Source organism: Citrus clementina, unplaced genomic scaffold, assembly GCF_000493195.1.
Source record: "Citrus clementina cultivar Clemenules unplaced genomic scaffold, Citrus_clementina_v1.0 scaffold_5, whole genome shotgun sequence".
NCBI classification, from domain to species: domain Eukaryota; kingdom Viridiplantae; phylum Streptophyta; class Magnoliopsida; order Sapindales; family Rutaceae; genus Citrus; species Citrus x clementina.
In genome coordinates this window covers 13,011,467-13,083,555 of record NW_006262201.1, presented here as the reverse complement: position 1 = coordinate 13,083,555, position 72,089 = coordinate 13,011,467, and the positions used below count along the sequence as shown (strand labels likewise).

The 72,089-nt window shown below is 32.5% G+C and overlaps 3 protein-coding genes and 1 non-coding gene across 10 annotated transcripts; 2 read left to right on the top strand and 2 right to left on the bottom strand.

Annotated features, from left to right (window-relative positions):
- The first annotated feature begins 13,130 nt into the window (after positions 1 to 13,130).
- LOC18041144 (uncharacterized CRM domain-containing protein At3g25440, chloroplastic) lies at positions 13,131 to 29,098 on the top strand. Of its 7 annotated transcripts, XM_024182953.1 has the most exons (7): positions 13,131 to 13,354; positions 17,490 to 17,546; positions 17,717 to 17,943; positions 18,175 to 18,553; positions 18,918 to 19,319; positions 26,048 to 26,188; positions 27,685 to 29,098. In XM_024182953.1, exons 3-7 carry the CDS (start codon positions 17,885 to 17,887, stop codon positions 27,712 to 27,714), a joined length of 1,011 nt encoding a protein of 336 aa, XP_024038721.1. In that variant the 5' UTR covers positions 13,131 to 13,354; positions 17,490 to 17,546; positions 17,717 to 17,884; the 3' UTR covers positions 27,715 to 29,098. The 7 variants fall into 7 exon arrangements, with proteins under 7 accessions (XP_024038721.1, XP_024038722.1, XP_024038720.1 ...); XM_024182954.1 differs by lacking the exon at positions 17,490 to 17,546 and having other exon boundaries at positions 17,843 to 17,943; XM_024182952.1 differs by lacking the exon at positions 17,490 to 17,546.
- Positions 29,099 to 43,504: 14,406 nt separating this feature from the next.
- Positions 43,505 to 44,808, bottom strand: LOC18041041. Its single transcript, XM_024182951.1, has one exon. It carries the CDS (start codon positions 44,716 to 44,718, stop codon positions 43,522 to 43,524), a length of 1,197 nt encoding a protein of 398 aa, XP_024038719.1. The 5' UTR covers positions 44,719 to 44,808; the 3' UTR covers positions 43,505 to 43,521.
- Positions 44,809 to 49,015: 4,207 nt separating this feature from the next.
- Positions 49,016 to 49,119, bottom strand: LOC112098679. Its single transcript, XR_002905789.1, has one exon. It is a non-coding gene; the product is annotated as a small nucleolar RNA R71 (small nucleolar RNA).
- Positions 49,120 to 51,274: 2,155 nt separating this feature from the next.
- On the top strand, positions 51,275 to 53,311 carry LOC112097764 (the record flags this gene model as incomplete). The annotated part of the gene is made up of 4 exons (XM_024183275.1): positions 51,275 to 51,358; positions 52,085 to 52,280; positions 52,482 to 52,838; positions 53,085 to 53,311. Coding segments are annotated over 4 exons (864 nt in total), but the record flags the coding sequence as incomplete, so codon positions are not given.
- Between the last annotated feature and the right edge of the window lie 18,778 nt (positions 53,312 to 72,089).

Sequence of the window (72,089 nt, the reverse complement as noted above, 5' to 3'; positions counted from 1 at the left end):
AGTTAGTGATGGTGACAAATGTGTATGATGGAAACTTGTTTGGTCTACTAATTAAATGGTGACAAAGGCGATGCCGACATATCGAGGCTCGTGGAAAGGGCCAGGGTGATGAAGCAAGAGAAGAAGATGAGGATACTATTCGACGCTCTCAAGAAAGCGGAAAGCTCAGTTGGGCACCTCTTTTCTTGAGGATGATCATCATTCATAAAAAACATAATCATAATGTTGATGAAAAGGAGAGTATTGATTATTCTCATGATAATATGAAAGCAATTGAAGCAAGATAGATTGTGAAACAGAGGCTAATAAAGCTAATAAGGCTAAGGCTAAGAAGAGAACTAGAGAGAAACACCATGAAACTAAACGATGATGAAAAGAAAGCTCAAATGGCGACTATTGACAATAAGTATCGGAAGCCAAGTGGTTGAAGATCGAAAGGAGAAGTTGATTATACAAGCCCAATGTTGGGAAAAATATACTCGTTAAAAGCATATGTGTTTATTTAATTATAATAAATAATTTTTTTGATTAATAAAATAAATAAGATATTTTATTCAAGTATTTTAATTGCATTAATATTTTGAGTAAAATTCATTTGATCATATTATATGTACTTATGTAATCACCATGTGGATTCACAAAAAACATAAATACAAGTTATCTTATGATTAAATAAATTATGTTCGCAGTTGATAAATAAAGTTGGACACTTTATTTAAGTATAGACTGTAATAAATTCATTGAATGATTTGTCTTAATCATGTATGAATTTATTAATGTAGTACGATTACATTGAACATGATCACATATGAGATTTAATTAATTTTGTAATAACTGTCAGATTTATTAAATCTCATAGGCATTGATTTTACTGTAATCTTAATCTTAAATTAGTTATGATTTCATGATTGTAATTATTATTCCGTTTGAGTTACCAATGGGCATGGCGCACACTTGTAGTCAAAATTACTCAGTATCTTAGTGGGAGCAATTATGAGTAATGGAGTTATAGATTAACAATATAAAATTTGTACAACACATTTCTTGATGGGTTTTCGGTACTTGATCATAGAATTCTCTTGCTAGAGTGTGTCAACATATTTAGTATGTTGAAAATGATCATTAGAGAAAACCAGTAAGTATCAAAAAACAAGATGTAATTAAATTAATTGGACATTGAGATATCAATTTAATTAACGATGTGGTACCAAAGATTGTGCAGTAAAGAAATCAATGTGGCATGGGTCGAATTATTATTTGAGAATACTATCCTGGATAGTATACAATTATGGAGGTCAGTTCTAATCTTTTAGTGGAGTAGATTTGGAATTAAATAATTGGGCTAGTTTAATTATATGCCTAATTATTGTACCCATTATTATATGTATCCAAATGATCCCTGGGTTAGCTCATTTAATTGATTGCGCCGCTACTGGATTAATAAGTAAGATAATTAGTTATTTTGGTTAAAAGCCTAAATATATTATTTAGTGAGAAGCTCCATATAATATGCTTATATGTAATAGTCTTGTGTTTTTTTTACAAGGTGGGCCTCTATAACACAAGAACAAGTAACGTTACTTGTGGTTTATTATTTTTTAATTTAAATCAAATTTGATTTAATAGAATTAAAATATATAAAAATATGGAGCCTAGGGTTTCCACTAGATAGAGATATAAAATGGGTTATTTTCTTCCAAAAGAAAAGAAGAGCTGCAATACACAGATCAGAGAAAAATAAATTTCTCTCTAAAATTGAGAGGAAAATTTTCTCTTACTAATTGCTTTTAGTAGTGATAAGGGCACCCACACGTCAAGTGCAGATCATACCTAAGTCATAACCTGGAAGATCATTGGTGACGGATTGTGATCTAGCAAGCGTAGTGGTGATGGATCGTGATCTAACAGGCATTGTGGTGACAGATCGTGATCTGGGAGCCTAGTTTAACTCAGCGAAAAAGGCAAATCAGATTTTCAAAGTACGATTTCTAGATTACGAATTCTTATATATTGTATGAGATCGATCCTAAAAGTTTTTATAAAAATTTAAATAACTGATTTTTCTCCATCACCCAAGACTTAGAAGAAAATCAGGAAGTATGTGTTTGCTCACAATAATTGTAGCTATTCTCATGTTGTCTTGCCTGATAAGAAAGAGAATCCACAAATTATTTTATATTTTAATTAATCAATTTATTTTTTGAGCTTTCACTTCAGCTATTAGTTAATTTGTTTTTTTAATCAGTTAGGATTTTTTACAAACTATGAAATTCTTTATATTTTATGGTAACTATGTTAACATAGATGTTTCCATAATGTTGATTTTGATGATAACAAATAAGATTAAGAATGATTAATCTTTTAAGCTCAAATTATTTTTTTATACATTTTAAATAAATCATTATTTTTACATTATAAAGGTTTTATATTTAATGGAAAAATGATTTTATGAAATTGGTTGTTTTTCAAGTTTATGATTTAATTGAAAGAGTTTTGAAATCAACAAGTATTGCTTGAAATTTTGGAGAAGGACTTATTTGAAAAGTATCATAGCATTTTGGGCTATACCATAATTTCAGAAAGTTTTGGGATTAACAAAGCATTACTTAGAAATTCTAAAGTTAGATCTATTTGTAAAATTTCATAACGTTTTGGGCCATAATACAGTTATGAAAAGTTTTGGGGCCAAACTATAATTTTAGAAAATAGTTCATTGTAGCAAGCGGCTGACCGGATGTGAAAAACCGGCAAGCCAGATTTTGAACAGAATCTATCCGAATTGAAAGTGGCTAACTGGATCCTGACAAACAGTAATCCGGTTGTTGGGCAGTAAGCTTCTGGGGCATAAACGACTATCTGGATTTCACAAAGCGGCATACCGGATGTTCAGAAATTCAAAATTGTGGTTGTAACGGTAACATTAAGCGGCTAACCGGATGTCCATAAACGGTAAGCCGGTTATGATCAAAATGTGCATAACGACTAGTTTTTTAGCTCAAACTATATAAACTCAAAACCAATTCATTTTTGGTAATCTTAGCAAGCAAAAACAAGTGCACACATCATATATTGAGCTTCATTTTCATAAATCATCATTTATTAAATCATCTTTGTTCTTTAATTTGTATATCCACTCTTAAAGAGAGTTTCATTGTTGTAATTTTCATTTCTCATCAAATTGTGAGTGTACAAGTGTGAGAAACACTTGGGGTGAAGAGATTGGAGAGATAATCTCTTGTTGTAAAGGTTCATTGACACCTTGAAGTCAATTGTAAACGTTTGAAGCCTTAAAAAGGCTCGGATAGTGAAATCCTCAAGTCCGGTGTGCTTGGAGGCGTGGACGTAGGCGGGGATTGCCGAACCACGTAAAAATCCTTGAGTTTGCTTTCTCTTCCCTTGCTCATTTATTATTGCGCTTTCATTGAATTTATTGTTTTCGAATTTATTAAGGCATTAGATTGGATTGTTCTGTGGTTTGCTTAGCTTAATTTTTAAAATCTCAATTCACCCCCCTCTTGGGTTGCCTAGTTAGTATTTTATTTGGTATCAGAGCGAGGTACTCTTGTGTAGACTTAACCATCTAGAGTTAAAGATTAATAGGAACCCAAATTGGTTCAACTTTCATAGAAGGCCAATCCACCACTAGACCTCCATTCTTTGATGGTAATGACTATCTTTATTGGAAAATTAGGATGAGAGTGTTTTTACAAGCCTTAGATTATGAACTATGGGAAATAGTTTGTGATGGTTCATTCATTCCTAGGAAGAATGTTTTAAGTGAATTGGATAAGAAAAATATATCTTTAAATTCCAAGGCTATGAATGCTTTATTTTGTGCCTTAGATAAAAAGGAATTTCATAGAGTTTCAAATTGTTCTAATGCTTATGAAATTTGGAGGAAACTTGAAATTGTGTATGAGGAGACTACAAACGAGGAGGGATTTCATGAAGTGTCGAATTTGGCACTTATGGCAATTGGAGATGAATCGGATGATGAACTTGATGAGGTAAATGATCTTCCTACTTATGATGAATTACATGATGCTTTTAAAAAATTGCATGATGAGTGGATGAAAATTAATAAAAAGAATTCATGTTTTAAAAAGAAAATGGTAGAGCTCAAAAATGAAAATGAATCTCTATGTGCAAAGATTACATGCCTAGAATTAGAGAATAAAATGTTGCATGATAGAATTGCATCATTTAAATGCAAACAAAGTACTTCATATGAGCATAAAAAATCACATGTTGATGAATTAATGAAAGAAAATGAAGTGCTTAAGAAGAAGAGCAATGAATTAAATGAGATTGTCTTAAAATTTACAAATGGGCAAAAGATGTTGAATAATTTGCTTAATTCACAAAAATGTGTATTTGACAAAGGAGGTATTGGCTATAAGCCAAATTTGAAACAAAAGTATTATAAGAATTACTTTGTGAAGAGTACCTCCATTAACAATCAAGTTGTATGCCACTATTGCAATCCAGATGGTCACATGAAGAATAAATGTCCAATTAAAAGAAACACGTATTATGGAGCAAAATGTATTTGGGTTCCAAAATGAATCATTGCTAACACTCAAGGACCCAAGAGTATTTGGGTACCAAAGGGCACAACGTGAATATTTTCTTTGTAAGTACCATAATCAAGGAATGGTGGAGAAGTTCCTTGATGAAAGCTTGTGAGGATAATCATTTGATCATGATCTAAGAGAAAATTCTGAGTAAGATGATTTAATTGCTTTGGTTACAATTCTTGCCATATTGATTTTGTTGAATAGATCATGATGGATGGATAATAGCTTGAATTTGCGAAAGTATGCTTGCATGTTTACATGATGGAATTATCATTGTGTATAACATTGAGTGATTTATCATGATGCTTTGTTTGATTTTGATAATTGTATGAACTTTTGATTTCATCTTTTTAATTGTTTATCATCATGTTTCATGTCATTTATTCATCTTCCTTATTTGTTCATCACTTAAGTATGTGTGAATTTATGTCATTAATTGTGTTATATCATCATTCATTTATAAAATTGACATCATTGTTTGATACGATTTCATATGTTTGGTCTTGTATGCATATATGTTTCATGCACTAATTGGCTTATTGAAAAGTTAAAAGATTTTTTAAAATCAATCAATTTCTAAGCCAAAAATAAATTGATGTGTATAATACAAGTCTAAGAGCTTACAAAATTTCAAAAATATTTTCCAAAGCTTAACCGGTATACCACTTCTAATCAACCAGAAAGCTGTTTTTTTCATTTTGGAGCTCTCTAGACCAAATTTGGATAACCGGACATTTAAAACCGGTAAGCCGAATTCATTTTGGTGCTCACTGGAGCACAACCGGTCAGCCAGATATTAGCAACTGGTAAACCGAATTGGCTTTGGTTGCTCTCGGGTTGAATTTCGGATAACCGGATTGGCAAAACCGGTAAGCCATTTGAGAGAGTTTCATTTCTGGACAACAACCGGTCAGCCGGTTATGACATCCGGAAAGCCGGATCTGCACAACTCCTTTTCTGCCTCAAAACTGGACAGCCGGTTCCTTTATCCGAAAATCCAGATTCGTGTTGCTGCCTTACTGCTTGGTCACGGGTTTTAAGCTTTTTCTTCTTCATTTTTTCATTTCTCTCTCTCTTTAAAATCCACCATTTGTTTTTAATCAACACCATACATCGCCTTGAATCATCTATAAAATCATTTTAATTGATTCAAACTTACCCATTTTACTCAATATCTTGAAAATCCGAATTTGTGCATTTTGAGTATTTCAAATTACCACTTCCATAGTGTGCTCTCCTTATGGATTTTACCATAGTTTTTCTATTATATTATGCACTTACATTTTCATATGCATTGTTGCTTTCATTGTGGATTGATGATGATTATTGTTTGATATTTGGATGTTTTATATTTGGATAATGTGGAACTAATGTGCTTATCTTGACTTTTCGATGATCAAGAGGGAGGTATGAGATGTAAGGGAGAAATACATCTACTTTGAGATTCTTAAGCATATGAGATTTTTTAAGTTTTTATTAAAATGTCACTTTAGATTTTTGATAAGTTTAGTTGTCTTGATTTCTAAAATGTGATTAATAATTATGGAGCTTGAATAGTTGATAATATGTTCTTATAACTTTTGCATGCCAATTTGGTAAACAAATCAAAACCTCTTTGCGAAGAATAATTTTCAAAAAATTAGGTATGAACTTAGAATGATGAAATTTATTAATATCTCTAATCATGTTATTAATACTATTAAAATTGATTTCTTGATGATTTTGATGATTGATGATTATATGTGTGTTGCTTGATGAATTGGTAAAGTTGTTAGTTTGTTATAATTGTTGAAGCTTATATCTTTTTAACCATGTTGTGTATTTGAGAATTTGTTCATTTTTAAAGGGAGACTTTGCCAAAATTTTTGCTCGCACAAAATGGGTAATATTTTCATCGAATTATTTTTAATGATATTGTTTCAATTGCATCTATCTTTCCTTTTTACGATGAAGGGGGAGATAAATATGATATGTTTTTGGATAAAATTATTTTGGTTAAAATTTTAAATTAACCATATATTTAGGGGGAGCATATAGCATGATTTTGGATAATATGCATTTTGAACCTTTTTGTTGTCCAAAGGGGGAGACAAACTAATATATCATTTCGATGTTGTTAAAAAGAGGAGAATAATATACACTTTGAGTATTCTTTTGATGATTGATATTTGATTATGGTGATGATTTTGATGATTTTAGAATATAATAATGATTTGATTACATAGTTGTTTTATATGATAAGTTTGTGTTATGAGTTGTTGATTTGGTAATCGATGGAATAATGGTTCATGATATTTTGGTGTGATGATTTGTGTATGGAGTTGGCTTTTATCATGATCTATAATAATTTGGATGTGATATTACTAAACTTGTATTTGAGGTGATGCTTGTTGTTAAGGGGAGATTTTGTCGAAATTTCTATTCGGACAACATGGGTAACAAATTTGCTACTTTTATTCTTTTCTTTTACGTTTTTTTTTTATGATGAAGGGGGACAAGAATATATGTTTTTAAATTTATAAAAATTTGCTATTCTTTTTGTTTTGCCAATTAAGTTTTCTTTTTTATGATGAAGGGGGAGAAAAATCCATGTATTTAAATATGTTAATTTAGCTAATTGGCAAATTGTAAGAGAAGATTATATTTAGGGGGAGCAATTTGTGGAATCATTCTTTAAATGCATGAAATGTTTGTCATCATAAAAAATGGAGAGATTGTTAACATATATGTTTCCATAATGTTGATTTTGATGATAACAAACAAGATTAAAAATGATTAATCTTTTAAGCTCAAATTATTTTTTTATACATTTTAAATAAATCATTATTTTTACATTATAAAGGTTTTATATTTAATGGAAAAATGATTTTATGAAATTGGTTGTTTTTTAAGTTTATAATTTAATTGAAAGAGTTTTGAAATCAACAAGTATTGCTTGAAATTTTGGAGAATGACTTATTTGAAAAGTGTCATAGCATTTTGGGCTATACCATAATTTCAAAAAGTTTTGGGATTAACAAAGCATTACTTAGAAATTCTGAAATTGGATCTATTTGTAAAATTTCATAACATTTTGGGCTATAATACAGTTATGGAAAGTTTTGGGGCCAAACTATAATTTTAGAAAATAGTTCACTGTAGCAAGCGGCTAACTGGATGTGAAAAACCGGTAAGCCAGATTTTGGGTAGAATTTATCCGAATTGAAAGCGGCTAACCGGATCCTGACAAACGGTAATCCGGTTGTTGGGCAGTAAGCTTTTAAAGCATAAACGGCTATCCGGATTTCACAAAGCGGCATACCGGATGTTCAGAAATTCAAAATTGTGGCTGTGACAGTAACATTAAGCGGCTAACCAGATGTCCATAAACGGTAAGCCGATTATGACCAAAATGTGCATAACGGCTAGTTTTTTAGCTCAAACTATATAAACTCAAAACCAATTCATTTTTGGTAATCCTGGCAAGCAAAAACAAGTGCACACATCATATATTGAGCTTCATTTTCGTAAATCATCATTTATTAAATCATTTTTGTTCTTCAATTTGTATATCCACTCTTAAAGAGAGTTTCATTGTTGTAATTTTTATTTCTCATCAAATTGTGAGTGTACAAGTGTGAGAAACACTTGGGGTGAAGAAATTACAGAGATAATCTCTTGTTGTAAAGGTTCATTGACACCTTGAAATCAATTGTAAACGTTTGAAGCCTTGGAAATGCTCGGATAGTGAAATCCTCAAGCCCGGTGTGCTTGGAGGCGTGGATGTAGGCGGGAATTGCCGAACCACGTAAAAATCTTTAAGTTTGTTTTCTCTTCCCGTGCTCATTTATTATTGCACTTTCATTGAATTTATTATTTTCGAATTTATTAAGGCATTAGATTGAATTGTTGTGTGGTTTGCTTAGCTTAATTTTTAAAATCTCAATTCACCCCCCCTCTTGGGTTGCCTAGTTAGTATTTCAAACTATTGATCAGTTTTATTTGTTTCTAGATACATATTATAACATGAATACTAGATGAGTAATGATAGGCATTCTAAATTTTTTTTGTTCTGAATTTCATCCTAAAGTACGTGTCATTTATTAAATGGTTGATAATTCTTTAAAATATCTGAGTGAATTAATTGTATTATCTCATGAACCAATAAATAAATACTCATCATTTAAGATAATTTAAAATATATTGTATTATTCTATTGGAGTTCCATTGGGTAGCCCCTAAAAACCCAGTACAATTGAGTTTTTTGGGTATCTCTCAGAAACCCGATAAAATGAACAGTAGAGTTGGATTGATAGTTTTAATTAAAGCTATCTGGAAATTATTGTGATTGTAAGTTGATTGTATTTTTTTATGATTGGAGTATATTCATCTCCATGTGATATGACGATGCTTAAGAATTCCTAATTTGATTTAGTTTAACCTTGGTTTCTAAACTTAATTGTTTAATTAGGAAATCCTTTCTATTTGGTTTAAGAAAAATTATTTGTACAAGAAGCTCAAAATTATAATAAAAAAATGTATATATATTGATGGAAATAAAATAATTAATCAAATGATTGATTGTCTTAACTTTAATTATTGATATGAAATATTGATTGACTGAATCTTTACTAATAATAATTATTCTTAAATTATATTAATTATGTCATTTCTTTTTTCATATTTCAATTTTAAAATATTCGTACAAATTGAACCTTTTTGTTCATGAATTAATAAGAGTTAAATTTATTTTCTTTATATTGTTTCTGAAAGATTTTCATCAGTCATGCCCCATATGATTCATCATAATCATATTTGATTTATAATTCAAAGTAAATTACACAGAAATTAATTAGTATGAAAAGAAGGAAATCGACGAAATTAGTACCACCTCGCATAATCATTAAAGAAAAGCCAGAGCCTCCTGATCACAGTCATCATCACACACCTGACATTTCTCCTGGCCAGATGAGACTACGAGAACTGACAACTTTTGTTTTCTTACAAGATTTATTCTACCCGCTTGCAGAAACTAAAACGAGAAGAGCGGTAGAGCAGCGGCTAATATTAAGAAGAAGATCAAAGTTGATACAAGATTTATTCCACCACATTCACACCCGATGATGACAGTTTTCAGATATTCACCTGCACAAGCATCATCAAGACCAAGAGCAAAATAAGGTTTAACAAAGTCTTCGCCATGGCCATGATGAATCATGTGCTAGCTGTGGACTATACCGGTGTCTTATCTTTCTAGGACGATCACGATGACTCTGTTCTCTCTCCTCAGAACCGGAACCCGAATAATGGCCATTCGACTTCTTCAGACAAATACTCGCAGAAAGGAAATGGCAGTTCATATTTCTCTCTCAACGTACACCAAAAGGGACTAGTGCGATATGACATAATATGCACTTTAATCAGTTACTGTTCCTACATATATTCTATATTCTTTCTTTTAAAGAAAAATAACACTTACACGTACTTCTAAATTTTCGAGAAATAATTTCAAAAACCCTTAAATTTTTAATAAGAAACACTAATACTCTTTTTTATTATAATATCTTTTAACTCTATAAACTTAAAAGAATTATTCTCAAAATTTTATAATGAATAGAAATATAGCATTAAAATAAATATTAATAATATATACATTTTAAAATAATTTTAAAATTTTAAAAATATTTTTTTATATTTTACAATCGACTTATTTATTATGTTAAAGTAAGTTTTAATAATAAATAGAAACATAATATTAAAATAAATTAATTAAAATTAAAATTATTTTGAATATTATGTAAAAGATAATTTTAACATTATTAATAAGGAGATATTTTGTTAATTGTAAAATTTATTTAAGCCAAAGATTTATTTAAAATATTTATAATAAATACAAATATATTATTAAAATAAATAAATAATTTAAAAATTTAATAGTATTTTAAATATCTCTTTTTGAAAATTTGGGGCTTTTATGATGATTTTCCTAAATTTTAGGAGTGTATGCATCCCTTTCTCTTCTTTTAATTAATTGTTAGTATAGCATAAGTTAGGAAAAAGATATCTACACCCTTAAGGTTTGGAAAAATAATTATGTACAGTTTAAAGTTTTTAATAAGTGACATCAAAACCTCCTTTTGATTATCATACCCTCTATAGATAATATCTAAAAAATTGACTTTAAATTTTTTTTTATAAATATACATATAATTCAAATACTTTAATTTGTCTAGCAGACTAATAATATTAGAATTTTTTAATATATAAAATAATTTTAAAAATATGATTTATTATATTTATTTTAATAATATATTTATATTGATTATAAAATTTTAAATAAATATTTGGGTTAAATATATTTTAAAATTAATAAAATATATCTCATGTATTAATATATTAAAATTATTTTATATAATATTGAAAATAATTCAAAATTTTATATATTTATTTTAATATTATGTTCTATTTATTATAAAATTCAGTTTAATATAATAGAAGATTGTAAAGTATCAAAATATTTTTTTAAATATTGAATTATTTTAAAATGTATATATTATTATATTTATTTTAATATTTTTATTTATTATAAAATATTTTGATCAATTTTTTTAATTAATAGAGCCAAAAAATATTATAGTAAAAAATAAGTCTTGATATCCTTTATTGAAAACTTAAGAGTGTACGTTTGCATACCATATTAAACTCCCTGAAATGACAAAAAGCAAAAGCAGCCCAAATGGCAACAATTTTTCATTATTTAACCACAAAAGTATGCCAAATTTTGTTGACAGTGTCGAATCTCCAAGAAATAAGCATAAACACCTTGGTTTGAAGTCTATGGAGTTGTTGCAGGAAGAAAAAGCCAGTATCAGTGACATGTGCAATCGAGATGCAATCAGTCATATACGAGATACTTACTTAGTAATTAAGCTTTTGGAGTCGGCTGACATCAATTCTAAAAGCCTGCATAGAGAAATAATCAAAGTGAATAAATTTAAATCTATAATACGCTGATTGTAAAAAAAAAAAAAACATGCTTACATCTACTGAAGCTTCTTCCTCATAAGCCAAGCAAATATCCCTTATTGTGTGTATCGGATTGTATAATTTCAGAGCCCCAATATACCCACTATAAATTTACACAAAATAATTATTGACATGCACACTAGATAACACCCCAATTCTTATGAAAAACCTAGCTCAATCTACACTTAAGTGTTCAATCAGCAGCATTTCAATCCTCGCCGACCATTGATCTTCACAAATGCCCCATCAATACAGCCTGTGAATGAGTTTTCTTTCTCAGTTCCACCAATAGACTAATTCTCAAATGTTTGCCTTGATTCATAGATTGCTCATCTTAGTTGGATAAAGCTTAATCGCACGCCCTGATGACTTTTCGAACCTGAGTTTTTCTTTGAAAACCCTGGTCATGCCGGTAACCAGTTAACAACTTAATTCGCATACGTCAGTTCAAAGCCGTTGGATTTTTTTCTTTGTAAGCTAACGACCAGTTAAGTAAAAGACAAAAATACGTAACTCCAAATCACGTGTGCACAATAGCTGGACCCTTCAAGTAAAAAGTGAATTACTAAAAGAAGCAAATTACATAAATATACAAATTAAACACTTATTTTCTATAATATTTACCTAACTGCCTACTATTTAGAGTATGTTTGGGATTGATTTATATCGTCAAATAATCACTTATTTGACAATCTAATACCCCAAGCATGTTTGGTAAACTCGTGTTAAAAGAGATTATTAAAAATCTTATTATGAAATAATCTATTTTTGAAATGATCCTAAAAAATGCTAGAATCAATATTCTAAAATATGATTTTTTTTAAAATTTGATTATTTAAGATAAAATATCTAAAATATCCTTTAAACTATTTAATTTCAAAATTACCCCTCTCATTTCAAACGAATACTCTTCGCATCTCTCTTGATCAAATTCATCTATTTCCGAATCTTTGTCCCTCATAACACAATCCTTATCTCTCTCTTCTCTTATTTATGCTCTCGTAAGGCTTCTTTGATTCACAATCTCACCCTTAAGGTGACAACCGATCTTCATCTCATTTTTTTAATTATTTATCAATTAATCTTTCATGATTTTTTAAACTTTACTGTATACGTAAACGAACATAAATTTGAATTTTATTTGGTTGTTTTGATTTTTTTTTTAGCAAAATTTTTATTTTCTTTGATTGGATTATTGATTGTGCCGAATCTTGGTAGTTGCTTTAACCTAGGGTTTTGGGATTGTGTTTAGGATCAATTTTGAGAGATCATGTTCTATTGTGTTTGGGATTTATTTTCTTTTAATCATGTATGATAGGTCGGCCATTTTTATTGTCTGATTTTTCATGGAGTTATGGACTACAAGTAGGGGCGAGCATCTGGTTTGGGTTGAACCGAACCAACCCGAATGGAATTTAAAAAGTATTTCGGTTTTTGGTTCGGTTCGGTTCGGTTTGATTATAAAAACCGATCGGATTTCTATTCGGTTCGGTTAAAACCGAACCGAACAATAAACCCGATCGGTTATATTAGAAAAAGAAAAAAAACCTAAATTTCTAGCAATCAAACCCGATCCCCCTCAAAATTAGAAACCCTAAGCTAAGCCTCATCTCTCTTTACTCTCAATTCTCATCTGCCGTCGGCCACTCAACCGCACCACGCTGCCACCGGTCGTCATTCTCGGCCGTCAATCGCGTCTTGTCAGTGGTCACTTTCTCGCAGCACAGCGGCTGTCGACCTTCACTCTCGTCTTCTTCGGATTATATTTAAAGGTTTGTCCTTTTTATTTCTTTCGTTCTTGCTTCTCTTGGCTTTCTTTCTTCTGGGTTTGTTTCTTTTTCTTTTGATTCCTGATTCTTAGTTTGCTGTAGAATATTTTGGGTGCGTAAAATTTGTATGTTTGTTGGTTGAGAATTTTGATATTGTAGCATTTTGGGCTTAAGATATATTCTTGAAAATTTTATGGGGTTTTCTTGTTTTGTGCTTATGTAATTCTTGTGATGGTGGTGTTTTTGGCTAATCACTTTTTATTTATTTTTCCTTCTTTTTGAGATTTGGCTTTCTAAATTTTGCATGTTCGTGTTGCTCTCAAATTTGAGCTTGGGATTGAGGATTTTGAATAAAACAGGCTTGAAAACCTCATGTTTTGGACATATACTTTGCAAGGTTGTTGGATTGAATATATTTTTATTCATTTTTTTAGTGTGATTAAAACTGTTCTGGGTGTTATATTCTGTATTTCTGTAGAATGAATACAATTTGACCTCAAATTACAATCTAAACCGTTATTGAAACCGAAAACCCAAACCCGAATCTGAAACCGAACCTGAACCGAATTTAAAACCGAACCTTATCGAACCGTAATAGCTTTTCAAACCGTTTGGGTTGAATTCTCAAACCCGAACGGATTGTAAACCGAACCGAAAAATCGGGTTTCGGTTCAGGTTGTTCGGGTTTCGGTTTGGGTTACAACCCATTCGGGTTCGAAACAAAAACCCGAACCGAACCGAACCGGATTACCGAATTTAATTCGGTTCAGTTCAGGTTGGATTGGATTGAAAATACAAGTCAAGATTTCGGTTTGGATTCTAATTCGGGTTACAACCTCTTCCAAAATTTAATTCAATTTCAAAATGAATCAAATCCCACCCAGGCAGCGCCTAAAATTCCGAAATCAAACACCAGCCCAACTCCAGATGCAAAAATGAAAGCAAAAATGACACCAAATGATAGCATATATAATACATTAATACCCATCACTATTAACACTCAATACAACAAAAATTTCAATGTTAAGAAACCAAATCAGGAACAATTACAACCAATCGTTACACAAGAGAAGATTGAACAGTTTTAGTGCTAGTAATGCCTCTTACCCATGCCCAAAAGAAGACTGATTTACAAACAACCATTCATACACCATTTGGAACTCTGCATACATAAACTTGTGCAGCTGACGACCGTGAATGAAGCCGGAGGCAGTGACGACAGTAGTCGGAGCAGACGCAAGCGATTCAAGATCGGCTCAAGGTGACATGAGCTTGAAGTCTTGAATGAGGAACCAGATCGACTCAAGGGAGGCAGAAGGGCTAGAAGCTGCAAGCCTGCAATGCTGGTGCTCTGAACGGAATCAACAGCGGCAACATCACATGGGTATGTCGTGTGTGAGTGTCTGTGCCCACTGCTACGTGCTAGGTGTGCTGTTGTGGAGCACAAATGTGAAAGCGCAAAGAAGAGGAATTAAGGATTTGAAGGAAAGGAAGCAACGTTGGTGCATGTGTGTATATATATAGGCTAAGCCGATCGGGTTTTGATTTCGGTTCGGATTCAACCCGAATCGAAATAAAAACCGATCGGGTTGCATTTTTCAAGCCGTTCGGATTTCGTACGTTAACCCGAACCGAATTGAATAGAAACTCTAAAATTATCCTTATTTAAATAGGAAATAAAATAATTAATTTTAAACAGATTGTTATTATTATTATTACTAATAATGATACTGAGATAACAAAATAAAAAATCAAGAATATAAAATATTTATTTTATTATCAGTTATGATATGTACACAATAAAAAGAATATCTTATGTACATGTTTATGAATGTTTAAATAAATTTTATTTAACATTATATCCAATTTAGACATTTACATTCATACAATAGTTTAACAATAAGATTTACCAAACACGTACACTAGCTTTAAAACTCATAGCGTTTCTATAAATAAGTTTTATCAAACATTTAACTGATAATGTTGTAGTTTTGAAAACTATTACTATTAGATGTGCTATTAAAATAATCAGTTATGGGAAAAAAAAGTTAAATGTTTAATAAATTTTTTTAAAAGTGTTGTAAATTTGTATTTAATAAATCTTACTATTAAATAATTGTAAAAATCTAAATTACCGAAATGGACATAATATTATATAAAATTTATTTACACATTTATAAATATATCATAAAATATTTTTTAATGTGTAAATGTAATAATTGATAACTAAATAAATATTTTATTTATTTGTTTGTTTTGTTATGTCAATATTATTGATAATAATATTAATCTTTAAATTTTTTGATTTTATTTTCTAATTAAATATAAATAATTTTGAATTTTTATAATAAATGCGAGGACATATAATAAATTGTAATAAGTGTAAATTAATTCCCAAAATTAAATTTTAAAAAATTATTTAATTTTTAAAAATTTAAAAAATATTAAAATTATTTTTTAATTTTTTAAAATCACTTTTAACTTTCTAAAAAATAATCGCAAATAACCTCAAGTTATAGTAATTTGGTATCCCATTTTTTGTCCTTTTGTGTTCCAACCATTAGATTCAACTCAAGAGTTGCAAAAGTTACTTCAACGACAAGGATTTAATTGCTTGGTTATTAACGTTGCAGCCCCTCATTTTTTCTAAAAGTTATAAGGAAATGTTAGTTTCCAAAATTTTTACAAATAAGTCCATTAAAATATTTATTATCTTTATATGAATCAAGGGTAATTTAGTAAATGAGCATAATTAAGTATTAAAAATATGGATGGATTATTTTAATTGCTAAAATACTCTCCACATTCATTTACTTAAAATACCAATTGGATTATAATATTGTTATCTTGTGTTTAGTTAAATACATGATTGGACAAAGTTTTATATAAGTTTTGACAATATTAAAATGAAAAATAAATAAATATTAAATAATTAATTGAATGGTAATTTAAGTTTCATTATGGAGTTTATAAATGCTATTTTCAAAATAATAGATTTCTATATGCAAATTTGAAAATTTGAAAAATTACTTATACCTTATCACATATATGGAGTTGAGATAATATTTAGAAAAATAATCTCAATTATTTACTTAATGTGAAAACAAATAAATTGTATAATATCTGTTCTATTACTTAAATTTAAAGTTGTAAAGAATGAAACTTAAATTTAAAATTGTAAAGAATGAATAATAACTTAAATTAATGGATTATGGGAGAATTATCTTTCAAAAAAAAATTAAGATTAACTAACTTTTAAGGCTTCTAACGTAATCTTTTTATCTCGTGTTGTTAAAAAATTAATCCTAGACGTCTCTTTAAGGTAAAAATATCATTATCACATGATAATTTAGTAGATCCAAACTGTGTTATTCTTACTTTACTTATTTATGCCAAACACTATATTATGATTAAATTTTAGTAAAATAAGTCTATCCCACCATCTCTAACCACATTGAGCAAGTTCTAATTGTTTACATCTTATTATAGAAAGTAAGATGCAACTCCTTTCTTATTACATCGGGAAAGAAGAAAACATAAACACAATAGATATCTTTTAAGAGAATGCAAGCATTATTTTTTTTATGAGGTTTTGTGTTTAAGAAATTAATCTAATTTATGTGATTAAAAATCTCTATTTTTTTTTAATATTTTAGAAGAATTATACGTTTGAGAATGAATAAATTAAGATTTAAAGAAAGACGGATTGATTGAGAAGGAGATAGAGATTATAAATTTTTTAAGCATTTTAAAATTATTATATTTTAATTGGGGTTTAGTATATAAAATTATTGAAACTTATAATTTTTTTTATTTACATAAAATAGCAGCGACTGCTGAAGAAAATGTCAAATAAATTTTTTAGAATTTTAAAATTATTATATTTTAATTGGCGCTTATTGTGTAAGATTTTTAAACTTATAGTTTTATTATTTATAGAAAATAATAGGGCTGCTAAAGAAAATGTCAAAATTGAGTGTTTGGTACGACGGGGGCAGCATAGTTTTGTCCTAAGTTATAATCGACTTATAATAATAAAAATAATTGGTCCACCCCTTTTATGATATAAAGAAATTCTATTGCACATACCTTTCGATGCACATTTTCTAAATTACCCTCAGTTAAGATCAACCCACAGCTGGCGTTGCTGCTTCTTCACGTCATCCCCAATCTGCTGCTTATTAACCGAATAAAGGTATTTTCATAGCATCTATACAGTAGTATACACTATACCTGATTATAGGGTCTGGGCCTGAGGTTTACAATTATTAGAGTCATATGCTTAGGGTTTAAATATTGAGATTACTTGGTGAATTGCTGAGTGCTTATCAATCGACCATTCTCTTGTTTTGTTTGTTCCTGTAGGTCGATTCACGATGTCATCTTGGCTTTGTGCAATAAATTTCACAATTCTTTAAAATTGGTTGCAAAAAATGAATTAAAACTTTGTAGTCCACAATAGAGCAGATGGTTGCTTTGTTTATTTTGTAGGCAGAGGCTCGCCTTTTTGTTTTTTTTTTCGAATTTAATGCTATGTTCTACGGAGCTTCAATGACATCAGTTATTCGTGCAAGCCCGGAATCTCTCAAAAGGTGAATATCTCCATCCTATTATTTATTTATTTATTTGTTTGATATACCATCATTTGTGGTTGTTTAAAATGTATATGCTGCATTATCTCTTTTAGAATGAAACAAATTGTTTATTAGTTTGTAAGCAAGGTAATAAAAACTCAGTTGATTTCTTTTATCGTTAGTACCAAGTAAGAAACACAAGTGCCAATTTTTTATGTCATTTGGAAATAATGAGTGCCCTTTGTGCAGGGTCTCTTTAGTATTGTTCTATGGTCTTGTTCACCGTGAGAACGTGATCCCATTGCTGTGTAAAGCCTCTGCATTTGCCCAGTCTCTTCATTTCCAGCCAAGTTATGGGGCACTATCAATACCTGTTGGAAAATGGCTACATGTTAGATACATGAGAAATGCATCAGTTGGGATCAAGGCAGATGGTGAGACTGTAAGGTTTTCACTCAATAATCAGTGTGATGGAAATAGGTTGCCGTTGGAAGAGAAGAAGGGCACTAAAAGAGTGAAGATGTCGAAGAAGGCCAAGAGGAACGAACTCAGGTTCTATCGTCTTAAGGCTAAAAAGAAGATTAATTCTCCAAGTCCAGAAGTTAGGATCAGATACAAACTTGAGAAGGTTGGCAAGTTATTCAGATTTATGTTCTGCTCAAAACATTAGAATTACAACTTTGGCCTCAACATTACCCAATGTATATTAACATGATTTAGCTACTGCTGCTCCAGTATATCTTTGAATTATCATTTTCATTTTTTTGGTTGTTGTTTGGGGGTAGATTTTTGTGTCTGACCTCTTGAATAAATCATGAAAGTTTGTTTCTTGTGAAGGATAGCTTGTAATTTACTTAGTGGGGTTTTGAGCTTTCTCATTGACCTCTCTAATTAATTTATTCATTTAGATTTCTTTAGTTTGATTTATTTTTGTGTTAGTACACCATATAATTATTAGTTTTACCTTTTTCGTTCTTCTATAAACTTTTCAGGCAAAACGTAAGGAAGCATGGCTCATTGAGAAGTTGACCAAATTTGAGCTTCCGAAAGCCCCGGCTGAAGCATATGATCCTGAAATTTTAACCGACGAAGAGAGGCACTACTTAAAACGTACCGGTGAGAAAAAAAAGAATTATGTCCAAGTTGGAAGACGGGGAGTATTTGGAGGTGTTGTTCTTAATATGCATCTTCATTGGAAGAAGCATGAAACTGTGAAGGTTGTTTGCAAACCCTGTGAGCCAGGGAAAATTCATGAGTATGCTGAAGTGCTTGCTCAACTGAGCAAAGGCATTGTGATTGACATCAATCCGAGCAATACTATAATATTTTATCGTGGAAAGAACTATGTGCAGCCAGAAGTTATTTCCCCTCCAGATACCTTATCTAAAGACAAGGTAAATTTCATCTTTTTCTTGTGGATAGTCTTTATCTGTTTACTTGCTGTATTTTATGTTTACTCGTCCTTTTTATCTATGGTCTTGGAGCTGTGAATTTTCATTTTTCTTCCAGATGATAGTTTGATTGTAATACCTTAGAAGGTTTAATTGTAAGACACCAATTTTATACTGAACAGAGCTATATCATTAGTTAGTGTAAATTAGAAGGATTCCTATTGGATAGCAATAGCACAATTTTCCAATCAAAGAAAGACTCGAAAAACATTTGTGCTGATAAATCAATACTTGCAAAAACTTAGCTCTTGAACACAAAGATGCACACTTTCTTTCTTTTTTCTTTTTTCCCCCCTACTCGTTGGGTTAGGTAGGGCATTCTTTTTCGCTTATTCTCGGCAGTTTGTCCTTTTTCGCTTATTCTCTTTTGTCTCTTGCCCCATTTGTCATGAAAATAAAATAGATGATTGAAAGATTCTTGTTTTACAACTTGCTTTATCAAATGAACATAGGCCTCGTTTGGTATTGAGGCGCTGTAACTTTTAAACTAATGTGGAAAAGTAGGTATAACTATGAAATAAAAGTTGATAATGTATAGTGAAATTGACTTTTAATAATTTTGACAAAAAAATAAAGATATCATAGTTTTTCATCATACAAATGTGAGATTAAATTAACTTAGCTTCCAAGTTACAATAACTAGTGTTTGCCAAATACTTTAGGGTGCGTTTGACACATTGAATTGTACTATGGTGTATTGCATTATTTTAATGCTAATGTATTGTATTATGTTGTATTGCATTATCACTGTATTATAACAATCTGTATAATATTTGGTGCTACATTGTACTGTAGTTTTTTTGTGATTAATTTAAATTATATATTATATTAATATTTTATATTATATTAATATGTTTAAATTGTATTAATATTTTATATTATTATTAATTTTAAATTAATATTATTCAAATTTAGATATTTATTATTAGTTATAATAAATTATAATGTAAAAATAAAAATAAAAATATTATATTAAATTAAAAAGTTATATTTATTTATCATTATTATTATTATAAAGCAAAAGCAAAAGCAAAAAAAAAAAACCCTTTAACCCATTCCCATGTTCTTCCAAACGTAGCACTAGCATTAATTTAATGTGAGTAGTATTTTAATACCCCATAATGCAATGCAGCAAACATATCCTTAGTGAAGCTATAGCTGTCCAACCTCAATACCAAATAGGGCCTTAATAGTGAAAGCAGTAGATTGGTAGAAAACTATGATTTCTATTGGATATTTGTGTCTTCACATGAGGCAGGAACATATTTGGGTGTCTATTAAAGCCTGTCTAGGTGAAGCCAATTTCTCTGTGGTTGTGCTCTAATTTACAAATTAGTGCTGAGTGAATATGAAAGAAAAGAGGGAACGCTGAGAAAGAGCGGAGAGATAGAAACTATGGGAAAAGGTAAGAATTAAAATCAGAGATAAGCATAGAAAACTAAGTGCGAAAGTCAATATGTATTGGTCCATAATTATTAAGTCTGCTCGAAAAAGTCGAATCGTCCCCTATATAATTTTAGATACTAATAGAAAATGAAAAGCAAATCATTAAATAATTCAAGTCAAATGTATTCTTTTAGTCATTAGTGTTTGGAATTTGAGAATACGAAGTTAATTCAAGTCCCAAAAATCTCTTGAGTCTTATTTCTTAAGTAGTCCTAAATTGCATGCTATTCTTCCTACATTTCTAGGCCAATAATTGGGCATCTATGAATGCATACAAGTTAGTTTAACTGGTAAAATCTCGTGAGCATGGTATAGTAGACATGGGAATAAGACCCCTACCCACATACTGGGGTTGGGATTTAGTTACTAGACATAGGTGTTCATTTTTTTTTTTTGGGGATAAGAAATTGGAAAATATATTAATAAAGAAGATGTAAAAACAAATAGCGGACAGCTGTTCACTCATAAAACAAGGACTATCACTCCTATATGGAGTATACTCAATCACTCCTATAAAAGGTTAGAATTAGTTATAACTTTCTATTTCAAAACCCCATCCCAATTTAGGTGTATAAGGAAAAAGGATGAATCTTGAAAATCCTTAGAAGCTGAAGCCCCCGGTGAAGTAATAAAACGAACTCTATCCCGCAGTTCCTCAGCATTATCCGCACTTTTCTCCTTAAAAATGTGAACATTTCTTTCCTCCCATCTTACCCAAAACAGTGCTGCCCCTGCACATTTCCAAAGAATTTTAGCCTTTTTTACTCTACCAAAAGCTAAGGGATTCTCCATAATCAGGGAATCACAGGAACCCGGAATGACCCATGAAAAATTAGGGTGCATTTGGTAGTTTTTAGTTTGCTATTTTTCATTTTGTGAAAAGGAAAATGGATAAAACTTGTTTGGTGGGCTCATCTTTTAGGAAAACGTTATAGCAACTAGAAATGAATCATTTCCATTCTTTAAAGTTTGTGAAGGAAACTAGAAAACACCATATTGGCGTTCGCAAATTTTTGTTCTCTGCTAGTGGTCTGACAAATTTGACTTTGTATGATCATTGCAATAAATTTCATGGGTCTCACAATAAAGATGTCTTCTTTACATTATTATAATATATAATAAGAATATAACAAATTTAACATAATTATAAATTGATTTAAATAATCTTAAATATTGTTATGTTATAAATATAATTTATATACACAATAAAAAATACATTATTATTTTAAAAAATAAAAATAACTATTTTTTGGGAATATTTATAATAAATTAAAAACTAATATACCAAAAATATAATTTTCTTTCTAAATAAATTTTTTAATGACATAATATATTTTTATATTTATTATATTACATTATGATATTATATAGACACTTTTGTATTTATTTACTAAAGTATAGTCTATAATAATAAAAGACCATTTTGAAAAAAAGGACACTTTATGACAATAACTCACAAAAAAATATAATGCTACTATAAAAAAAATCATTTAATAATAAGTAATTCTTTACTCTCTCTCATTGTTCCAACTTTTTAAGACAAACAACCAAACATATTTTCATTGTTTTCATTTTCATATACTATTTTTAAAATAAGTTACCAAACACATTTTTGTTTTCAAAAATATCATGTCAAAAACACAATTTTCCTTCTCTAAAACAAATATAGAAAACATCAATTGGAAAACAATACCAAATGCACCCTTAGCTTCTTTGCACAACTTATACCACAACTTTGAAGCCACAAAATGGTGAAGGAAAAGATGGTTTGAAGTTTGTGCTCTTCTTTTACACATCACACACCAAGAAGGAGAGAGACAAAAATTAGGAAACTTTCTTTGGAACACTTCTTCATAATTTAATTGTCCTTGTGCCAAGGCCACAAGTAGACTTGAATTTTAGGGGTAATTCTAACCTTCCAAATCATTTTGAAGTCTAAAAACTCTCCAGCAGAATCATAATTGCACAGCTTCTCAAAATATGACTTGCAAGTATGCTGTCCAGAGACCTTGTCTTTGCCAACTGATATGCCCTTAACTAACTGGGCTTCAATAGCTCTAGTCATCAATCTGTTCAAACCATCAACTGCTAGAGTAAAAAGAAAGGGAGAGAGAGGATCTCCTTATCTAATTCCTCTAGATGCACCAAACTTTTATTTAGGCCTTCCATTTATGAAGACTGAGAAGTTACTGATTGTAGGTGGCCCTTTATCCATTGCCTTTGCCCTTTTTCTTGAAAAACAAGATCAACAAAATTCCAATCTAAGTGATCGCACTCTTTCTCAAAATCAATTTTGATAACCATCCCCTCTTTTTTCTTCTTCCTGCAATCTTCTACAACTTCATTAGCAACTAAAACAGCATTAAAAATCTGGTGCCCATTAACAAGCGCTGACTGGGATGAAGATATAGTTTTGGATAGCACCTCCTTCAATCTCGAAGAGAGAACCTTAGCTATTATCTTGTACAGACTTGTCACTAGACTGATAGGTCGAAAATCTGTGATCTTGATGGAATTTTTCTTCCTGGGGATTAGGCAAATGAAAGTGGCATTCGTGATTTTATTGATAACCCTTTGTCATAAAAGTCATCAACACTTTCTTCACATCTTCTTTGATTGTATCCCAACAACTCTGGAAAAAAGCCAAGGAAAAACCATCTGGACCTGGAGCCCTCTCCGGGCAGCATTCAAACACTGCCTTCTTAATTTCATCTTCATCAAATCTTCTCCCCAACTAGCTTGCCTGCTCTTCTTTAATAGGTACCTAATTTAGCCCTTCAATAAGAGGCCTTGAAAATCCTCCATCTGAGTACGAAATAGAAAAATATCTGATTATTTTAGCTTCTGTGCCAGTATCTTCTTCAATAATGTTTCTTTCCCAAGATTCCAGCTTTTAATGAGATATCTGTTTTTTCTTCCATTTACAATGCTATGGAACATTCTAGTATTGTTGTCCCCTTCTTTAGCCCATAATGCCTTGGATTTCTGTCTCCACATGACTTCTTGAAACAACAATTCTTCTAGATTGTTCATGAATCCTTCCTCTTCTAGTCTGTCAATCTCTTGAATTCTTCTCTCAATTTAGCCTTCTCCTCCCTTGAGTTTCGAAAGACTTCTTTATTCCACCTTTTCAATTTACTCTTGATTCCACCTGACTTTCTCATGAATTTGTCCCATCGAATCCTTCAAACTGCTCTTTCCTCTACCACTCCTCAATACTGCTTTTAAATTGATGACAATGCAGCCACATATTCTTGAATTTAAATGGTAAAGGTCCCCACTGCACATCATTGGAGTCAAGGATAATTAGATAATGATCATATGTAACTCTAGACAAAGTGGACTGTTTTAACACAGCCAACCTTTTCTTCCCATTCAGGCAATAGCAAGGATCTATCTAATCCACAGGAAGCAGAATCAGAGCGAAGATTAGACCAAGTAAAATTAGCACCAAGTAACCCAATATCCTTCAACCAAGATTTGTGAATCAACATATTAAAATTGTTCACGCTTTTAGTAACTCGACCCCCTGGACTTTTCAGAATGAAATCTAACCACATTGATCTCTCCCAACACACCATCTTCGGCCAAAAACTCCATGCGTACCAGCCAGTTCTTCCCAAAAACTATTCCTAACTTCAAGATTATTAGGCCTATAGACTCCAGATAGCCACCAATCTTGGTTCCCTGCTTTCTGAAATTTTTATGGAAACTGAAAATTCTCCTAGGAGAGATTCTTCAACTTTGATCACCCTTGTGTCCCAAGCCACAATGGTGCCACCAACCTTCCCAGATGAGGGAAGATACCATATCCTAAATTGCACCTGAAGATTATCACTCAATCTGTACATGGCCACAGATCCCATCTTCTCTGCTTCCTTAGGGTTATGGTTGATAAAAACAGCTTTATTATCATGAAGTAGCTGCAACTTGTAGGCTTCTTTAAATCTTCTTTCTAGCCCTTTCTGAATTACTTCCCATTTATCATTGGAGTTGTACCTCTTGCAAACTATTGCTCTATCCTACCAACCAAACGTCACACATTCTGCATAGGACTTGTGATTCTGTTGTCGCCGAATTCTTCTTCCTGGCCATTTTAACCTCTTAAAACACCTGCCTGTGGCTTTTCTCTCCTCTAACCAAACTCCATAAATTATCTGCCCATTTCCTCTAGCCTTGAGAGTCCCTGCCTTGTGCAATAATAATTCTTTGTACACCCTTTCCTCCCTTATTCTTGAATATACTGATTATAGAGCCTTGTTTATTTTCATGCCTCTCTATCCACACTTGAACTTGCGTAGAATGATCTCTGAAAATCCTAAAATAAGTTGTCTGACTTGGCTTGAATGTGCTCTAATGAATTTTCTCCCATCCACCTTGCACATTCCATCTACGCTGAGAAAGAGTAATTTCTAAATTTGCTCTTTTCAATTATCTTAATGCTAGCCCTATGATATTTTCCTTCCACCTCCAATACAAAAAGCGTCTGTTCTATCTTAAAATGTCTGATACACATAGATGATGGTGACTAACACCAAGATGGCATGAAAACCAAAATGTGACCGCAACTCTTACAATGAAACTCCTAGTAGATTGCAAAGGAGTTTAGCAAGCATTGCGCTCAGTTGCTTTTTCATATTTTGGTCCAGAAAATGGTCGAGATACTATTATTTGACACGCCTAGAACCGTAAGAGAAGGCATTGCTATCGCTATTATAATCTATTCATAGCTGTTCATGTCTAACACCTTGTATTGTAGAATTATGCATTTATCTCCATATCCACATACAGAGATATGCATTCTCATTTATGGCATGTTTTTACGGTACAATTTACAACCTTTTGTTTCTGCTAACCCATTCAATCTGTTTGGTTCCATGATACTTCTTTTAGACCATTGAACTTAGTTCATTGTAATTATATTATGATTATCCATGTCAGTGAATATCAGGGATGTTAATTCTGATAGAAGATCCTAAGCATGTTCTAAATATATCAGCTTTTTTTTTTCCCCTCTTTCTTTCTTTCTTTCTTTATTATAAGAGTTGACATATCATTACTATGACCTGATGATGTATGTGGACCAACTTAAATTGGGCAAGCTAATCTGTTCTGCTTCAGAGTGCTCATTTGTACGGTCTAGAAATTGGCTTGGTCTGATGGGCATTAACATTTTTTCGTGCAGTTGCTGACTGAATAGTTGTAATACTATTTGTAAATTCCAGGCCCTGGAAAAGTATAGGTACGAGCAGTCCCTTGAGCATACAGGTTGGTTCATTGAAAAGTTGGAGAAAGAGCTGGAAGCATATTATGAGCATGTCGCTCAATACAAGAAAGGGAAAGAGGATGCACAACCTGACTCGTCGGTGAGTCATATTTTTTGTTTGGGTAAAATTAAAAGTAAGGCTATGTTTGCTTGTTGGATAAGAGGTGGGATTAAACTAATTTGAGGAGAAAAAAACTTAATTGAATCCAAAGTCATGTTTGGCTGTCAAGACTACCAAATTATTTGAAAATTCATGGAACTATTAATCTCCATTTTTACGTGGTTCAAATAGGATAGAGTATCTTATTACAATCCAAATTTCCTACTAATGTCAAATTTTTATTCATTAAATTATTTTTAATTCAAGATTAAATATCAAAATTTTACTTCAATAATTTATTTTAACTAGTATGTAATACTAGACATAAAAGTTATTCAGTTATTTATTCAAAATAATAATAAATTCAACAATAGTTATTTTAGTTTCATTAAATTAAATTACATTGCCTTGTCCGAAATTATACCAAACAAAAGATAGCACTAAATAATCCAGTATAGTCCACTGTAATCTAATCCAATCTAATTTTAAAAGTTAATACGATACAATTCAGACTTCCAAATGTAGCCTAAAGGAATAAACTATATGTGGTTTGTTTGGATAAGACAAAAGGATCCTCAAATTTTTATTTTCCCCCTCTATTTAATCATACTGGGAAACCAAAGTAAATATAGAAAGGAAAAAGCAACATGTTTAATGTTATAGCGCAGAAGCATAAACATGTTTAACCATGTTCTCTTGGTTAACTTCAGAGTTTCCGCGCCAAACATTTGTTGTGCTTCTTGAAAAAATGCCATTTCCACTAATGTCTATAGATCTAAGAAAAAGTTGCTACTTGGTTTTAGGATTCTTGTTCCAGAAAAAGAAGAATTACAGAGAAAGATGTAACAACCAAGAAGAACACCACAAGAACTGATTTATGAAGAAAACTTTTATTGAGATAATTATATTTTTGTTGTACGGTGGAGCTCCATTATTTCCCTTTTTAAAGCATTGGAAGAAATTAGGAATAGAGAGTAGCTTAATTACAGTGATTGATTCCTACAATTAAGCTCTTAAAATTATCTGACAACTTATTATCACGAAATCAAATCCTAATGTTTCCTTAAAAGAATTCTAGCCGTTACGAAAGATAAAACTTTATGAAAAAGAAAGTGCCATCTAGTTGATGGCAGAGTCACATTCACATGAAGCTAGTTTCTGTTCCAAGACCTCTCTGTTATACGTGTGGTGATTTTTTATACTTTTTTGAGATTTCATTTATTTTTGTACCTCTGAACTTCTTTTGGATTTCCTTGTTATTGTATCTGATATTCTTACTTTTTTGTGGTTATTGGCCTATTGTCTCACAAATTTTCAAGAATCTTTCCTGCATTTTCATTTCCACAAGGAAATTGTAATTATAAACGTGTGCTTGTTTTAGAAATTCAATATTCATTTTTGAATTTGGACTATTTTTGCCACTGGAGGTAGAATCTTGGGTGTCTGATTATATATTTGTCAAGATTAAAAATTATTGTACTTTGTATGTCTTGCAGGATAATAATACTGGTGAAAAAAACAGATGACATGGCTGTCTTTGCTGGTCAATCCTTTATTGCTACGGCTCAGCAGAAGCTTGTTGGTTAAATATTCTAAACTCCAGTAGATGAGAAAGGACAAGCTCAGTTAATAGTTTAATGTCTGGAGTTACACATATCAGATCATTTCTCTGAACAGTACCATAAAAGAGAGAGCAACGGCAAGGCCATGGACATGCATATACAGTTTTGATGGGATTTTGTTTTTTGAGCATGATCCCAAAAAACCACAAAACTACCTACTTCTAAGAACTTTTTGTGGATGCTATTGTTTAATGAGATTTGGAGGTTCTCTGATGGACTTATTGTTCCAGATTCAGAAAAGGATGATTTTAGTATTAAATTCAGTTTTGAAGCTGGAGAAACCAACAGCAGTTATTCCCCCTAGAGAAAGGGACTCCTGCAAAATGCTCTTGTGCATTTTGGCTCATGAACAATGGTCAAGGGAAAATCTTAGCAAGGCATCTCAGTGTTTTCTACGAGATGCCGATAGGGGATCACTTGATTGAATGTACTTGAAATCTAAGGTGCCTTTTAAGCTCCAACAAATGGAGATTCATAAACTAATAAACATGGTCTGGTGAACAGTCTATGGATACCAGATACATCTGTAAGTGATACTATCCACAGGACACTGGTGCTAAATCCTCCAACTGAGCCATTCAGAACAGATACGTGTTGGAGCTTGTAACCATAAACAGATGAATCTGCCATGTGTAATAGTTGAAACAAGGCTGTGTTTCAACTATTACACATACAAATACTAATTATGTGTAATAGTTGTACCATCCAGAGGATTGCGAATAGTATAAGAGAAGCCGTCGGGAAAAAAGGCAAAAGGGGCAACTAGACTTAAAAAGTTGGTACCCAACAAGATATCTTCGCCTGAATAAGCAAAGGCAAAGAAGCCATGCGAGGATGTCTTCGAAGATAGGAGCAAACATACGGATAATAATATATGTATGTATTTGTATTCGTATGTATTGTGTATCATCCTCTCCAGTATCATCATCTTCGTTCCATCCTGTAGCCTTAGTGGGCCACGGATACTGTGAAGGTGGAGCATAGCTTCTCCAGAATGCCTTCTGACAGTTGCCAGATGCATTTTCTTCTCAGATATGCCATGGCTTTGTAGGCTTGCTCTTCCAGTGTCTGAACACTAGCACGAATGTCCTGTGGATAGTATCAGTTTGTTTGTCAAAGATGTAATACAATCTTTCCTGCTCTAGGTAGTATTCTTCCATCTTTCGAACATCACAGCACTTGTTCTGGAGAAATTGTTTTTCAGCAACTTCTTCTTCTCTTGTGTATTGGCCTAGAAAATCGAATCATCACTTTCATCCCACATGATATGGTTTTATTTGAGACTTCTAAAAATTGTTGTGTATCCATAAATTTTAAAGAATTGGCAAAAAGATCCCTAGATAAAACTTCGCATAATAATCAGACTTGGTCTTACATCTTGAACTTATTTGGACTCAATTTGGATTTAATTTGGACTCAATTTGGACCAATCAAACAGAATATTGACTCATTTTTTTTTGTTTTAGTTATTTAATTTTCATATTTATTTTATATTGTTATATGGCTGGTTTGACCACATAAATTGTTATTTAATTTTCAGTTATTTAATTATTTTACATTTATTTTCTATTGTTAATTTTTATGGTTGGTTCAGCCATTTAAATTGTTATTTAATTTTAATTTTAATTTTTTCTTTTTTTTCACATTTATTTTTTGTACACTTATATTATTTGCATATATAATTTTCATTTTTTTGTGCAATTTTCATATAGTTCTTGTGTTACTAATTTGTTTGAATATTACCTTTGTGACATAATTATTGCATGAGACGTTGGTTTAGAACTTCAAGTGGCAGATTAATTCGTAAATCTCAATCTCCACCACCAATCATGGATGAGATCTAAGATGAAAATCTTTTGGGCGAACCTACTCCTCAGATTGATCAGAGAGACAATCATTCTGAACATAATGCACGTGATTAAAATCAATCAAGAACTCTGAGGGACTATATGAATCCAACTAGAACTGGAGCATCGTTGTGTATAGTATTTCCTCTAGAAGCACCTCGATTTAACTTCAAACTAAGTATTATCCAACTTTTACCAACATTTCATGGTTTAGAATATGAGAATCCGTACTTACATCTAAGAGATTTTAAGGAAGTTTGTAATCCATACACAGACCAAAATTGTAGCACGAATATAATTAGATTAAAATTTTTTCCTTTTTCATTAAAAGATAAAGTTAAAACTTAGTTACAAAACTTTAGATTTAGATCAATAAGAACTTCAAATAACATGTAAGAATAGTTTTTGAAAAAATTCTTTCCACCTCATAAAACCAAATCTTTTAAAAGAAAAATAATTTCTTTCACTAAAAAATAAAAGGAGAAACATTATACCAATGTTGGGATATGTTTAAAGAATTGCTCAACATATGTCCACAACATGGTTTTGAAACTTGGCAAGTGGTAACTTATTTCTATGAGGGCTTGACACACCAAAGTAGACAGGCTGTTAAAATGATAGGTAATGGTGAATTTAGAGATAAAAATCCTGAAGATGCACTATATTATCTTGACCAATGAGCTGAAAATGCACAACATTGGGATATTGTTGGAACTTTTGAATTGACAAATAAAACACAATCATTTTTATCCAGTGGAGGAATCCATAATCTTAGGGAAGATCATGATTTAAAAGAAAAATTTGTATCCTAATTTTGAAGATTGAAGCTTTGAAGCATAAAAAGAGCGATCAAGTAAAATTGAAATAATAACTAGGCAACCTAATAGGGGGTGAATTGAGTTTTTAAAACTTATACAAAACAAATCACACAACAATTTAATCTATTGTCTTAATAAGAACAAAAACAATAAATTCAATCAAGCACAATAATTAAAGAGTAAGGGTAGAGAGATCAAACATGTGATTTCTATGTGGTTCGGCTAATCGTGCCTACGTCCACACCTCCAAGCTCCAAGCTCACCGAGCTTGAGGATTCCACTAAGCAAGCCTTCAAGGCTTCAACCACTTTTACAATTGACTTCCAAGGTATCAATAAACTTGTACAATAAGAGATTATCTCCAATCTCTTAACCCAAGTGTATTCCAACACTTACAACCTCTCAATTTTATTTTCAAAAGAATTACAAGTAAATCTCTCTCACACAATGTGTTTCATTACAAATGAAATTCTAAAGTGTGAGTAAATGAGATGAATACAAGAATTTTAAAGCTAAATAAAAGTTGTATGCTCAATAATTTGCTCAATGATAATAGTTGAAATCATTGTTGTTTGAATTTGATTAAGCTTATTTGTAATTGGAGCTGAAAAATAGCCGTTATTGACTTTCTGCTCAAAGTTGGATCGCCGTTAATTAGAAGTTGGATCGTTGTTTGGGCTTAAGCAAGTGACCGTTGGACAAATTTTTAAATTATCGGATCACTGTTATGAAAATGTCATATTGCCGTTAGTGTTCAGAGGCTAATCTTCAATTTTATTCGATGTCGGCTAGTCGTTAGCAAGATGTCAGTTAGTCGTTTTCTACAGTGAACTTTTTTTTTAAAATTATTGTTTTGCCCTAAGGTTTTATAAAATTATACTATGGCCCAAAAATTTATAAAAACTTGTCAAATAAGTCTATTTCTAGGATTTTAATCAATACTTGTTAATATCAAGGTTTTCAAAACATTTCAATTTAAACCATTAACATGAAAATAACCAATTTCATAAAATCATTTTTCCATTGAATATAAAAACCTTTATAATATGAAAATAATAATTTATTTAAAATATAAGAAAAATAATTTGAACTTTTAAAAGATTAATCAATCTTAATCAAGTTTGTTATCATCAAAATCAATATTAAAGAAATATTTATATTAACAAAAATCTGTTTAAGAAATTGCATATAATGCTTGTAGATCTAATGACCATTTCACTCAAGATTGTCTTACTCTGCCTGCACTTAAAGAATGTATGAAGGTAAGTTACTAACTGTTCTTAAAAAGCATAAGAATGCAATTGGATGATCTTTAAATGATATTAAAGGCATTAATCCCTTAATTTGCACACATAGAATCAATTTGGAAGAAAATGCTAAAACATGTCAACAACCTTAAAGAAGATTAAAGCTATACACGAAAGAGGTAGTCAAAATAGAAGTCCTTAAATTGCTTGATGTGAGAATTATCTACCCTATTTCTGATAGTAAGTGGGTAAGTCCTACACAAGTAGTGCCTAAAAAATCTGGAATCACTGTTGTTAAAAATGAAAAAGGTGAATTAATTCCAACACGAATTACATCTAGTTGGCGCATGTGCATTGATTATAGAAAGTTAAATGAAGCCACCAGAAAAAAATCATTTTCCATTACCATTGCTTGACCAAATCCTAGAAAGAGTAACTGGACATCCCTACTATTACTTTTTAGATGGATATTCAAGTTATTATCAAATTCCTATAACACCTGATGACCATGAAAAAACCACATTTACATGTTAATTTGGAATATTTGCACATAAAATAATGTCACTTGGGTTTTGTAATGCTCCTACAACATTTCAAAGATGTACGCTAAGTATTTTTTGTGATATGGTTGAACATTATTTAGAGGTCTTTATGGATGATTTGACGGTTTTTGAAATTTTTTTTTTATGATTGCCTTGATAATTTGGAGAAAGTTTTAAAAAGATGTGTTGAAAAAGAACTCCTATTGAATTGGAAAAAATGTCACTACATGGTTACTTTTGAAATTATTTTGGGTCATTTGTATCTGTTAAAGGAATTGAAGTTGACAAAGTAAAAATAGAAGTCATATCTAAATTGCCACAACCAAAACAGTTAGAGATGTGCAATCCTTTTTAGGACATGTAGGATTTCATCCGAAGCTTATAAAAAACTTTAGTGTCATATCTAAACTACTTTATAACCTCTTATTAAAAGATGCACCGATTGAATGAACTAATGATTGCCAAAAATCTTTTAAGAAAATAATTTACTTTTAACATTTGAACCTATTATGCAATCTCCTAATTGGTCTTTACTTTTTGAATTAATGTGTGATGCAAGTGATTTTACTGTTGGTGTTGTTTTAGGACAAAGAAGGGATGGTAACCCTTTTGTGATTTATTACGCAAGTAAGACTTTAGATAGTGCTCAAATGAATTATTCTACGACTAAAGAAGAATTACTTGTTGTGATATTTGCATTAAACAAATTTCATTCATATTTGCTTGGCTCTTAATCTGTTATTTTTACTGACCACGCTGCTGTGAGATATTTAATGAGTAAACAAGATGCCAAACTGAAATTAATTTGTTGAATTTTGTTACTTCAAGAATTTAAACTTACTAACAAAGATAAAAAAAAAAAAAGGTGCCGAAAATGTCGTTACTGATCATTTATCAAGACTCACATCCGTATTTTGCACTAACATAACACCCATCAATGATTCTTTTCCTGATGAATTTTTATTTTCTGTTACTTCAATGCCATGTCATGTTAACATTGTTAATTTCTTTGTCATAAGTAAAATGCCTTTGCAACAGAATGCTCAAGAGAAGAAGACATTTTTTTTATTGAAGTAAATAAATTTTATTGGGATGATCCTCTCTTTTTTAAATATTGCCTTGATTAAAATTTTCAACGATGTATTCCTGATATTGAGATAAGTAATGTCATTAATTTTTGTTATTTTAAAGCATGTGGTGGGCAATATTCTTCAAGAAAAACTACTGCTAAAATTTTGCAATGTGAATTTTATTGGCTTATCATATTTGAAGACATATAATTTTTGTAAAACTTGTGAAAAATGTCAAAAATTGGGATCAATTACTAAAAGAAACATGATGCTCTTAAATCTCATACTAAAGATCGAAATATTTGATTGTTGGGGAATTGATTTAATGGGTTCGCTTCCATCATCTTTTGGGTTTGTGTATATATTAGTTGCAGTTGATTATATCTCAAAATGGATTAAAGTAATTTCTTGTTGAAACACTTATAGTAAAACTGTGGTTAAATTTTTAAAAGAAAACATTTTAAGTCGATTTGAAATTCCTCGAGCCATTATCAGTGATGGAGGTAAGCATTTTTGTAATAAATCATTTGAGTCTTTAATGAAGAAATACGAAATTACACATAAAGTTGCTACCCCTTATTATTCTCAAATATATGGTCAAGTTAAATTAGCAAATAGAGAGATAAAATAAATTTTGGAAAAACGGTTAATCAAACTGAAAAGATTGGTATCTTACACTTAATGATGCACTTTGGGCTATTAAAGTTTTTAATTCAAATTTGGATGATACTGGTAATGTGCAAAAATTGTAATTGAATGAACTTGAGGAATTAAGGAATGATGCATATGAAAATTCAAGAATTAAAGTTAATGGTCTTCATTTGTTTCCAAGAAAGTTAAAGTCAAAGTGGAGTAACCCATTTGTTGTAAAAAATGTATATTCATATGGGGCCATAGAAATCGAGAATCCAAAGAACGACATCATATTTAAAGTAAATGATTAAAGATTAAAACCATTTCTGAAATATCAACCAAGTGAAGAAGACAACGAAATCAATTTAGATGACCCACCAAATCTTGATTAAGTTTTTAATGAGTGATTCAATTTTTTTTATTTTGTTATACTGTTATTTTGTTGTTTGATTGTTTGATTTTTTTTTCGATTGATGCGCACTATACATTTTTTTTAGCATTATATTTCTTGTTTACACTTGTTTGTTTTACAACTGTATTTTCTCTCATCAATTTTTATTATATGTCACGAGTACCTCAATAAGAAAGATCATGTTCATACATCTGAAAAACCTTTTGCATATGAAATTTCACTCAAGAGACCTAATACGAAGTTGTAAATCACATCAAATTTGGGATTTGCAACCACCAACATTAATGTCCTACATTGAGGATCTAGAAAGACAATTCAGAGAAATAGGGGATGGTATATATGAATTTCAATTGGATCTTGGGATTAATTCAATAAAAAGACGAATATAAATTCATTTTTCTTTTTACAGTGTGTGACTTCTTTTCTTTGTTTTTTTCACTTTCACAGTTGATTTCATTTTGCAGATTTGATTCTCTTTATTTTGGTGTGTTTTGATTTATTTTCCAGTATAAAAGGTGGATAACGGTACTCCATGACTTCTTAAGTCAGTATTTTCAGTTTCCCACAATAACTGAAACCCCAAAATCAAACATGAAAGAAATACAACATAAACTAGATAATCATTTTCCCTCTCTCCCTCAGAATGCCTTTAGGGAAATTTACAAAGCTCTTTTTAAACGATTGCGTTTTTTAATGATCAATGGCATTCTTTCTGATATTCGTTGGTTAATTGAAGTAAAGGTCCGATCAACATGTGAGCTTTTTGATCTATTTGTTTTTTACATGCCTAATTTTGGTAAAAGTACATTTGCTAAGAAAATAAGAGCTAAACGACTTGGCTTAAAATGTCATAACTGTGTACGACTTAGTTGCAAACGACTGGATTGTAAATATTTAGGAATGTTTTCTAGTAATCATGAAGATAAAATTAAATTCGATAAAGATGACTTAAGTAAACAATCGTTGGATGATATCTTACAATCTCTTAAGACGCATTGAAGCGGAGATGTGCAACATGAGATTCATAATTTGTGGTACTATTCCAAAAATAAAGTGCACAGTTTAATCTTGGGAATCTGACTCAAAAAGACCTTATTTGGCAGTTTATAAGAAAATTGGATGGGAAACCTATCCTCAACTCATAGAGAGCGTTCAAGCCGTTAATTGATGTAAAATCAGAAGAAAATGTGAGCTACAATCACAACTACCAGTAAATATTTTTTTATTTTACTATTCTTTTATTATTTGCATATTGCATGTAGTGGTGTGATTTTTTATTCAATCATTATTTGTTTTCTTTTACTATTTACTCTTTGTAATCACTATTTTCTTTTTCTTTTTACTGTTTACTTTTGAATTATTGAGTCACGAGCTTTTTACGTCATTTAACAAATATGCCAACTTATTTACAACTGCTTCTCATTATTTCTATCACCAAGATCTTTAAATATAAGCTCTTTTTTTAAACACTCACAAATTATTTTTTAAGATTATTCCAATGGCAGCATTTTGGAATAAACAATTTAAAAATATGTGTGCTTTTTAGGTTTCATTATGGAAAGTACAAGGAGCTCGTTCAGGCAGTTGTAGATCTTAGTCGAGTCATAGCAGAGAGAAAACTACACCTTATATATGGATGAGATGAACGATGTTATCAAGACTTGTCTCAGAAGCCATTTTTACTAGAGGAAGCCAAATACTAGGCATTATCCCAAAAGCCATTAAACTTGTAGGATGGCTGTTTGGCCCAGCAATTGGAGAAGAATTAGTGGTATCAAGTATCTTACTGGGAGATTTTGAAATTCTTGAAGCACTGATTACATTTGCATCTTGGGCCCATTTGAATATTCATAAAAAACCCATTAGTTTGTTAAATGTTAATAATTTTTATGATGGTTTGCTAACTTTTATTAACCATGCAATTAAGAATCATTTTGTTTCACACACTGTAAAAAAACTCTTTATTTGTGCTTCTACTGCTAATGAGTTACTTGATCTTTTACAAGCTTATACATTAGAGTCAAATCCAAGACTTATGCGCTGGATTGGTCGATTGATGATGGTTGTAGTAGCAGTAGTAAAAAGTGTAAATTAGATTTAACTCTCCGTTTGTAAATATTTTCTGTTGCAGTGTTCATGTCATGTCTTCTAAACTCTTCCTCTTTCCTTTTAAAACATTAAGGATAATGTTTCGTTCCGGTTAGGGTGAGGAAATAGTTGATAACTGTGAAATGTCTTAGTCCTGGTGATGTTTTTACAAAATTTTTCTGTAAAGACTAACTTTGGACAAATTTGAGTCGAAGATGGCCGGATATGGAGAGTGCAATACCTCTAGAAACGCATATTTTTAATATTAGAGTTTTATTAAAAAAATTATAACATTTTCTTATTCTTTGTCATTTTCTTTTAAGCTTCTGCATCGAGTTCAGGTGAGATCTCCCCCTCTTCTTCTTTAATTATTTTTTCTCTCCCCCTCTTCTTCTTTAATTATATTTTCTCTCTCTTTTATTATTTCTTTTTTTTTTGTATGCATATCTGTAGAATTATAAAACGTTAGTTTAGATTAGGTTGGGGGTGGGGATAGTGACATGTGTTTTTAAATATGTGTGTTTTTTTCTATTTTCGTTTTCTTTTAAAAAAAACCAAAAAAATAATTTTTGTCTAGGATGGCTGTGTGAAGGGTCACAACTTTTGAGACGCATAATAACAGGCTTGATGTACTATGTTTTGATTTTAAAATTCATAGTAAGTTATTTTTTCCTAATTTCTTTGAATTACTCAAATTTGTGGACTCTTCAATAAGTTATTAAGCCATTTAATTATTTACTTATTTAACAGATATTATTGAACATTCTTCACACACACTCTGACACATACTAGTGGGTTGTAAGTTAAAATTTTTATAGCATTTATTTCTTTTGATTTATTAAGGATACTATTAAAGGTAATAGAAAGTGTATATTTTCAAAATAATAATAATAATAAATAGTTGAATGTGTTTAATTTTGCTATATTTAGAACCTAAGTAATTAAGTTCGTAAGGGTATTTCTGCACTTAGTGTCTTAAAGCCAATTGGTTTGAGAGTCACTGGCCTAAAACTCACTATATGAGTTATGGATATATTTTTTGTTTATTTCATTAGAAACTTGAGTAATTAAGTCTATATGGGTATTTCAATATTTAGTGCCCTAAGGCCAACCGGTCTGCGAGTCATTGGCCTAAAGCTCGCTACATAGGTTAAAAATGTAATGTTTTAAAAATTATGTGAATAATCTATTGCCCAAAGATAAAATTTCTAATGAATTTTAGAACGAAAATGTTGTTTTTCTTTTAATGAAGCTTCATAAGTATTGTATTAATTACTTGAGAACAAAAGAAGGTTTGATGATATTCTGGATAATAAGTGAACTACAAGGAGTTAAAGAAATCTAAGAGAGTTTATTTATTTGGTAGTTTAGAGGATAGATGAACAACGATTAACTTGTATGTGAATCTTGTAAATCTGAATTTAATATAACCCTTTATTTGCTAGCGACTAGCAATAAACTGGTTGGGTAGTTATCCTTAATTGTATACATTCGTTTGCATGTAGTGGTAACAAACATGATACCAAGAGAAAAAAAAAACTTAAACACACTCAGATATGAAATCCAGTGATTAAATTAAGTCAAGCATTAGGGTGGAAGGAAGAAACTCACTCTCTTAGTCATAATACAAAGTACTAGATAGTCATCAAACTAAATAAAACATAAAATCAAAATCAAAAGAAATTTACTACCTAATAAAAATCCTAATCAAATAACAAAACTAAAATATGAAAGCTAAGTACTTTTTAATCAAGAATTCCCATTCTTCACCAGAACTTGGTTCAATTTCACATTATGTCAAGATATAAACTCGTTAACTTAATTTAAGAAAAAAAATTTTCAAAAGCTTCAATTTACCAAACAAAACTAAAGAAATCATTTTACACATTGCTAATTTGCTGTTAGCCATACTATGTTTGAGAGGTAAACAATCACGGAGATTCCTAGAAAACTAATAGAGAATGTTGTGAATTCAGGTTCCTCCAATCACATAGCTTTATAACTAACACCATCAAATTGGCAAAAGGAAATCATTGGAGTCTTCATAAGTTCGGCTTTCACAAAATAAAACAACAATTCATCAAAATTCAAAATAAAACACCAACAATCGGAGCCATAAGTTTTAAACTACCAATTGACCAAAATGCTTTAGTTAAGTTTTGAAAAATCTCCTCTCATTCAAGGCTTGTCTAGATTTACTTAAACATTGACGGTCCACTTCTCTTTGTGTGAGAGGTAATTTTATTAATCAAATAGAACAATGTTATAATGGAGTCGAACAAAAGGCCATATGGTCAAACTTTCTCTATTACCAAGTTTGCATATAGAGAAAAAGCAATCAATACAGGCTAAAAGAAAAAATAAAAGAATACATTGTTATTGATTTCTTTGCACTAATGAACTAGCACAAGGTTATATAGTGCTAATCAAGAACTAAAAGGAAAAACTCGTTGGACTTATCATCCTTATTTTTATAGATTTGTAGCACCATCAATCCTTGTACATCTCTCCTATAGTTTAATATACAATCCTTTGTTTCTTTAAAAAAAAAAGAAAAAAGAAAAAAGAAAAAAGAAAAAAAAGAGCTAAAAAGGAAAGACAACTCATGGCAATACAAACATATTAAACAATAGCCAATAGCACCATTTATATTTTTAAATTAGCTTCAACATAAGCAACAGTGTAATTTGCATGAATCCATAATTAGGCAAAAGAGATCAATCCAGTTATTGACAGAAAAGGTTTGAATCAAATTTCATTAGTTCATACATAACTAATAGCTGACTTACATAACAACAAAACAAAAGAGATTGTGTAGATACTTACCCAAACCTTTCCTAAAACATCGTAAATAAGTGAATTCCACAGGTCTCATTCCTTATTAGATTATCAATCAAATTTAACCCCATGAGATGTTCTAAATACAATTCCAATGATACCAATAGAAGGTTCAAGTTGAAGTCGGTAGATAACGACCTACGTTATATATCAGCTAGTCCTTAGGTTTTTGAGAAGCATCGACAGCAAAGCACGCAGATATCAATCTCTTTAGCAAACAGAGTTGGGTGTTCAGTGGGTGAGTGGCCCTTGAAATACTCAGGTTTACATCTAGGTGGTAACCCGACATCCTTGACCCTTTGGGATCCTGTAGTGGAAAGGGTTGGGAATAGGCTTGATGGTTGGAAGAGAGCTTTTCTTTCCCGAGGGGGAAAATTCACTGCAATTCATTCTGTTTTATCTAGTCCTCGTATTTATTTTCTCTTCCTTTTGATAATTCCAGTAATAGTTGCTCTTGGAATTGAGAAATTGAGAAATTCAGGAGGGATTTCTTGTGGGAACGATTTGGAGAAGAGAGAGGCATTCACCTAATTAAATGGGATGTGGTTTCTAGAGCTAAGGAGAAACGTGGTCTCAGCATTGGGAATTTGGTTAAAAGAAATTCGGCTTTGTTGGGAAAATGGTTGTTTTTCGAAAGAAACTCTTTATGGCCTGCTATTATAAAGAGTAAATACGGCCTTCATCCTAACAGTTGGGACATGAATTTGGTTTCTTATAGTTCGCATTGAAGTCCTTGAAAATTTATCTTCCAATTATGAAATAATAAGTTTTTGGGAGGATGTTTGGATTGGGATTCCTCTTTACGTTCTTCGTTCCCAAGTCTTTATAGACTCTCCCGCTCTCACAATGTTTTTATCAACAATATGATCACTCACGATCTTTAGATTGGAATTGGAATTGGAATTTCAACTTTTTAAGGAACTTGAGCGAGAGAGAAATTCAAGAAGTTTCAGCTGATCTGGCTTTATTGGAGAAGGTTTCAATTAACGTTCTGGTAGAGGACAAAAGAAATTGGAATCTAAGCCCCTCAAGGATCTTTTATTGCAGCCTTTTTCAATCAGTTGATTGATGTTCAAGCTCTCTTGAACTTTTAGCCCACTCATACAATTTGGCTCTAGGTAAACTTAATACTAGTGATGTTATTCAAAGACAGAACCCTAATGTATGCTTGTCTCCTTTTTGGTGTGCCATGTACAAAAGAAATGGTGAAAGTGCAGATCATTTGTTTTTGCATTGTCACCAGGTTGTTTAGTTGTGGCATAGATTGCTTCAGGCAGCCAGTATTTGTTGGGTGATTGCAGCTCCCAGCAATTCTCTGCTTTCAGAGTTCTTCATACTTTTGGAAAATGTGAAAAAGCTAGAGTGCTGTGGAAATGTTCAGTTCTGGCCCTTTTCTGGTGATTTGATTTGAAAGAAAGAAAAGCTTTTTCGAAGATTCTGAGAAAGACATAATATTTTTGTGGAAAAGAGTGCTATTTCTAGCTTCTCTCCGAGCCTCAATTATTAAGGAACTTCAAGATTCTTCTTTCTTCTTTATTCATCTAAACTGGGAATGTGTGTTGGCTTAAATCTGTATTTTTTACTTTGATTTTGTTGCGAGATCTTATAGTCATATAGATCCTATATTTATAAAACCTGATCAGTATTCTGTTGTATACATCTATTTGTGATCTTAACACCCTGTTCACTTTTTGTCGTTTTTCTTCAAAATCCAAGTTTCTTTGTTCCCTATGACACACCAAAAAAAAAAAAAAAAAGGAAAAAAAGATGAGCCCCATATATAAAGAGTCATTGACAGTACCCTATTTTACTTCTCAAAGTTTTTGTTAAGAAACTAAATAAATGTTGATTAGGTATAACAAGAAAGCAGAAAAGGAATTCACAAGAAAGCCAAAGAAATTCAACCAAAGGAGTGGACCTAAGTTATACAAAAGTAGTATGAATATCCATGTGATTTTCAGTTTATAAGAAACAAAGAACTCCTGCACCTACAGCATATTGACCACTGAGCTTATAAACTAGCTTAAAACCAACATCCATTCCAAACAAATAAAGTAGAAAGTATTATCTTGAAATTCCTTAGAACCAGAGGCTGAAAGTGATGCCAAAAGGTTTTATCCAAAAGCAAAAAATGCACTCTCTTCAATTTAACCTCTCCATTAGAAAGCATTTTCTCATACACTGTTTTGACTTCCTAAAAATAACACGACAATAGTTTATGAAATTAGTTGCAAATAAGAAGTGTAGGAAGATGCCCTTTCACTCTTCATTGAAAAAGCATATTGTTAAAAATGCACTCAATCCTTTTGGATCATAAAACTCCTGATCACTTTTTTCTGTTCATATAAACCTCGACTAGGGATGGGAATTAACTAAAAAGAGAAAAGGTAACAAGATAGGAGGAACCTTAATCTGAATGTTTTACTTTTGTTCAATTATTATATAAATGACAGGCTGCTCTAATTTCCACTTATCATGATCCACAAAAACTTTAGTATAGATATTACATTTTTTGATACCTGTATGCTGTCAATCTATTTCTCCACAACAACTCAACAACCAACAGTTATACCACGATTGAAACTAGCCTATTTTCTAACATAATCGATCAATGAATTAGGAAAATCTTGTTCGTACCAGTACTCGAAGATCTTGATTCATGGACAGAAGAATTTTGCTTAATATCCAAATTTGAATCTAATTTAATTTTGGACGGTTGTCTAATACCATCTACCAAAAAAAACTAAGGAATCCATATTTCTAAAGAATTAAATTGGAAGGGTGTCAGGATCAGTGCCAATTTCCTCTTGACTATGCCCTATTTGACAGGCAAACAATCTAGAAGGTTACTAGAAAACTAACAATAGAGCACGTTGTGATTTCAAGCATCTCCAAACTTCATAGCTTTGTTAGTAACACCAAAAAATCTACAAAGCCATCCTTGGAACCTTCATAAGACAAAAAATCTACAAAGCCATCCTTGGAACCTTCATAAGACTGGCTATCGACAGATAAACTATCAATCTCTCAAAATTTCAAAGAAGACAAGAAGGAAATTCATAATCCAAAAGCATGATGAAAGATATGGCAATCAATGCTTTAGGTATAAAACTTGAAGCAGCCTTTTAGTAGATTATATATAACTGATACGTCTCGAAGCAACAAGATAATAGAGATTGTGTAGATACTTGGACTTCACTTTTATAGTTAAGGAAAAAAAATGACAAGATACTAGAAAATAATTAAATTCTAGAGCTCTAATTCCATTGCACTATCATAAAGTTAGCCATTTTTATCCTTAAAATTCCTCATGCTGGAATGGAAACTTTAAAATCTATGACTGAACTGAAAATCAAATTATCTCATAAATAAAAATGAACTGCATGAAATTTTCAACTACAATCAATGATACTAACAGAAGGCACCGAAGATTCAAGTTAAAGTCTGTAAATAGTGTCCATTATTATAGATCAGATACATCTAATCCTTAAGTTTTTGGTAACCATTGCCAGCAGAGCAGGCCTATTATATAATCAAACATGTTGGAAATGATAAAAGTAGTAGATTTGAGAACATAAATGGTGATTCACAGTACCCTATTTTATCTCTCCATTTTTCTATAAGAAGCTGACAATTTTTGGGAACCATTGCATGCAAAGCAGGCATATTTTATCTCTTCTAAGAAACAGAGTCCAGATGAGATGCCAAAGAAGTGAATTTTTTTTCTACAAGCTAAAGAATAGGTTCTCTTAAGTTTACCTTTCTATTTGAAAGCATTTAATCATCCATTGTTTGGCTACCAAACAACACAGAAACCAGCTATGAAGTTAAACAAACATAATATCACAAGTAGTGGAAGTGTGAAGCAATGAGTAAATGGTGATTGAAATTCCTCACACAAAGAATACGTGAGTCAACCAAGCAAAAGAAAAAGAAAAATTTGTATCTCAGCAATGCACCAACTAAAAATCACGGTCTATACAGTGATTCATATGAGCTAACCCACCAATTTATCTGACTAGTTACACAAAAACTTCGTATTAACATAATGTATAAACATACCACATTTTGACATCCATACAAGCTCTAGAAACTAAATAGAAATAAGAAACATCAGTATACATGTCTATCGGAAGCAGTTAAACAATACAAACAAACATCATAACAAGATCCTGCCAAATACAAAGATAATAAAAGCAGTTACCAGTAGACAATATCACTTGGAGACCAAAAGAATCTCAGGTTTCTTTGCCTTGGTAGGAGTGTTAGAGTTGGAAGAGGCATTTGCCAAAGAAGCAGCATTAGCATTGGCCTTCACAGTGGCACGCTCCCTCTTATCAAGATGAATGAGACTCCGAGTTCCTAAAATTGCCTGCGGAACCAAATCATGAGAAGCCCTAGCATACAACCTCCTAACGGCAACAGCAGCCCCATCTTTAACCTCTTGTGAATTCAGCGGTCCCAACAGACAATGCCCGAGAATCCTCAAAACAGGCTGCAAGAACTCCCAAGGTAAAGGAATTCTTACTCCCTTAAATACCTCCCCATTTTGTTCGATACTCAATTGATCTAAAAACTCATCAAGGTCATTTTCACCATCAAAATCCAACTTGCTTTGACAATGACAATCCTGACCAGCCCACGCGGTTGCAAATTTGCAAAATTCAAGTTTAGACCAACTAGGCAACTGGGAGATGTGCTTATGATAAGCATCAAAAGCTGTTCCAAGAATTGAGGCTCGCTTGGTTGACTTAACGGCAATGTGTGGCTCCAGTGGAGCCGACAGAACTCTAACCGACGGCCTAGATTTGTGCTCCATGATTGGAATACGAGGGGAGTGGTAGAGTGAAGGCTGAGATAGGTCAGGGATTTGAACTAAGAGGGGTTTGCCAGCACGGGATTTGGCTTCAGAGCTGTAGATTGCAAGAATCACGGCTTCGAATCCGGAGAGTGAAGGAATTGAGGATGTTTCGTTGGAATGGACACGAGAGAGATAAATCGCGGAGAGTAAGGGAAGAAAAGAGAGAACAATAAGACGGAGATTGGAATCGGATGAAATGTAGGTGTCGTACAGCCACTGGCAGAGAGGATCAGAGCCAGAGCCGGAGGAAGGACAGGAAAGTAAAGACGAAAGGAGGGAGTAGGCATCAGGTGAAGAGAGGAGAGAAAGGGCAGGACGGTCAGAATCAGCGAGAGAAGAGAGAGAGAATGATGTAGAGGGAGAGGGAGAGGAAGAGTAGATAATTGAGGATAACGTGAGGATTCGAGACCTTGCTTTGGAGACGGATTCCCACCAAGAATGGACTGGATCTTGATCGGCAGCGGCGGTAATTGGATTTGGGTGGGGAGTGGAGGAAGAGGTGGAGGGTGACGAAGGAGAATTGCTCGAGTGGTGGTGAATCGTAAAGTGCATGCTTTTGGCCTTTTTTCGCTTGCTGGCGAAACGCTTCCTTTTGGCATAAGAATTAAGATCATCAAATCTTAAATCTTATACGCTTCGCTGCTTACCACGCACACGCCAAACTCCGACCACAAGTAGAATTAGGTGCGAGTAATAACAGCGGGTAGGTTTTTTAAATATTCGAATCTGCGTAATAATAAAGTCAAAGATAATTTTAAATTCAATAATTTACTTAATAGTTAAAAATAAAATTTAATTATAATTCAACAATCAATAATTTAATATTAAATCAACATAAATAACATACAATAACACTATAAGTTCACAAATAAAAATTTCACAATTAAACACAAAAAATTAAAAAAACTAAGGTAAATTGATTCATTCCAATATTTTCTGATAATTATTATTTTAATTTCTTAACATAAGTCAATGAAAATTATAGAGTTAATTATGCTTATACATATTGAATAAATAATTTAATTAATTAAATAATTTAGCTTATATATTTTTCAATTGAAATTTAATTAAATAAATAATTTAATTATAAAAGAATGCGGATTCAATATCCAGTTTTTCGAATGCACTTGTATCTGGATCTAAGTTCGCACGGATCTTAGATTTTAGGCGCCGATCTATATTTTTTAATATAAGGATTTGGATTTTTTTGGATTCAAGTTTTTCGAAGCTTTGCAGATGTGGGACGGATCTGGGTTTCCTTGCCATCTCTGCCCCAAGGCTCGGCTTGCAATCAATTTCTTTTTTGGATACAATGAAATCTCCGTCAGTTGCAAATAAAAATGAAGTTAATGGTATAATAATTTATAAAATCAAAATCATATAAAGTCTATTAATGTAAAGAGAGATAAATTTACCGATAAATTAATAATTCATTGATTTGTAGTGTGTTAATGTCTGAATTAGGACCCTGAAAAATTAATATATAACAAAAGTTATTAATTTATCTAATATTAAATTATAAAACTTTTACTATAGTTTTTTTTCTAGAACTCATCCTAAGAAATTTGCCTCCACATAATAATAATTATTTGTATATTAACAAAAATATATGTCATGTTATATTAATGGTTTACGATGGAATATTTATTGAAGTTGTTTCTGAGTTGTTACTAAATTATTGTACAATATTTATAAAAATTACATTAAGAGAAAACTAGTAAAAAGAATGAAAACATTTAAACTTTTAAGATGATTTTGCAAGTCTCAATCGTATGAGGTTAATGTAGTGCATATTTTACCTCTATATCACTTGAACTAAAAATTAATAAGTCGAATTGAGATAAGTTATAACTTTCTTGTAGTAATAAAAATAATTTTGTCATGACATTATGACCATAGAGAGATTATTCCAAAGGGCAATATTAGATGCATAGGCCAATAATTGGGCCTGTCTTACTTATAAATAGATGTTTTATGTTTTAAACTCGATTTATGAGCTAAGTTTATATGACAAAAATCATTTTGTAACCAATAAATCTCTTTTCCTTGTTATTTCTTGCCCCTCAATTAGTGTATTTGTGTATTTTCTTAAAAGGAGACGCCCCATAATTCAATAGATTTGAATCCAAATTTGAGCCCAATTTTGTGTAATTCTCACTCTATCGTGTATTTTTATGTATTTTAATAAAATTACCATTTTATTCTTAGTAAGTTATGAGTGGTTAACTTAATTTCAAGCTTGGGTTGAAAGTGATGCCTCAACATGATCCATGAGCTTGATTTGACATGTTTATTCACCCTTTCTCTTTGATTTATGTGGATTGTTTTGAGTTGTTCCATTCAATTCTCGGTTCAGATTCGATATTGGGGACTAAATTGATTAGGTCGCGTCAGTTTTTGACGAGGTTCTTATCATGGGTGTTACCTCTCCTCTTAAGTTGCTGATTAATATTGATGGTTTTGTGGATCATCTCTTCAATCTCCACATAATGTTTCAACTCAACCATATTTGTAATCTGCCGATCAAGGTTATTTCAGAATTGTGCCATGGAAACTTCTCTGCCCTCTTCCACATTTGCTCTAATCATGACAATCTCTACTTTTTTGTAATAATCCTCCACGCTTTGGCTGCTGTTGAGTGTTAGAAAATGCATATTTATAAAGGAGAAAACCGTCATTTTACATTTCAAGTCTTACTAACAACCCTTACTTTTATGTATTTAACCTTCTTGTGATTTAATTACATGTGTTTTATTTTAATTAAGTAATTTATGTATTTTAGGGGCATTATAGTCATTTCACAATAAAGGAGAGATCAGACGGCAAAACGGACATCACTTTTGAACTCAGGACGGTCGAAAACCTTAGGAGGAGCATAAAAGGAAAAATGACACTATTCACATGTACGGTACTATTCACGTATACGGGACTGTATACGTTACTATTCACGGCACTGTTCACATAGAAGGATCGATGACGTGACATTGACCGATGATGTGGCATTGACTGATGAGGTGTCACGATCCTGTTGGACTAAAATTCTTATGTACTGTTGATGGTGACGTGGCATCATATCAGTGGACGAAAAATCTCGCGTACGGTGCATGCATCACACAGGATTATTTTCAACCAAACCGCGTTACTGTTCATCCGGGTCAAACCGTGTTACTGTTCATCCGCGTGGTCAAACCGTGGACTGTTGACTGATGACGTGGCGCAATCCTGAGCGTCCAAACTGTTTTTAATCCGATGGCCATGATTTACTCCATGTATCTATAAAAAGGGGGCATCCCCCCCTAATTTGATATCTCTGAATCCATTTTTGGGATCCATTTTCTGTAATTCCTTCTCCATCTTGTATTTTCTTCGTATTTTAATAAATTCCCATTTTGCCCCTAGTTCAATTATGAGTGGCTAATTTTCTTTCAAGCTTGGGTTGAAGGTGAAGTCTTAACATGTGTCATGGGCTTAATTTGGTAAATTTATTTTCTCTTCCCCTCTAATTTTTGTGGATGTTTTGACTTCTCGTCGACAAATAATAATAGTCTTGTCTAGATACCGCCTTGGTTACACCGGCTCTCTAGTATAAGGTTATTATTATTTGGCACGATAAACCCTTAGCACCATATTGATTAGAGCGTGGTTCATGAGGTGTGGATTCCCCCCTCATGATTTAATTGGCATTAATACGGATTATTTAGCCCATGATGCATGTTGATACGGATCCAGATACCCAAGTACGTCATTTCAATATAATTCTCGTCAATTTATTCTCGCCATTTCAATACCAATTTTAGAATTTATTCTTGCCATTTTAATTTAAGTTTTAGCATATTCCAAATCATTTCCACCATAAATCCAATCACCCATTTACAAAATTAATTCTACACAATTAAAATCCACCTCCTCGTGGGATCGACACTCGTCACCATAGATCTATACTACAATAGATTCGTGCGCTTGCGAGTACATTAAAATTTGCACAACAAGTTTTTGGCGTCGTTGCCGGGGAGGTAAGTAATTTTAATTCATAGAATTAATTTTTGTGAATAATTTCTTTTATTTATTTTCTTGTATTTTTTTATTATTAAAAAAAAAAGAAAAAAAAGTGAATCTACATTTAAAGGTTAGTATTTCTTTTCTTTTTCTCTTCTTTAAAATTCTGTGATTTAATTTTCAATTTATTTTTCTTTGTAATTTTATTTTATTTTATTTTTATTAATTTAATTTTTAGTTAATTTATTTCACGTATTTGTTTTTGTGTATTTTTTTAGTAAGGTTATAATAGCGCAATAAGGTTAGTATTGTAATTTCTCCCTCTTCTTTATTTTTACTTGTTTTGTTCCTATCTTTATTTTTATTTTATTTGTTTTGCATGCATGGTCGTAGGTCATTATTACCTAATCTTGAACCTATAGACCTTGAACTAGAAAGAACACTTCGCACACACAAACAAATTAAAAATAAAATGGATTTGCAACCACAGGAGAGGCCATTTAAGGATTACTTCAGTCCCTTAGCTAATTTGAGCACATCATGCATAAGATACCCAAATGTAGCTGCTAGGAGCTTTGAATTAAAACCTAGTGTGCTAAATTGTCTCCCCACATTTTATGGCCTAGAAAATGAGGATCCATATAATCATCTGAATGATTTTCATGCCATTTGTCAAACTTTTAAATATGAAAATTTTTCAGACGATGATGTCAAACTTAGACTATTCCCATTTTCTTTAAAGGATAGAGCTCGTTCATGGTTAAATACTTTACCTGCCAATAGCATTTCATCATGGGAACAAATGGTTACAAAATTTTTAAATAAATATTTCCCAGTGCATAAAACCAACGCTATTCGCAGGGAAATCTCGGAGTTTACCCAGAGAGAGGACGAGCAATTTTTCGAAACATGGGAGCGATTCAATGGGCTACTCTTGAAGTGTCCACATCATGGGTACGAAAAATGGCACCAATGCCAATACTTTTTGGAGGGATTATTGCCGAATGTGCAAGAATGGCTAATGGCAACAAGTGGAGGAGAGCTGTCAAAAAGTGCATCCGAGATTTGGGAATTCTTTCAGCGACAAGCAGATAATTCCCAACAACGGAGTCGATCACTCAGGAATACTAGAAGAATTAAAGGAGTAAATGAGGTTCAAATTGGCGAGTCAACTTCGGGAATCAAAGAAGTCAAGGAGATGGTTGAAGGTCTTGCTCGACAAATAGCATCGTTATCGACTGCTAAATCAACAGAACCACATGACCATGACTCATACTCAGATCAAGCCAATGCCATAGGTGTAATGAGAAAGCCATCAAATTACAACCCATACTCCAACACATATAACCCTGGATGGAGAGACCACCCCAATTTTTCATGGTCTCAAGGACTCCAACAGAATGGACCAGCAGCTCCAGCTCCACCAATGCAACCAATTCCTCAAATTTCTCAAGCCTCTCAGCCACCATTTAGACCATACAATCAGAACCAAAATTACTCTCAGCCCAGACCATGGGAGGATTCATTCTAGAATCTTAAGAATCTTACTCACTCCACGATTGAGCAACAGAACCGCACCATTGATGGACTACGAAATGAGTTGAGAGCAGGCTTCAACTCACAAGCTCAATCAGTTTCAAGCCTCGAGAAGATGGTGGGACAACTTGCTTCTTCAGTTCAGACCTTGGCAATGACTGTTGAGAAAGGCAAGTTTCCAAGTCAACCAGTGCCTAATCCTAAAGGAGTGCATGAAGCAAGTACCAGTTCACCACAGCAGCATGGAGAGGTCAAAGCAGTCATGACCTTACGAAAAGGAAAAGAAGTCGACAACAAAGTAGAGATGCCGGTGACAAAAGAAAATCAAATTGTACCTGTGAATGTTGAGGAATCATCACCGGAGGAGAAAGAAGAAACCAACCCACGAGAATACGTTCCGAAAGCTCCATTTCCTCAGAGGTTAGCAAAAGGCAAAAATGGAAAATCCACAGGTGAGATTCTCGAAATCTTCAAACAGGTAAGTGTTAACATCCCTTTGCTCGATGCTATTAAGCAAGTTCCATCTTATGCCAAGTTTCTTAAAGACCTTTGTACTAAAAAGAGAAATATGCATGTTCAAAAGAAGGCATTTTTAACAGAAAACGTTAGTTCTATACTCCAACATAAAATTCCTTTAAAATGCAAAGACCCAGGCTCCCTCACTATCTCATGTAGTATAGGGAACCACACAATTGAGAATGCTTTGTTGGATTTAGGAGCTAGTGTAAATCTTTTGCCTTACTCTGTATTCGTGAAACTTGGACTTGGAGAATTACACCCAACTCCAGTGGTGTTACAGCTTGCAGATCGGTCCACGAAAATACCTCGTGGTATTGTGGAGGACGTGCTTATCCAGGTAGACAAGTTTTATTTTCCTGTTGATTTCATTGTAATTGACACTCAACCAATACAGGATTCAAGGAAGCACATCCCCATTATTCTAGGCCGACCTTTCTTGGCAACTGCGGATGCTCACATTCAATGCAGGACTGGAAATATGCAATTGTCCTTCGGCAACATGACTATGAAGCTAAACATTTTCAACATTGCCAAACAACCTCACAGTGCAGATGATGGAATTGTTGATGTGGATTTAATTGAAGCATTAGTTGATGATACTTTTGTTTCAAACCTTAGTGATGATCCTTTACAAACATGTTTAACTCACTTTGGTTTTGATTTTGATATTGACAGATCGGTTGATGAGGTCAACACCCTGCTTGACTCAGCACCATCTATGGACACTAATAAATGGAAGTCAAGAGTTGAACAACTAGCACCATTAGAGAAGCAACTCATTCCATCATCAGAATCACCACCGAAACTCGAGCTCAAACCATTCCCCAACACTTTGGAATATGCGTTTTTGGGAGAAGAAAGCACTCTGCCGGTAATCATCTCATCATCCCTCAATGACGAATAAAAAGGTAAGTTGTTAGATGTTTTAAAAGAGTATAAAGGGGCATTAGGATGGACCATAGCAGACATAAAAGGTATAAACCCAGTAGACTGCATGCATTACATTCACCTTGATGAAAATGTTAAAACTACTAGGGAGATGCAACGTCGGTTAAATCCTAACATGAAAGAAGTTGTTAGAACAGAAGTCCTTAAGCTATTAGACGCAGGTATCATTTACCCCATTTCTGATAGTTCATGGGTCAGTCTTGTACAAGTTGTCCCCAAAAAGTCAGGAGTCACAGTAGTTACGAATGCTGATAATGAATTGATACCCACTAGAGTAACTACAGGATGGCGTGTATGCATTTATTATAGAAAGTTGAATTCTGTCACACGTAAAGACCATTTTCCTTTACCATTTATTGATCAAATGCTTGATAGATTAGCAGGCCATGAATTTTATTGCTTTCTAGATGGCTACTCAGGATATAATCAAATTCCCATAGCACCAAAAGATTAAGAGAAAACTACTTTCACTTGCCCTTTTGGCACATTTGCATATAGGAGAATGCCATTTGGATTATGTAATGCACCTGCTACATTTCAACGATGCATGTTAAGCATTTTTTCTGATATGGTTGAACGATTCCTTGAAGTCTTTATGGATGACTTTTCTGTCTTTGGTGATTCGTTTGATCAATGTTTACATCATCTAACACTAGTTCTGCAGAGATGTATCGAGAAGAACTTGGTCTTAAATTGGGAGAAATGTCATTTTATGGTAAAACAAGGTATTGTTCTCGGTCACATCATTTCGAGCAAAGGTATTGAGGTTGACAAAGCCAAGGTGGATCTCATTTCTAATCTTCCTCCACCCAAAACAGTCAGAGAAGTAAGATCTTTCCTTGGGCATGCTGGTTTCTATAGACGTTTCATTAAAGATTTTAGCAAAGTTTCTAGACCCTTATGCAATTTACTTGCTAAGGATGTACCTTTTATCTTTAATGATTCATGTCTTGTGGCATTTGAAAAATTAAAGCATTTGTTGACATCATCACCCATCATTCAGCCCCCGAACTGGAGCTTACCATTTGAACTCATGTGTGATGCATCTGATTATGCAGTAGGAGCAGTATTAGGACAAAGAGTTGATCGAATTCCCCACGTTATTTACTATGCTAGTATGACATTGAATGATGCACAGTTGAACTATTCAACTACTGAAAAAGAAATGCTAGCAGTAGTGTTTGCATTGGAAAAATTTCGATCTTATCTCATTGGTTGTAAAATAATTGTGTTCACAGATCATGCTGCTCTTAAATATCTTCTCACAAAGAAAGATGCAAAAGCTAGACTAATTCGTTGGGTGTTACTTTTGCAGGAATTTGACTTGGAATTCAAAGATAAAAAAGGGACAGAAAATGTTGTGGCGGACCATCTCTCTCGTCTCCATTTTGACACAATTATAGAACAATTACCATTAAATGAGTCATTTCCAGATGAACAATTAATGAGTGTGGAAGTATTACCTTGGTATGCTGATATAGTTAATTATCTTGTTACAGGTAAACTTCCAGAGCATTGGACCAAGCAAGATAAGGCTAAATTCTTTGCAGAGATAAAGAATTTCTTTTGGGATGACCCATATTTGTTCAAGTATTGTGCAGACCAAATTGTTAGACGATGTGTCCCAGAAAGTGAAATTCAGAATATCCTTTCATTCTGCCATGAACAAGCTTGTGGAGGCCATTTCAGCGCTAAGAAAACAGCGACTAAAGTTTTACAATGTGGTTTCTATTGGCCATCTATATCTCGAGACGCTTACACTTTCTGTTCTTCATGTGATAGGTGTCAACGAATGGGGAGCATTACACGAAGGAACATGATGCCACTAAATCCAATTTTAGTGGTTGAGATTTTTGACGTATGGGGTATCGACTTATCGACTTCATGGGACCCGTCTTTTGGCCATCAATACATATTGGTTGCTGTTGACTACGTATCCAAATGGGTAGAAGCAATTCCATGTAGGACCAATGATCACAAGGTGGTGATAGCATTTTTGAAAAGCAACATTGTTTCACGCTTTGGATTCCCACGAGCGATAATTAGTGATGGTGGTGCCCACTTTTGTAACAAAGCATTCAAAGCTCTTTTGACAAAGTATTCAATCACACACAAAGTGGCAACTCCGTATCATCCGCAAACCAGTGGCCAAGTTGAGATCTCCAATCGAGAAATAAAGCACATATTAGAAAAGACGGTGAAGCCAGACAGAAAAGATTGGTCATTAAGACTTGATGATGCCTTATGGGCATATAGAACGGCTTTCAAGACCCCGATTGGGATGTCACCCTACAGGCTAGTGTATGGAAAAGCTTGCCACCTACCTGTGGAACTCGAGCATCGTGCATATTGGGCCATCAAGAAATTTAATTTTGACATGCAGCAAGCCAGCTCAGAAAGAAGATTACAGCTGGCAGAACTTGAAGAAATTCGCAATGATGCATACGAAAATGCCAAGATTTACAAGCAACAAATGAAAGTCTTCCATGATAAGCAAATTATGAGAAAATCGTTCACTCCAGGTCAGAAAGTGCTTTTATTCAATTCTCGCTTGCACCTATTCCCAGGTAAGTTACGCTCTCGTTGGTCTGGTCCCTTTATTGTCCATATTGTTTTTCCACATGGGGCAATTGAAATTAAGGACCCAAAGAACGGTGTCACGTTTAAAGTTAATGGTCAAAGATTAAAGCCATATCTAGAGTACCAATCACATGACGAAGACACCGAAATAAATTTGAGTGACCCACCAAATTTGAATTGATTTTTTTTTCTTTCTTTTCGTTGATTTGATTTTTCTTTCTTTCTTTTTATTATTATTCTTTTGCTAATTGAAATTGTTTTTGCATAAGTGTGTTTATTTTACCATTAAGTTTTCTCTTATCATTTTTAATCATGAGTCTCATACTTAGACCGTTCCTCCTGAACATTCTTAAACCACTTCAACGTGTCAAAACTCATCTCAAAAGGCAGATTCAATTTTGTAAAACACAACACATTTGGGCTCTACAACCACCAGAGTTAGTAGCCTATGTTGAGGGTTTAGAACGCCAACTCAGAGACATTGAGATAAGTGTTTACGACATCCAGTTGGAGCTTGAGGTAAATTCAATAAGAGGACGATTTTAATTTTCTTTGTGTGTTTTAATTTGTTTTTCTGTTTGTGTGCTTTAGTTTGTTACCCCGGTGAAGTGGCGGATAACGGTACTCCGTGACAATCAAGTCGGTTACTTCAGTTTCCCATAATAACTGATATTCTGAGGCGAAGGTATGGACAGAAACGAGATTCTAGCGAAGCTTCACAAGCGATTCCCTTCACTTCCTCAGAATGCCCTCCTTACGATCTATAAAGCTCGGTCCGAACGCATGCGATTACTCATGAGGAATAACATACCTGCTGACATCCGTTGGTTAATCGAAGCTAAAGTACGATCGGCAGGTGAGTTTCCTCCAAAATTTATTGCATACATGCCTGGTTGTGGTAAAGGAAATTATGCAAGAAAATGACGAGCTCGAAGAATTTCTGTTGCTTGTCATAAGTGTGCCAGAATGAGTTGCAATAAAAACCCATGTTCTTTAGGAATGATGTCAGATAACAGGGAAGATAAGATTCAATTCATTAGGGATGGCTTGAATAAGGAGTCATTGGATGATATCCTTTTGTCTCTTGAAACGCATCCCAGTGGATATGTGCAAGGAGCGATTCTCCAGTTATGGCCATTATTCCAGAAAGAGCATGCACGATATAGTCTCGGGAATCTGACTATAAACGACCCTGTTTGCCAGTTTATAAGAAAACTGGATAGGAAGCCTATCCTCGACCCATAGAGGGCGTTCAAGCCGTTTCTGGACGTAAAACCAGAGGAAGATGTGAGCCACAGTCGCAACTACCTGTAAATATCCTTTTACTTTATTATTTCACTATTGTCTTATTGTTTGCATTATTGTTTTTAATAATTTTATTACTGTTTGCTTTTTTTCTTTTTACTGTTTTCTTTTTGACTTGCGAGCCACGTGCTTTACACGTTATTTGACACTGACATATTACCTCATACACAACCATGACCCACTATCACCGAGATTCTTAAATGTGATTTCTTTTTTGTCAAGCACTCACAAATTGTTTTCGAGAAGTATCACAATGGCAGCTACTCCCAATAGACAATTTAAGAACATTTGTGTGCTTTCTGGATTTACCTATGGCAAACATAAAGAGTTCGTTGAGGCAGCTATAGATCTTGGTCGAAGCATAGCAGCAAGAAAATTACACTTGGTGTATGGAGGAGGTAACCGAGGGTTATCAAAAATGGTCTCAGAAGCAGCTTTTATCATAGGAAGTCAAGTGTTAGGCATCATCCCAAGAGTCCTAAAACCATTGGGCAGTTCGTCTGACTCATCAACTGGAGAAGAGTTGGTCGTCTCAGGTATGCAAGAAAGAATAACTGCAATGCTTAATCATGCTGATGCTTTTATTTTCCTTCCAGGAGATCTTGCAACACTAGAGGCACTTATCACACTAGCATCTTGGGCCCATCTGCACATCCACCAGAAACCCATCGGTTTGTTAAATGTCAATAACTTTTATGATGGCTTTATCGCATTTCTTAACCATGCAATAAAAAACTATTTCATTCCCGCTAATGTGAAAAAACTCTTTATTTGTGCTCACACTGCTAATGAGCTACTAGATCTGTTACAAGCTTATAGACCGGAGCCAGACCCCTGGACCTTTGTGTTGGAGCGACCAAATAATGATGGTAACAGTAGCCGCAGTAAGAAGTACAAATTAGATTTAACTCTCCGCCTGTAAATATTTTCTTCTGTGTTGCACCACCCAGGTGATGTTTTCTAAACTCTACTTCTTTCCTTTACAACATTGAGGACAATGTTTCGTTCTGGTTGGGGGAATGGAATAGTCGACAATTGTGGAATCTTGGTTAAGTTTTTACTAATTTTTTGTTGTAGAAACTAACTGTTGCTAACTTTTTGTATTGAAGATGGCTGAATATGGAGTGTAGTTACTCTAGAAACGCATCTTCATTGTTCGAAAAAAAAAATTTCTTTTTCTTTATTAAGTTTTGATGTTCATTTTTCTTCTTCTTTTTATTTTCTCCTCTATAAATATACATTTTCCAACTTTTGAGTCGAAGATGGCTGAATATGGAGAGTCGTGCCTCTAGAAACGCATCTTCTAAAAAAAAAAAAATCATTTTTCGTTTTCTATCATTTTAAGTATAACTTTTCTAATTAGTTTTTATGCATCATTTTCATATCTCTGCATACATATTTTCCTTTCATGTTTAGAATAGGTTGGGGGGTAGAATGTTGTTTTAAAAAAAAAAAATTATGTGATTTGTTTTAACATTAGATGACATGATTAATTTCAAATTTTAGTATTTGTATTATCTTTGGTCTTAAGTGATGTTACATTATGTTTGCTACTCTACATCTTGATGTCGGAGACAAATATGCGCTGCTTGAAGGAATGAACATGTCATAATAAGTACCAAGTGAGTTTTTGAGCCTATCATTTTTCTTGGAGAGTAACCCTTTTGCCCATTCTTTATACAGCTTAACAGTTTATTATTGTATACACGATCTCTAGATTTCTTTTGAGTTAACCCTTAATAAAAAATTAAAAAAAAAAGTGTGTTGCTACATTTGGAGGCCCATCTAACTAGTAGATATGGAAGGTTATTTAGAGCCCTAAAAGACGATGGAAAGGCTATCTTTGATCCGTTTGAGCCTTTAAAAAAAAAAAAAACAACAAAACAAAAGTTGTTGTTTCAAAAGAATAAAAATAACAATAATAGGTGAAATCCACCTTGCAACTTCCAAAAAATAAAAAAATAAAAAAATTCTTTGCATTTTTCTCAAACAAACATACACTTTGTTTTCCTTATTTCCTTTCTTTGTTAACCATGTCCCTAGCCTACATTACATCCTAATAAAAGTCCTTCCTGATTTTAGGGAACTATAATCTGAAGTAGAAGCTAGTTATATGGGCTAAAAAGATGTAGTGGTGCATATAAAAAAAATAAATAAATAAATAAATTGGGTTGACTAACATTTTTTATTTGACTTGCGATCGTATTATTTTTAAGCTGAGGGCATATTTATTTCATCTTGGTGAGAGCATGTGATATCACTTCTTCATTATTTTCTCTCAATTACCATTCATTGGAGTGACTATTTTTATTGGGTTTAATTTATTTGTAAGAGTGTCACTACTTCCAGTGAGATTTTGGGGTTTGACATGTCATTCTTGAAAGTAGCTATAACAAAGTTTACTGGGCTGATTCATGTGGATGGTTGATGTGGGTGTGATGTTGCTTTAGACTGGAGATAATGCTTATACTTTTATTTGATTGCTATCATTAATCTGATTGAATAAACACAAGTGTTTCTAAAAAAAAAAAAAAAAATCATTTTCAATTTGAATTTTGTTTTCGCTTTATTTGCTAGGGACTAGCAATAAGCTGGTTGGGGGGTGTGTTGAGTGTTAGAAAATGCATATTTATAAAGGAGAAAACCGTCATTTTACATTTCAAGTCTTACTAACAACCCTTACTTTTATGTATTTAACATTGTTGTGATTTAATTACGTGTGTTTTATTTTAATTAAGTAATTTATGTATTTTAGGGGCATTATAGTCATTTCACAATAAAGGAGAGATCAGACGGCAAAACGGACATCACTTTTGAACTCAGGACGGTCGAAAACCTTAGGAGGAGCATAAAAGGAAAAATGACACTATTCACATGTACGGTACTATTCACATATACGGGACTGTATACGTTATTGTTCACGGCACTGTTCACATAGAAGGATCGATGACGTGGCATTGACCGATGATGTGGCATTGACTGATGAGGTGTCACAATCCTGTTGGACTAAAATTCTTATGTACTGTTGATGGTGACGTGGCATCATATCAGTGGACGAAAAATCTCGCGTACGGTGCATGCATCACACAGGATTATTTTCAACCAAACCGCGTTACTGTTCATCCGAGTCAAACCGTGTTACTGTTCATCCGCGTGGTCAAACCGTGGACTGTTGACTGATGACGTGGCGCAATCCTGAGCGTCCAAACTGTTTTTAATCCGATGGCCATGATTTACTCCATGTATCTATAAAAAGGGGGCCTCTCCCCCCTAATTTGATATCTCTGAATCCATTTTTGGGATCCATTTTCTGTAATTCCTTCTCCATCTTGTATTTTCTTCGTATTTTAATAAATTCCCATTTTGCCCCTAGTTCAATTATGAGTGGCTAATTTTCTTTCAAGCTTGGGTTGAAGGTGAAGTCTTAACATGTGTCATGGGCTTAATTTGGTAAATTTATTTTCTCTTCCCCTCTAATTTTTGTGGATGTTTTGACTTCTCGTCGACAAATAATAATAGTCTTGTCTAGATACCGCCTTGGTTACACCGGCTCTCTAGTATAAGGTTATTATTATTTGGCACGATAAGCCCTTAGCACCATATTGATTAGAGCGTGGTTCATGAGGTGTGGATTCCCCCCTCATGATTTAATTGGCATTAATACAGATTATTTAGCCCATGATGCATGTTGATACGGATCCAGATACCCAAGTACGTCATTTCAATATAATTCTCGTCAATTTATTCTCGCCATTTCAATACCAATTTTAGAATTTATTCTCGCCATTTTAATTTAAGTTTTAGCATATTCCAAATCATTTCCACCATAAATCCAATCACCCATTTACAAAATTAATTCTACACAATTAAAATCCACCTCCTCGTGGGATCGACACTCGTCACCATAGATCTATACTACAATAGATTCGTGCGCTTGCGAGTACATTAAAATTTGCACAACAAGCTGGGGAGGCTACTGAATTAAACGGTGAACCATTTATATCAAACGGCTAACTGATAATTTTCAGAATGTCATTCCATACTAATCTTCAACCGTTTAGCAAGAACGGTTAGCACAAATTTATTTTGCAGGTCTCTGAAAATTAATGGCAAATCGATAGTGGAAAACGGTCAACTGATTATTTGAATTTCAGCTCAACGGTTACTTGGACCAGTCAAAACGGATCACCGTTAACCATTATCGGTTAACGGTTAACCAATAATGGTTAATGGTGATCCATTTTTGCCCAAAAAGTCAACAACGACTATATTTCAGCTCCAACTATAAATAAGCTCAATTAAATTTAAACAAAGACTTATCACAATGTTTTCATTGAGCAAATTATAGAGCATACAACTTTCTTTGAGCTTTAAATTCTTATATACATCTCATTCACTCACACTTTAGAATTTCATTCGTAATCAAATATATTGTGTGTGAGATTTATTGTGTAATCTTTTTGAAAATTAAATTGAGAGGTTGTAAAGTGTTGGGATACACTTGGGTTAAGAGATTAGGGATAATCTCTTGTTGTAAAGGTTATTGATATCTTAGAAGTCAATTGTAAGAGTGATTGAAGCCTTGGAGGCTTGCTTAGTGGAATCCTCAAGCTCGGTGAGCTTGGAGGCATGGACGTAGGCATGTGGCAGTGTCGTTAGGGCGCTCCAAATTTAAAACCTTATTACTAGTATAAATAATTGGTATAGAGCGAGTAAGGATCGATCCCACTGTTGTGCAAATTTTATTGAACTCGCAAGTGCACGAATCTATTGTAGAATAGATTAATGGTGACGAGTGTTGATCCCACGAGGAGGTAGATTTTAATTATATGTAGAATTAATTTTGTATGAGGGTGGTTGGATTTGTGGTGAAAATTATTTGGATTATCCTAAAATTGGAATTGAAATGGCGAGAATAAATTGAAGAGAAATCTATTGAGATGACGTACTTGGGTATCTGGATCCGTATCAACATGCATCATGGGCTAAATAATCCTTATTAATGTCAATTAAATCATGAGGGGGGAATCCACACCTCATGAACTACGCTCTAATCAATATGGTGCTAGGGGCTTATCGTGCCAAATAATAATAACCTTGTACTAGAGGGCCGGTAAAACCAAGGCGGTACTAGACAAGATTAATATTATTTGTAGACGAAAAGTCAAATCATCCACAAAAATTAGAGGGGAAAAGAAAATAAATTTACCAAATAAAGCCCATGACACATATTGAGACTTCACCTTCAACCCAAGCTTGAAAGAAAATTAGCTACTCATAATTGAACTAGGGGCAAAATAGAAATTTATTAAAATACATAGAAAATACAAGATGGAGAGGGAATTACAGAAAATGGATCCCAAAAATAGATTCAGAGCTATCAAATTAGGGGGGGAGGCCCCCTTTTTATAGATACATGGAGTAAATCATGACCATCGATTCAAAACAGTTTGGACGATCAGGATTGCGCCACATCATCAGTCAACAGTACGCGGTTTGACCACGCGGATGAACAGTAACACAGTTTGACCTGGGTTGAACAGTGACGCGGTTTGGTTGAAAATAATCCTGTGTGATGCATGTACCGTACGCGAGATTTTTGGTCCATTGATATGCTGCCACGTCACCATCAACAGTACATAAGAATTTTAGTCCAACAGGATCGTGACACCTCATCAGTCAATGCCACATCATCGGTCAATGCCACGTCATCAATCCGTCTATGTGAACAGTGTCGTGAACAGTAACGTAGACAGTAGCATACACGTGAATAATATCGTACATGTGAATAGTGCCATTTTTCCTTTTATGCTCCTCCTAAGGTTTTCGACCATCCTGAGTTCAAAAATGATGTCCGTTTTGCCGTTTGATCTCTCATTTATTGTGAAATGACTATGATGCCCCTAAAATACATAAAATACTTAATTAAAATAAAACACACGGAATTAAATCAAAAGAAGGTTAAATACATAAAAGTAAAGGTGTTAGTTAAACTTGAAGTGTAAAATGACGATTTTCTCCTTTATAAATATACATTTTCTAACACTCAACACACCCCCCAACCAGCTTATTGCTAGTCCCTAGTAAATAAAGCGAAAAAAAAATTTAAATCTAAAATAATATATATATATATATATATATATTTTAACACTCATGTTTATTCAATTAGACTAATGATAGTAATCAAATAAAAGTATAAGCATTATCTCAAGTCTAAAGAAACATCACACCCACATCAACCATCCACATGAATCAGCCTAGTAGACTTTGTCATAGCTACCTTCAAGAACGACATGTCAAACCCCAAAATCTCACCGGAAGTAGTTACACTCTCACAAAGAAATTAAACCCAATAAAAATAGTCACTCCAATGAATGATAATTGAGAGAAAATAATAATAAAAAAATGATATCACATGCTCTCACCAAGATGAAAGAAATATGCCCTCAGCTTATAAATAATACGATCTCAAGTCAAACAAAAATGCTAGTCAACCCACTTTATTTATCTTTTTTTTATTATGCATCACTACATTTTTTGGCCCATATAACTAGCTTCTACTTCAGACTATAGTTCCCTAAAATCAAGATGGACTTTTATTAGGACGTAACGTAGGCTAGGGACATGGTTAACAAAGAAGGGAAATAAGGAAAACAAAGTGTATATTTGAGAAAAATGCAGAGGAATTTTTTTTTTTTTAGAAGTTGCAAGGTGGATTTCACCTATTATTGTTATTTTTTTTCTTCTTTTTTTTTGAAACAATTTTTTTTTTTTGCTTTTGTTTGGCACAACGTCATTGAACAAAATAATTATTTACATTTTTCTCAAACATAAATAGGTGATGGAACTTATAAGACATCGGGTAATACTCCAAATCGGAGTGGGTCAAGATGATAAGTTTAACAAATAAAAGGCTTTTTTTTTCTTTTTTTTTAAAAGGCTCAAAATGGTTAACTATGGATATTTCACAAAATGGATGGCTAGAAAGGCTCAAACGGATCAAAAATGGCCTTTACATCGTCTTTTAGAGCTCTAAATAACCTTCCATATCTACTAATTAGATGGGCCTCCAAATATAGCAACACACATTTTTTTTTCTTCTTTTTTTTTAATTTTACAATTTTTTTTTAAGGGTTAACTCAAAAGAAATCTAGAGATCGTGTATACAATAATAAACTGCTAAGCTGTATAAAGAATGGGCAAAAGGGTTACTCTCCAAGAAAAATGATAGGCTCAAAAACTCACTTGGTACTTATTATGACATGTTCATTCCTTCAAGCAACTCATATTTGTCTCCGACATCAACATGTAAAGTAGCAAACATAGCATAACATCACTTAAGACCAAATATAATACAAATACTAAAATTTGAAATTAATCATGTCATCCAATGCTAAAACAAATCACATATTTTTTTTTTCAAACAACATCCTACCCCCCAACCTATTCTAAACGTGAAAGGAAAATATGCATGCGGAAATGTGAAAATGATGCAGAAAAACTAATTAGAAAAGTTACACTTAAAAAGAAAACGATTTTTTTTTTTAACTAAGAAGATGCGTTTCTAGAGGTACTACACTCCATATTTAGCCATCTTTGACTCAAAAATTTAAAAATGTATATTTATGAAGGAGAAATTAAAAAGAGGAAGAAAATAATTTTTTTTTTATTTTTTTAAAATTCTTTTTTGTTTTTTTTTCAAACGATGAAGATGCATTTCTAGAGTCACTACACTCCATATTCAACCATCTTAACATAAAAAGTTAGCAACAGTTAGTCTTTACAACAAAAAATCAGTAAAAACTTAACCAAAATTCCACAATTGTCAACTATTCCCTCCCCCCAACTAGAACGAAACATTGTCCTCAATGTTTTAAAGGAAAGAAGTAGAGTTTAGAAGACATCACCTGGGTGGTGCAACACAGAAGAAAATATTTACAAGCGGAGAGTTAAATCTAATTTTTACTTCTTATTGCGGCTACTGTTACCGTCATTATTTGGACGCTCCAACACAAAGGTCCAGGGGCCTGGCTCTGGTCTATAAGCTTGTAACAGATCAAGTAACTCATTAGCAGTGTGAGCACAAATAAAAAGCTTTTTCGCATTGGAAGAAATGAAATAGTTTTTTATTGCATGGTTAAGAAAATGCGATGAAGCCATCATAAAAGTTATTGACATTTAACAAACCAATGGGTTTATGGTGAATGTGCAGATGGGCCCAAGATGCTAGTGTGATAAGTGCCTCTAGTGTTGCAAGATCTCCTGAAAGGAAAATAAAAGCATCAGCATGATTAAGCATTTCAGTTATTCTTTCTGGCATACCTGAGACGACTAACTCTTCTCCAGTCAGTGAGTCAGACAAACTGCCCAAAGGTTTTAGGACTCTTGGGATGATGCCTAACACTTGGCTTCCTCTGACAAAAGCAGCTTCTGAGACCAATTTTGATAACCCTCGGTTACCTCCTCCATACACCAAGTGTAATTTTCTCTCTGCTATGCTTCGACCAAGATCTATGGCTGCATCAACGAACTCTTTATGTTTGCCATAGGTAAATCCAGAAAGCACACAAATGTTCTTGAATTGTCTATTGGGAGTAGCTGCCATTGGAATATTTCTCAAAAACAATTTGTGAGTGCTTAACAAAAAGTCATATTTAAGAATCTTCGTGACAGTGGGTCATAACTGTGTATGAGGTGGCATGTCAGTGTCAAATAACGCGTAAAGCACATGGCTCATGAGTTGAAAAGAAAATAGTAAAAAGAAAAAGAAATAATGATAAAATAAATTTATTAAAGACAATAATGGAAAAGATAAAACAATAGTGAAATAAAAACCAATCATGGAGATTAATTCAAGCGGCTGCCTTTTTCTTTAATTCCTTTCGGCCGCCGATCTTTTTTCTTCTCCTTTGCAGCTGCAAATTGTTTTGTATGTGTGGTTGCCAAAAAAGCCCCCCTTGTGTTGCTTCCGCTTGGCCCTTTTATAATATGCTTCAATTGTGGCTTTTATAGGAAGAATTAAATCCAAGCCAAACCGCCACTTTCATGCTTCAATTAATAAGCCAATAATGATTTGCCCATGATTTCCTAAAGCAAAAGGGCTTTATTCTCCTTCCTTTCATGTGCTAGTCACTTTGACAATTTCCTTTTTACAATTTTAGCTTTCATGTAATGGCTTAGCTTGTAATTGGCTTGGCTTCCTTTTTCCAATTTTAGCTCCATGTGCAAGATTAATTTTTCTTGGTCTGTACAAGCTAATTGGAAAATATTCTTTATTTCTTTAATTCTTTCAAATTCTTGATCTTTTGTGCACTTTTGTCTCTCAATCTTCAATTCTTTTCTTATTCTGATTCTTTCAATCAAATTTCTTTCCTGAATACTCTGATTTAATTTCTCTTTAATCCCAAAATATACCTAAAATAACAAAATAAAAAAAACTAAGATAAAAATTAACACAATAAAAATATAATTTATTAAATTAAAAATTAACTAAAATAACTAAAATATTTAAGACCAAAACAAGTAAAAGATGGAGAAATTAATAGTAAAATATATGAAAAATATTCACTTATTAGCACGGTTAGTCGAACCACGTAAAAATCAAGTGTTTGATTTCTCTTCCCTTACTCTTTTATTATTTTTCTTAATTAAATTTATTGTTTTTGTTCTTATTAAGGAAATAGATTTAAATTGTTGTGTGGTTTGCTTTGTATAACATTTTGTAACCCAATTCACCCCCTTCTTGGGTTGCTTAAATAGTATGTCACAAAAGAATACCATTAAAGTTTCAAGTGATCCTTTGCACATTCATGGAGGCACAATTACAAGAGATGGAGCCAAAAAGATGCAAGTTGTTTTAAATGGATCAATTAAGAAAATATGGACTAAAAATGCAATTTAATAGGCAAGACATGATGAATTGGGCTTGAAGAGAGGACAAAGCATTATGGGCATTATTCAAGTTGTTGGGTAGCCAAACACACAATTTGGGTCAAATGTAAAAAGGGTAAGTTCGGAATAAAACTAGTATTGATTGAGTTGGAACTATTAGCAAGCTATGTACCGTTGAAAAGATAATTAAGTTAACTTTCTAATGTAATTTACAGTGCTGCATTTGGAGTTCTCTAGAAGGTGTTATGACCAATTTATTTCAGGCTTAAGAATTCCAACCACTCCTTTGTTTATTCAACTTCATTTCTTTGTTTTGTTTCAAGTTTGTCAATGTGTTAGGTAAGTCTACTATCAATGATGGTGGGCTAGTATTAAGTTTGTCAATGACTAGCAATAATTATGGTAGGCTAGCATTAAGTTTGTCAATGACTAGCATTAATAATGGTGGGTTGGTGAAGACTTTTGAAGCATCCATTAACAAACCTATGCTTCAAGGGTCCAATGTTTCCATTTGTATTTTTAGGATCTTGGGTTTTATTAGCCTATTTAAACTCAACAACCTTGTTATGTAAGACAATTAGAGATGAATGTTATTTTGAATTTAAAATATCATTCTTTCTTTCGTTCTTTTGAGAACTAGTGAACTTATCAAGAATTTACATTCTTGTGGCATTCTAAAATAGACTTATCACGCACCTTCTCATCTAAATCTTGAATGTGGCATGAATATTCTTCTCTATACCTCTGGTTCATGTTTTCTTAAACATTGGGTCAAGGTTTTTGTTTCGCTTAAATCTGTTTAGAACTTTTTTGGGAAGCTGAAACATCAAATTAAGTGTGGGTTTCAAAGTTTCATTTGCGGGTGCGCATCAATTAAGTTGGTTGTTTGAATCTAAATTAGAATGATCCTTAGCAAAATGTCTAAATTAAAATTATCCTTAGCAAAATGACCTCATTGAGTGCAGGGTCTCACTTATCTTTGTGAGGTTCAATTTGTAAAGCTTGAACTGATTTCGTTAAGTCTAACTAGGGTTTTTAATTTAGTCTTTGTTGGTAGACAGTTTGTGTGTTTCATGTTAATAACTTTTTAATTAGGAGTAACACTCTATGAGAATGACCCTTGCTTATATCTATACTCAATAATGATAACATTTAAGGCTAGGGTTTTAAGTGATACAGTTTATAGTTTATCAAATATTGGATAAAAACTTGATAAACTCACTTTAATTAGTTCACCAATTAGCTAGTGGTAACATTCAACAGTAGAAGTCTTATGGATTATACTTTTTGGTAGGTCATCCAACAAATATGTGTCCTTTTTTGCAAGATAGTACTTTAGAGCAAACCAATATTATACGTGGGTATTAGAGCAACATGTTTGACAAAGCAAAAGTACGATCTTTTTTCCAACACCTACTATCCAAGATGGAGAGATCATCCAAACTTTAGTTATTTGGAAAATCAACAATAAGCTAGTCCTAATAGTAACCTTAATCATCCACTAGGTTTCATTGAACCAAGGCAACAACCTTATTATTCTAGGCTGCAGCCTGTTTCCTATAATTAAAGAACATACCTTAAAGATTTGGTTAAATATTTGGCTATCAGTTCTTTGGCATTTCAACAAAAAGAAATGACAACATCAAGAATTTAGAGACATAATTCAACCAATTGGCTAGTGTAGTGGGCAGATTAAAAGCACAAGATTTAGAAAGCATCATCCCAAACTACGATCCAACACAAGAGAGAATGCTAATTTTGTGGCTTTAAGGAGTGGTAAAAATTTAATGAAACATCAAAAAGAGGAAAATTAGCCGCGAATAAGACAAAACAATAAGATGATTTAGTTATTGAGAAAAATAAAGCCACATATTCTACTATGAAGAGTTTAGTACCTAAGGTAACTTCTAAGGTTCTTATTTCTTCTAATGTTCCTTTGTTACATTTTCCTAGTAGATTTAAAAAACCCTAGGATGAAAAATCCAAGAAAGAGGAGCATGAAAGATATATTTTAAAAACCCTTCGTAAAATACAAGTTAACATACTTTTATTGCAGGCTATTGAACAAGTATCACACTATGCAAAGTTCCTCAAAGAGTCATGCACCAAAAAATGCAAGCTCAAAGGTAATAAGGGAATAAAAGTGGAGGAGATATGTATGCTCTTTTGAAAAGAAAGCTTCCATCGAATTGTGAAAGTCTAAGAAGTTTCACCATTCTATGCATAATTGGTAACGCCAAGTTTAAATGAGCTATGTTAGACTTAGGTTCATCTATTAATATCATGCCTTTTCTTATTTATGCTGCTTTAAACTTGGGTGAACTTAGAAAAACTAGTGTTATTGTTTAACTTGCTGATAGATCTAATGCTTATCTAAAAGGATTTTTGGAAGATGTTTTCCTCACTGATTTCTATATTCTTGATACAGAGGATGGTGGATCTCCTATTCCAACTCTATTACTTCTAGAAAACCATTCATGAAAATAACCAGGACTAATATGATTTGTATAATAGAACTCTAATTGTGGAGTTTGATGGAGAGGTTATCCATTTTAATATTTTTGATGCTATGACGTATCCAAGTGATTTAAATTCATGTTTTTTAGCTGACATAATTGATTCTTTAGCACAACAAATAAATTCATGTTTTTTAGTTGACATAATTGATTCTTTAGCACAACAAATCTTTGAGCTTACAAGTGAAATTAGAAATCACCATTAAAAAGTGAGAAAATGTACAAGATACAAGACATTATGAATTGGGTTTGGAGAGAAGACAAGACATTGTGGGCATTATTCAAGTTGTTGGGCAGCCAAATGCACAATTTGGGTCAAATGCAAAAAGGGTAAATTCGGAATGAAATTGGCATTGATTGGGCTAAAACTAATATGCAAGCCATAGATCATTAAAAAGATAATTAAGCTAACTTTCCAATGCAATTTACATAGCTAGATTTAGAGTTCTCTAGAAGGTGTTATGACCAATTTATTTCAGGCTTAGGAATTTCAACCACTCATTTGTTTATTCAATTTTATTCATTTCTTTTTTTTTTCAAGTTTGTCAATGTGTTAGGTAAATCTATCATCAATAATGGTGGGCTGGCATTAAGTTTGTCAATGACTAGCATTAATAATGGTGGGTTGGTGAAGACTTTTAAAGCATCATTTGACAAGCCTATGCTTGAAGGGTTGTTTCAATATTTCCATTTGTATTTTTAGGATCCTGGGTTTCTATTAGCCTATTTGAACTCAGCAATCTTACTATGTAAGACAATTAGAGATTAATGTTATTTGAATTTGGAAGATTATTGTTTCTTTAGTTCTTTTAAAAACTAATGAACTTATCAAAAATTTGCATTCTTGTGGCGCTCCAAATCTAAACTTATCATTCACCTTCTCATCTACATCTTGAGTGTGGTGTCAATATCATTCTCTATGCCTTTGGTTTATATTTTCTTAACCATTAAGTCACTGTTTTGTTTGTCATAAATTTGTTTAGAACTTTCTTGAGAAGTTGAAACTTCAAATTAAGTGTAGGTTTCAAAGTTTCTTGTGAGATTCGCATCATTTGGTATCAAAGCTAGTTTCTAATCAGGTTTGAATGTCTTATTTATTTTGATTATTAAAAAAAAGAAAAAATACAGCAAAAAAAAGATTGCAAAAGGATTCCAGGCTTCCTACTTTCATCAAATTGAATTTTAGTTATTCATTTTCGTTAAAATTGTTTACACATAATACCAATTGTGTTCATTTGCTTGCTTGTTTTCTTTTCTTTAATTTCATTTGTCGCTCTCTGTGTCCTCTTAATTCTTTTTCTTTGTTTAGTGTGCTGGTTTGTCATATTTGGTGTGCCACCTAGGTTTTTCTTGATTTTGTTTATTTGGTTCAATAAAGAACTAAAAGAGAGAATCAAGTGTGGTAAAAGGTAAAAGTTTGTGAGATCATTAGAGGATAAAAGCCAATTTGTGTGCTAAACACGAGAATTGAGTGACATAAAATTGAGTGAAACACGTAAGAGAGTGTTGTGAGGTTTTTTTGCTAACATTCTTTTCACATCACAAATATATCAAAAGATCAGGAAGCTATAGACCAATCAATCATGCTCAAAGCCATGCAACAACAATTTGAGCGCATGAATTTAATGTTTGGAGAGATCCGTGACAAATTGGAAAGGCAAGACACTGCCATTTCCAAATCTAAAAAAGGTGGGCAAACAACCAATAAACTCTCCAATGTAAAGAGGGTAAATCAAGGGGCGTTACTGCCCATGGGGAGAAAAAAAATGGAGATGACCCTAGATAAATTTTGATGACCAGGGCCACCGTTTGACAGGGCGTGGAAAGAAGATTATAGAAGGGCAAGATGTATAGATCATGACTTGGGGGAAGTATCAAACTGAAAAATTCCTTCTTTCTCAAGGTAAAAAATAATCCATAAACTTTATTTTGGGAGTGGGAAAAAAAGTGGGAGCTAGTATTTGATTGCCATAACTACTCGGAGGAGAAAAAGGTAAAACTAACTGTTGTTGAATTTACTGATTATACTATTATTTAGTGGGATCAGCTTGTTTTAAGTAGGAGACGAAATCGTGAAAGACCTATAGACACTTTGGAGGAGATGAAGGCCATCATACAATCTGTTTGTATTTGGCATGAATGTAGAAAATTCTCATCTATTTCTCTCATAAATAAGTGTTTGTGTGTGTGTGTGGAATGGCAGTTTATATTCATAGAAACAAGAACAGGTTAGGGGCTGTGCAATAGCTCAACAACAAAGCATCATCCATAGCAAATCAAAGTGATTAAATTCTTTCCCTTCTCTCTTAAAGCATGTGTTGGACAAATTTGCAGATCATATAGGTTTAAAGCTTAAAATTATTCAACATTAGTATCAGAGCCATAGTCGTTTATTTTCATACAAAACATGAGGGTATCAAGCTTAAATGCTTTCATACCCACTTTTAGGTTTTATGATTTTGCCCATATTTGAGCTAATAATTGTTTACTGAATGCAAGAAAGTTAATCTTTTAGCATTTATGAGCTTGGAAAACTTGGTATCTGTATCTAGTTTAGATAGATATGGCTATCTTTCTTGTTTTGGTGACATAAAATTTTATTTATTCCTCAATTCAGAGATAGTTGATTTTGGCACTTCATATGATGGTTTGTATATGATTGATTTATTTTCTCATATCATTTACATTACATGTATTGGTTTTTATATTAGTTCTAACACCTTATGTTTAGGAGAAATTTAATTATCCATGATCCCACAGGAGCCCTAACAAGCCCCAGAGTAAAATAGATCTATGAGTGGATTTCTATTATTCCTATTATGTATTATGTGAAGCATTTATGTTTAATAGTATGATTTATTATCCTATTATTATTATATGTATACACATTGTATGATTTATTGAGTCATGAGATGTGATTGTCAGTCACTATATGTGTACTCTTCTTGTTAAGTGCTCTACGCATGCTTATTGAAAGTTAGATTGCTCTAGTTGTGTGATGTAGTTAAATTTCACCGCATATCGATAGGTTTTCCCTGCTCTGCTCACACGATGATGATCCAGTAAGTATCACAATTGTTTCTCTTAGGTACTATTTGATGTGTGTGTGCGTTGAGCTACAAGCTCACTATTTTCCTATTATCCCATTTCTCCTAGATTTCTTTATAATTTCATGCAGTTCAGTTTGTAATCAGTTGAGATTGGGCCACCACACGCATTACTGCATGAATTTTATTATAGTTGATGATGTTTTTATATAAAAAATATTCATAAAAAATTATGATGATAAATAATGCTAATTTGAAAGAAAATAAAAACATAAAAATAATAATAGTCAACCACTATATTACCACAAGTTATAGAGATGAGTAATAATGCTAAATATTAAATTTTATTTAGGCAAGGATAAAAATTAATTAATTAGATATGGATATTTTGGACAATATCTTTTAATGATATCATTTAGAATTTTTGGATTAAGTAAAAGGTTAAAAAAAATTGACCTAATAACTTAATCATTTAATGACCAAAACTTTCTATTAAGTTGGAAAAAACAAATGGAATTAATGACTTAATAACTGAAAATTTTTATTAACTTAAAAAAAACAAATGGACTTAATAATTTAACTAATTGAAATTAAATCAATTAAGTCATTAGGTTAAAAAAACAAACAACCCCTAATTTTTTAAGTAAATCTAGTTAGATTTTTGGGTTGTACAATAAATATATGTATTTAGAGTCCTAGTGAACCATAAGTTATAATATGTTTGTAGATTGTAATGAAGATATATATAAATTTAAAATGATTTAAAAACTTTTAACAAAATAATGATTAATTACTGTAGCACCTAAGGTGCTATAAATCAGCACAAGCAGCCTTAGATCCTGCTAAGATCACAAATCAAATTCACCAAGATGCTTCAAGATTGATAACTGCAAAATCTAACTAAGTTTAATCAACAAAATTGGTGATGATTAACCAAACACAATTAAGAAAATAGAAGAATTAGAAAGAACAAGGAACAAGAGAGATTTAACGTGGTTCAGCTAGATTTCTTTAGCTTACATCCAGAGGAGGGAAAATATGATCAACTTTAATTGATTCTCAAGATGATTTACAGAGCAATGCAATGAACCTTAATTCAAGATCTAAACTATCTATTTATACCAGCCTTCTCTTTCTAAACAACTCTCTACACTCTTGAATCTATTGCAACAGGATCAACTATTTCATAACAGCTTAATAACGAACCCAGAAAGTCCCAGCAACGCACTTGAGTTCCATGTGCTTTAATGGCATTTTAACGAACCAAGTTAGCTGTAGACAAGAACATGATTTTCACATGCTTAACTTAAGGCTAAAAGGCAAGCTTATATGTCGTTCTGAAGAGTGTTATATATACTCATCAAAACACACGAATTAATGTCATTTGGCTTAAGTGAATCCAGCTTCTAAACAGAAGGTTTTATGTTGTTTTAATTTTCTGGATTTGCTTCACACACAACAATTCTCTACCTTGAAACAAATCACCCCTGATCGTTTCCCTCTAATCCTGAGTAATTTAGTAGCAGCCAAGTCCAGCTATGTCCAAGCAAACCTTGAACTTTGCTGTAATGACTACCTTTGTTAA

Coding starts and splice junctions, on each gene's coding strand:
- LOC18041144 (XM_024182954.1), top strand. CDS start 17,885: ATGTTCTACGGAGCTTCAATGACATCAGTTATTCGTGCAAGCCCGGAA. Junction 18,554..18,917: donor TCAGATACAAACTTGAGAAG/GTTGGCAAGTTA, acceptor TAAACTTTTCAG/GCAAAACGTAAGGAAGCATG. Junction 26,189..27,684: donor ATGCACAACCTGACTCGTCG/GTGAGTCATATT, acceptor TATGTCTTGCAG/GATAATAATACTGGTGAAAA.
- LOC18041041 (XM_024182951.1), bottom strand. CDS start 44,718: ATGCACTTTACGATTCACCACCACTCGAGCAATTCTCCTTCGTCACCC.